Source organism: Spermophilus citellus (assembly GCF_964194105.1).
Source record: "Spermophilus citellus genome assembly, chromosome: X".
Classification (NCBI taxonomy): Eukaryota; Metazoa; Chordata; class Mammalia; order Rodentia; family Sciuridae; genus Spermophilus; species Spermophilus citellus.
The window spans coordinates 78,150,319-78,222,407 of NC_138190.1; the positions used below are offsets into that span (position 1 = coordinate 78,150,319).

The 72,089-nt window shown below is 36.3% G+C and overlaps 1 protein-coding gene across 2 annotated transcripts; it reads left to right on the forward strand.

Annotated features, from left to right (window-relative positions):
• The first annotated feature begins 7,499 nt into the window (after window positions 1–7,499).
• LPAR4 (lysophosphatidic acid receptor 4) lies at window positions 7,500–21,856 on the forward strand. 2 transcript variants are annotated; one of them, XM_081277814.1, is made up of 4 exons: window positions 7,500–7,857; window positions 10,799–10,847; window positions 11,744–11,840; window positions 17,834–21,856. In XM_081277814.1, the coding sequence occupies exon 4, from the start codon at window positions 17,911–17,913 to the stop codon at window positions 19,021–19,023; it is 1,113 nt and encodes a 370-aa protein (XP_081133940.1). In that variant the 5' UTR covers window positions 7,500–7,857; window positions 10,799–10,847; window positions 11,744–11,840; window positions 17,834–17,910; the 3' UTR covers window positions 19,024–21,856. The 2 variants fall into 2 exon arrangements, with proteins under 2 accessions (XP_081133940.1, XP_081133939.1); XM_081277813.1 differs by lacking the exon at window positions 7,500–7,857 and adding an exon at window positions 8,192–8,701.
• The last annotated feature ends 50,233 nt before the right edge of the window (window positions 21,857–72,089 follow it).

Here is a 72,089-nt window from a genome sequence, read left to right on the forward strand (position 1 = left end):
GATGTTGTGTCCGCCGAAAACTAAAAAATAAATATTAAAAAAATTAAAAAAAAATATTCAAACAAAATGTTCAGGAGTAATAATGACCACAAAGATCCTCAATCTTCCCCTGAACATCTAAATTAAATAGGTAAATAAAAGATGAACTGACAAAAGAATTATGTTTATTCAATTTATTCTAGTAAGTCGGAGAAGAATCTAGATTATCTTTTATATATTATAAATTAAAATATCATATAATATACTACAGATTGTATATTTATCAATAAATGTGTAGAGTGTTTTTGTGTTTATATTCATGAGAGGTATTTTCTATAGATTGAACCCAGACATTTTTATTTTTTATTTTGTCAGGATCTTGCTAAGTTGCTCAGGCTGGCCTCATACTTTCAGTCCTCCTGCTTCAGCCTCCTGAGTAGCTGGGATTATAGGCCAGCCAACCACATGTGGCTTTTTTCTTGTAATAATGTTTATTTAATTTTGGTGACAGAATAATGCTAGACTAAAAAAATTAACTGGACAGTGTTTTCTCCTATTATATTTTCTGAAAGACGTTATTTCTTCTTTAAGTTTGATAGAATTCTTCAGTGAAATTATATGATTCTAGAGTTTTATTCTTAGAAGCTTTTAAGCTATGAATTCCTTTTCTTTAATAGTTATGGGACTGTTTATGTTATTTCTTTTTGAATGTGCCTTAGTACTTTATATCTGAAAAGAAATTCGTACATTTGATCTAAATTCTCAATCCTATACGAATAAATTTGTAAAATCTGGGACTCCAAAAAAAATGCTTTCTAGTTTTCAATGTGCAAATTCTACATTTCTCTTTTAAATTTATTACAAAGCTTTTTATTTATTTTGATAGTATTATAAATGGGATTGTTGTTGTTTGTGGGGTTTTTGCTTTGTTTTGTTGGTGCCAACGATTCAACCCAGGGGCACTTAACCACTGAGCCACATCCCCAGCCCTTTTTTATTCTTTTAAATTTTGAGACAGGATCTCACTAAATTGCTTAAGACCTTGCTAAATTGCTGAGGCTGTCCTTGAACATGTGATCCTCCTGCCTCAGCCTCCCTGGTAGCTGGGGATTAGAGATGGGTGTCATGGCCCAGAGCAGTGGGATTGTTTTCAAATTTTACTTTCAGATTATTCATTAATGGTATATAGAAAATTAGCCTGATTTTCATATATTGATCTTGTATCTTATAAACTTGCTGATATTGTTTATTCTAAGTTATTTTCTAAAATTCTTGATTTTTTTTGTGTGTAAGACTATGTCATCTGTGAATAGTTTTACTTCTTTCTTTCCAATTTGGATGCATTTTATTTCTTCCCCTTGGCTAATTGTTCTGGCTATATTTTCTAGTACAATGTTTAAAAAAATGTTGGGAACAGGCATTTCTTTCTTGTTCTTTATGTTAGTGGGAAAGCTTTCTGTATTTCACCATTGAAATGACATTGGCTTTTATTTTAAAGATCCCTTTATCATATTGAGTAGTTTTCCTTCCGTTCCTAGTTTGTTCAATGATTTTATCTTGAAAGGATGTTGGATTTTGTCATATTTTTTGCTGTGTATTGAATTTATCATTTGGTTTGTCCTTTATTTTACTAATATGATTAATTACTTTGATTTTCATATGTTAAACAAACATTGTATTCCTGGGATAAATCTCACTTGGTCATGGCATATAATCATTTTTATGTTTATGGATTTGGTTTGCTAGTATTTTTTAAATGATTTTTGTGTCAATATTCATAAGTGATATTGATATATAGCTTTTTCCCCCTGTAGTATCTTTATCTTTTTTTGTGTGTGTGGGGGGTGGGAAGCAGGAATTGAACTCAGGAGCACTCAACCACTGAGCCACATCTCCAGCCCTCTTTTGTATTTTTATTTAGAGACAGGGGCTTACTGAATTACTTAGCCCCTTGCTTTTGCTGAGGCAGCTTTGAACTAGTGATCCTCCTGCCTCAGCCTCCTGAACTGCTGGGATTATAGGCATGTGCCACCGCACTGGGCTCTTCATGTTGATATCCGGTTGATACTGGCCTCATAGAAGTGAATTGGGAAATGTTTCTTCCCATTTTAATTTTATTTATTTGTTTATTTATTTATTTATTTAGGTACTAGGGATTGAACCCATGGGTGCTTTACCATTGAGCTACATTTCCAGCCCTTTTTATTTTGTATTTTTATTTGCTTGTTTGTTCGTTTGTTTGTTTATACCAGGGATTGAACTCTGGGGCACTTGACCTCTCAGCCACATCCCCAGCCCTATTTTGTATTTTACTTAGAGACAGGGTCTCACTGAGATGCTTAGTGTGATCCTCCTGATTTAGCCTCCCTAGTCACTGGGATTATAGCTGTGCACCACCGTGCCCAGCTCTCTTTTGTATTTTGAGTCAATGTCTTTTTCAGTTGCTTAGCACCTCACTAAGTTGCTGAATCTGGCCTGGAATTTGGGAGCCTCCTGCCTCAGCCTCCTGAGTCACTAGGATTAGATGTAGATGTTCACCACCATACCAGGCTACCATCCTTTTATTTTCTAAAGACCTATTTGTAAATAATGGGTATTTTTCTTCCCTAAATGATTGAAATTCCTGGAATTTTTCTTTCTCTTTTTAAAATTTATTTTTTAGTTGTAGTTGGACATAATACCCTCATTTCATTTATTTTTATGTGGTGCTGAGGATCGAACCCAGGGTCTCGCATGTGCAAAGCGAGCGCTCTACCACTGAGCCACAACCCCAGCCCTGTTCCTGGAGATTTCTTAGTTGGAAGATTTTGAATAATAATTTAGTCTCTTTGCTGGTTATATGTCTATTCATATCTTCCAGTTATCTTGAATCTGTTTTGGCAGATATGTGTTTCTAGGAATTTGTTCTTATCATCTAGGTTAGTTCATTTCCTCTAGGTAATATTGGCATGCAATTATTTATAATATTTTCTTATTATTTTTATTTCCATAAGATCAATAATAATGTTTATTCTTTGACTCTTGATTTCAGTGACTGGAGTTTTCTATCTTCATGGTTAATGTACCTGAAGGTTTCTCAATTTGTTGATTTAGTTAAAAGAAACAATGTTTGGTTTCACAGATTATTTTCTCTATTGTTTTTCTATTGTTTATTTCTTTAATTTCTGTCATAATAATTATTATTTCCTTCTATGTGGTTGATTTGGATTTAGATTGCTTTTCTTAGTTTTTTTTTTGTTTGTTTGTTTTGGTTTCGTATGATAAAAAATGTAGAGGACATTGTTTTGAGATCTTAATTCTTTCCTAATGTTTTTTTTTTCAATACAAATTTCCCTTAAAGCCCTCTTTTTTGCTACATTACTTAAATCTTTATATATTGTGTTTTCATGTTTATTAATTTTAAAGTTTTTTCCATTGTGATTTATTCTTTGACTCACTGGTATTTTATTTAATTATTGAAAATTTTCAATCCCTAGCCCTTTTCTATTTTTTATTTTGAGATGGAGTCTCAAAGGCTTAGGGCCTTGCTAAGTTGATGAGGCTGGCTTTGAACTTGAAATCCTCCTGCCTCAGCCTCTTGAGTCACTGGAATTATAGGTGTGTGACACCATGCCTGGTTCCAACTCCTGGTTTTGGTTATTATTTTATGGTAATTTTTTATGTCTTTTTACTTTCAGTCTATTTGAAAAGTTGTCTTTGAATTGAAATTGTGTGTCTACAGATAGCATACAGTTGGATATTGTTTCATTGTTTTTGTTTTCTGTGTGTATATATGTGTGGAGGGGAGTCTGGAACCCAGTGCCTTGCTTGCTTGCAAGACAAGCACTCTGCCACTGAGATATACCCTAGCCTCAGATCTTATTTTTAAAATCAGTCTTACAATTTGTACCTTTTGGTTCAATTGTACTATCAGTTATAGTTAATGTTATTATTATTATTATTATTATTATTATTATTATTATTATTTGCATGCCATTCTGCTTTTTAGTTTGTATATATTTCATGAGTACTTTTGTCCTGTGCTCCTCTCATTGTCTCGAGTGACCATTTTGTAGGAAAAGTTTTCATTCTTTAAGGATTTTTAACTATACTTTTAACAGATTTTCTTTTAGTTGTTGCTCATGGGTTTCCAATAAATATCTTAACTTATCAAAATCGACTTTAGATGTATAATAACATAATTCCCAAACACTTGTATTTTGATTTGGTTGTGCTATTTATTAATATTGTTGTCTTAGGTAAATCACTTTCCCCCCAGGTGTTTGAGAGTCAGCTTATAACTTTTGGTCATATATTAATTCAGAGATTTTCATACCTTTGAATAGGTTAAAAGACACACATTCTATTTGTGAGATTTATCAATTTCTAGTGAGCAGATTGTTTTACAAAAGGTAGAATCCTTATATTTGCTCATAAACAAGATGATTTGCATGGAGTTCTGAATACTCTATCAACAGAAGATGTGATTATGATTATTAGTTCAGAAATTATCAGACTCAATATAGTAATTGCTAGCTATGTGAGTTTGAGTAGGTTACTTAAGCTCTCTATGCCTGATTTTTACAGATATAAAATAGGAATAATAGTAACTACATCATGGAGTTATGGAGATTTAGTAAATAAATATAGGTTAAACATTTAGAATATTGCTTCCTATATACTAATGCTCAGAAAATTTTCTCTATTGTTATCAACATTATTATTATAACCTGAAATGTTTTAAATTTACACCAAGTACTCAAGGTTTCAGAACTCTTTCCAAAGCTTTTTGGTTAAAAAGTTCATTTTCTCTAACTACCAACTCTGTCTCTAAGCAATGGGAACTTGTTATTATCTGAGCCTATTCAGTTGTTGAAAGGAAAGTCCAGTTGTTTGAGAAATAGCTAAGAAGTGAAGGTACTCCCGTGTGAAGGATGAACAAAATCTTCCAGAGATTGTGCTTGAAAACACTTTTTTTCTGTTCTTTCAGAGATGTAGTATCCTAAATAAAGTGGTTGGGAACCTGACCCTGTGATCCCTTCCTCCTCTTGAAGCAAAAGAGGACTGTATAAAAAAGGGAAGCCTATAGGTTCTTTGTTTTCTGAAAGGCTTCAATGCATCTGCTAATTAATGCAAAGATAGTACTTAATTGGCTCCCCTTCCCTAGAACTGCCCAATTTATACAGGCACAGTGTTCCTTTAGAGATCGTGAGAGTTACAAAACTGTTAGTTGGACTCTAATCCATAGGCATAGTTAAAATCCTTTGGTTAAGTTTGTACTGTTTCTAGGGAAACTAGTGTAGTGTTGAGCTGCTGGCAGTTAGGGTGAATTTACCCAGTCCTTTGATATTGTTGGCAGAAAGAAAAAATTGATTTGGGTTTGGAGTGTGAAGGTCCCAAGCATCTGGCTGTTCTTTTTTTTTTTTTTTTGTTCTTATTCAAGTGTGTGAATTCCCAGTTGGAAGTTAGTCATATTTCAGTTACTTTCTTTTCAAACAGATAAAAATGAAATGCATACTCCCCCAGATAGTTCTGAATGCATTTTTTCAGCTGAATATTCATCCCACCCCCAGTGGTACAGACATCAGCAACTCAATGAAGGCTTTTTAGAAAGGATGTTTTGGATTAAGTTGTGTAGCTATAAACTGGCTGTTTGGAGGACAACCTGGAAAAGCTTTCATTTTGCCCTGTGTACCTTACAAATATTAGAGCAAGCAAAACTAGAATGCTGGAAAAAAGGAGTGAAGTGAGGAGAAAAGGGAATGGTAGTACGTTAGCTTTAATACTTTCTTGTCAATGGGACTATTTTTTTCTTTGTGTATGCTCTATTTGGCCTATAAAACACCTTGATGTGGATTTTTTTTTTTGCATGTCTATGAAATGTGTTTTCAGCTGGAAAGTAACAACCCCTCTAAAAACAAAAAACAAAAACAAACAAAAAAAAAACCACAAAACACTGTGTTAATTTAGGCAAGAAAAAAATGCCAGGCAGAAGAATTTTTGTGAACACCACTAATATCAATTTAGAGTTAGAGTTAGGAGATGTGAATTCTGTCCTCTTGGAGCTTCCAGTTAGTAGAGATAAACAATGATGATCAGTGTCACACACACACACACAAAATTATAAAAGAGCATGTGAAATTATACCTGTGATAAATGCAATGAAGAAAATGTCTATGATGCCATAAGAAATTTCCATGGTATGATCTAAATTCGGGTTAAAAATAAGTTTCCTGAAGGCATGAATACTGGAATAGGATCTAAAGGAATAAAAATTCAACTAATGATAAGGGATATTATGGAGGAAAATCATATTTCAGGCAGCAGAAACAACATCTGAGAATGTTCTGTATGAGGGATTATTTCATTCTAGGAGAAGAAAGATGGTCAATAATATTGAAGATCAGATAGAAAGAGGAAGAGTGATGCTGGAAAGACCTGTGACACAATGACATGGTTAAAGATATGCTAAGAAGTCATTTGGGTGATTAATCAGAAAGATACTTGAGTCCCTTCAAGAGAAATGAAGGTAGACGAATCAGAAGACTGAAGGATACGAATCCCAAGAGGAAAATGATAGTGAGCTGACTATAGTTAACTCTACAAGTATAGTACAATGAATAGATACAACAGACCTCTCCTCTAAAGGCTTTCCTCCTTACCTTTCTTTTCTCTTCACAAACAAATCCCGTTTCTACCTCCTTTCATTTCCTTTATTCTGCATTTGATCACTTGGATCAAGCCACTTAGAACATTAACCCCTTCCATTTTGGGGTTATCCATCAAGGTTCAGCTCAAACTTCACCTTATCTGAGAAGCTCTCCAGGCTCTATCTATGCAACTTCATCTCCATCCTCTGATTCATTATAGAACTCATTCTTCATAATACTGCTTTATTATTTTTCAAAATTTGCCTTTTTGTATTTCATTGTGCTATGCATCTTTGTATCTTCACCTATATGGTGAAGTTCTGCAGGACAATGATTGTATCTTTCTTTCATGGTCTGACAAATGAATCAAGGGGTGGTTTAGGCCCAGAATAGGTGAAAAGATCACTCATGAAGACATAGCCAGTATCAATAAGTGACAGAAATAGATATACCTGAGATAAGCAGAGAGGGAAGCAGAAAGAACAGAGACTGAGAGTATGGGGTGGAGGAGGGGAGGCAACAGAGAAAGTGTTTTTCAGAGTCAGTCACAAGTAATAAGGCTAGTGTCAGCTTCACACTGACCTGTTAGTGAGAACAGCCACAATAGAGCTGAAGAAAGAGGGAGAATAAACAAATGTGAAACATGTTTTATTTGGGAATCAGCTTAATTATGCAGACTGAAGTTATGAAGCAGACAGAGGTTACCCCAATTCTCCAGGGACATGACTCTGCCCAGAAAATGAAAGCACCTTATCCTTGGCCAAAGGTTTCATTCCAGAGAAGGGGGAGGGATTGCTGTTGTCGTAGTCTTGGCAGTGGGTGGAGGTAGAGGAGGAAAAGATGGGAGGGGGGCATGTAAGTGGAAGGGAAAGGCTAGAAAAGAAGTTCACAGATAGATGATTGAGTTTAGGTCAGGGAGAGGGTGGGGAAAAAGAAGAAAAAAAAGTAGTGTGGGTGACCAAGGCAGTCAACCTATAGGCAAATAACTTGCCAAGGGGAGAGGAGGTATACAGTTGTCGATAACTCCTCATTATAAACAGATTGCATCTGTACTATTTAGTTTGTTTTTTTTTTTTTTTGAAAACCTCTGAAAATTTCATGGTAATTAGTCTTCCTGCCAAGCAGTTATTTAAGAGAAGTGTAGACCCTCCTTTTGCCACAGACGGCTCCCTGGCCCATAGAAGGTGGGTGTTGGAGCTCTGGGACCCCAACACATCTCTATCTGAGGATACTTCGCTGGCTTGAGCAAGTGAGTATAGTACTGAATTTTATGGATTTTTTTGTGGTGGTGGGAGATTTAATTTTGCATAATATAGTAAGAATATATTTATGGTCCCTTTCACTTTTGCCTTTTCCCTGCCCCCTATTTATTATTATCAATATTGTAATTATTTCAAACAAATAAGAGCAAACATGGGTTTCTCATAATTGAAACACTCCTCCCAGTTTGAAGTTTTGTCTCCTCCTCCTCATTAGAATTGTAAGGGGGTAGCGGTCCTGCAGCAAAGACAGGCACACAGGCTTTCTCTGCGGATTAATTGGTCAGGAAAGACACTTTTTATATTGTCAAGTGGCACTTAAGCCACTAATTCTTGACTGTGAAACTGCTTTTCCTGGGCAATGCTCTTTAAGGAAAAACTTCTTCAGTCCAGTGATTGGTGACTAAGGGAACGGTGGAGCACAGGGGATTGGGCGGGATCTCGGCTCCTAATAATGCCTCCTTACCCAATGAAAAGCATTTCCTATTGAGACCCCCAAGAGTTCCCCCGGCCCTGGGCTCCAGCCCGGACTTTGGGCCTTTTCTTGTGTCCTGTTTGTTAAAGGCATGCCGGCTACAGCATTAAAGAGGGCCGGTTCTTAACAAAGGGAAAGAGATAAATGTAAATAAGCTCACATTTTCAGAATGAGCGGTTTACTGTAAGCTGCGGCAGCCCAGAGTCTGCTACTTTGGGCTGGGCTAACCTTTCCCTGTTAAAAAAAAATAATGGATAAAAATATGCACTTCCAAAGTGCGAATTGCCCGTTTACATGTTTATTAGCTAATTGTCTACAGGCATGAGCACACTCTCTCATCTAGCACACTCTTTTTTGGGGTAAGTCTCTTTGAGAAAGATTTGATTTGGGCGTTTGGGGGTGGGGGATGGCGTAACAAACTTCAGTGGAAACACTGATGCTTTGAGTGTTTTGGGAAAGAAGTTAGACTTCAACTCTGAAGTGCTGAACAAGGATCGTCGTGTTGAATGGTAAAAAAACAAAAACAAAAACAAGAATTTCTATTGTTTTGGCAATAATATTGTTTCCGTGGAAGAGACAGGATTTTCAGGCTGTTGTTTCATGTAAACACAGTTGTCCTAAAGAGCTGATTTTTAATCACAGGGTAGAACAATTTTGGCTAGCTTTGTATTTCTTTGGTTTACAATTGATTGTGAGCTAATGTGGCTTCTATTATGATGAGGTTTTTTCTAGTAAAACTATACACGACATGCCTTTGATGCTTAATTGATTTATGGAGAATGTGACATTTGCTATATTGAATAATTCATGAATTTGCCCATAAAGGAAGAATCATGTTTGAATGAGAAACTAATTCTGGCATAAATAGAATTCACTGTTAATGTGAAAGTTTTTGCTTTTGCCATAAAATGCAACATTGTGACATCTTTAAAATTCTCTTCCTGTATATCCTGAATGTTTTTAAGGTTTTTAGTAAAAAGATCTTATTGAATTGATAAGTATTGTATTTTGTTCAGTTTGTTTCAGAAAATATAATAATGTAATTTATCATGATTTCTGTATGAAAAATGACCAGACAAATCCAAAGTTTAGAACATTACAGAGCTTGGTGGGGTTATTCATTTTGCTACTTTACCAAATTAAACCACCATATTTTTTCTTGACTAATATGGAGACAACAATAATAACCTACTATCCAAACAAATTTATCTAGTGGCTTTGCAACTTGTTCATTTTTCAGAACAAAATTCCAAACAATATACCCACCAAAATTGATTATAAATCCCTTTGCATTGTCGCAGAAGAAAAGTTGCACTCTTTCTATAAAGGATGAGTTCAGTTGATAAACCTGATGTCCTCTACATTCTAAAGCACCTCCTGCCAATCAGAGATGTGAATGAAAGCCCTATTGGAACAATCAGGCCAGCCTTTCAGAATGTGTACTCTCTGAAAGTTAAAGACAGGAATGGGGAGATGCCTCAAAGCAACACCCAGGCCCAGCTTAGCTAAAGCTTGATCTATTCAATCCCCTTTGAGGGAAAATGCAGTGAGATTTGTTGCCCTTGCTGTGATTTGGTTAGAATCTAATTGTGCAGTTGCTTTTGTCTGCCTGTCGTCATATATGGTCTGCTGTTGACCTTTTTCAAGGGGAGGAAAAAAAAAATAATGTATTTGGGAATATTGGTACTGAAATTGGAAGTTGAGAAACCAGCCTCACTTTTAGTAGGTTTATTGGTTATCAGAACCATGAACAGAATAAGTAATCTGCTGATTTTGTATAGTTATGTTTTGAAGTATGCTGTTAATCTCATATTTTGATGGGTAAGGTGACCAGGTAGAAAGGATCAAGAATTGAGATCTAGAAGATTAGAGTTGATATGGTTGCTGAATAGGCAGGACAGAGGGTGAGGAAAATAAGGGGATTTGGAAGACACGAGGGTGTAAATGGCATCTTGCTCTGTGATTCTTATGTTTTGTGCTAATTAATAATATTTACTTCTGATATTCAAATAAATCTAGCAGTCGTTTCATTGCATTTAATAAAATTTAATGATTGTCATTACAGACCTTCAAGAATTAAAACTCTTTTTTTTTTGCAGTGACAAGTGGAAGCAGGTGAAAATAACTAGCAGGGGATAACCAGAGAAGCCTCTACCATGGCAACAATTGAAGGCTTCTGTCAGTCAGGGCCAAAGGTGGAAGACAAAGAGAAACTGAGGCCCAGAAAGGGACTGCGATGTGTTCTCCCATAGTTACCTAGTTATGGGACAAAATGTGGCTATATAGAATTAATATCAGAAATGAAAACTTCTGAGTGTTTGAACTTCCCATTTGCTTGGATTTCCAAATTTTAAAAATTTCTTTATATCAGTTATGAAAACCATAAAATAAAGAAATGTTAATGTTTCTGTCTTTACTTCAGAAACCCCAGTAAAACAATATTCATTTCATTTCAGGAATACTGCTTTCTGGAGGAGTGTGAAAACTATTCTCCTTAATATTAAGGTGATTTCAATGTATTTTAAATTGTCTAAATATTTTATTTATTTTGGTTTTTTTAGAGAGACATTATATCAGGAAAATTAGAGTATCATTAGCAGTCTGCATTGTTTTAGGCTACCTTTTATTTTTGGAAGAGAATGAGATGTGGCAATATCATGAGTCTGTCACTGGCAGATGATTTTACTTTATAAGCATTGCTATGAGGTCTAAATGCTACCTTTAAGAATCCCATTATATATTCTGATTCTATATGTGTATTTTGTAGATTTGTAATTTGAAGGTGTTACAGAATGCTATGATGTATAGGCCTAGCATACACTAGTAAAGGCAGAGTGATTATCAATGATTGTGCTAATAGCCAGTAATTGAAGCCTCTCTCATATCAGTATAGTTCAGGTCAGGAAGTAAAGAAATCGGGTGTGAATGTAGGTTAGAGTCAAGGCAGTGGAGTCTCCACCTGTTGTTCCAGTGTTCTTTCTTTGCCCCCATTAAGGCGCCTGCCCAACCAAAACAGTTGTGCCAGAGAAAAAGGGAGAGAGACGAGAAAAATAAAAAAACTGATATAACTTCAGACCAAAAAAAGTTCTTTTGTTGGTCATCTTTAATGTATGGAAGTGGGGAGGGATATTTTTATGCCTTTTGGTCCTAGTTATCTTTAGATGATTATAAGTTATACATATTCATGGGTTTTGTGCTTCACTCTTAAAATATGGGACAGCAATGACAGTTTTGGAAAATAAAACATTATCTAAAATTGTTAAATACCATTTTAAAATATGTTGACTCTCATTTACTATGATTTATGTAATGTAATAATTTTGTCTACCTTGTGATCTTTGTATATATTTTACTGATAAGCTCTCTTATGGTACACTATTGTAACAAATTCTATTTCACAGCACCTGTTGGAGGAAATTCCTAACTACAGTGCCTCCAGAAAGTTTATTGAGTACTCATATCTGAGATAAAATTGCTGCCAGAATTTAAACTAATGTGGTGAGTACCATTTTCCTAGTATTAATTTTCTACACAAATACTTATTTTATTCTCGAACTCTTTTTTAAAAAAAAATCTTTAGTTGTTGATGAACCTTTATTTTATTCATTTATTTACATGTGGTGCTGAGAATCAAACCCAGGGCCTCACATATGTGAGGCAAGCACTCTACCTCTCCAACTCTTTTTGTAACCAATACTTCCAGGTTATTACAGATCATATGATATAATTTAGAATGGTTAGAGAAGGAGTTATATTTGTTTATAGTAAAATCCAGGCAATTCTGCTGTAGATGAATATTCATTCTTTAGCTCAACCCTTCTTTGTCATTGATACATAACTTTATAGATGGGAGACCTTTTTAATTCATATTATCAGGATGAATATTCAAGTGTATCAGATGAATTGGTGTTCGAATTGATTACTGATTTGTCTGCTCAGATATATGGAATGAAACTGAGTCCTAACTGGCATGTGTGAATCTTTCAGAATTTGGAAATGAGCTGTTTTAGGAACACCCAAAATCTTTCCCAAAAGGTCTGGGGCTTCTGATGAGATGAGATATTGAGTCTCAAGACTCTAAACAATTTCATAACACTAAGTTGAGCAATTTCTCTGCAGTTTTCTTACTCTATAACTAAGTACAAGGGAAAATTCTACATTAGTAGGTCTGATGTAATCTTTGGCCCCATCATATTGAGCACTGGACCACATTATTCCCCAAAGATTGGACTGTGTCATCAGGTGAAGGGTTAGTAGAAGACTGGAGTACTTTTGGGGAGAAAAGAAAAAAGTATTAAGTTGGTCACTAAAGATAGGATCTGATCAGATTGGAGCTTCTGTCAATTTCTTGCTCTCCTTAAATAAAATGGGGAAAAATCAGCCTTTAATTTTGGTGAAAACAAAGTTCAATACAGACAAATTACTTTAAAACTGGTATTTCTTGCTTCAAAAATAAGAGGCCAGTGCAGAAGAATTTCCTTGCTCCATTCTGGAGTGAAACATTTACCTATTGTTTCCTCCATATGGAATTTCGTAAGCCTAGATTGTGTTTGAAAACTATTATGAAACATCAACCAATGCATTGGAACGTCAATTGGAACCACATGTATGATTGTGACCTGTGCCTGTGACTTGGCATAGAAAATTTACTTTAGAAATCTTATCTGTTATCAGCCATTCATATGAGGAACAACAATCTGGATATATTCCCTGTTGCTCCAGGAGAATGATTTTGAGCTGTATTTTAACAACATTTTTGTATTTTTAAATTTGTCTTACTGATAAGTATGTATAGGCAAGGACACAGTAGGTTTCAGCTTTCTCTGAGTTAGAACTTTGTTTCCAATGTATCATCTGAAAGGTTAGCACTTTGTGAAGTGACTTAAGTATTCACTGGTGCCGCAGTCTGGCTGGGCACAAAATCACCAGCCACTCACAGCCTTGTAGATTCAAACAGCAATTATTTATTCTACACACGTTCTGGGGAAATCCACGTTCTGGGCAGAATTCACGTACTCCACCAGGCTCTGAATCCCAAATACTTTCTGAATCCCGTAAGAACTCAACAGGAACTCAAGGAGCAGGCGGGCACTTGAGGCAGCAGGATACCCCCTATTCCCAGCAGGGTACACCTTAAACCTGGAACCGCCCTAAACCCAAGGAGCGGGATACTCCCTAATCCCAGCAGGATACACCCTAAACCTGGATCCGCCCTGGTCCTTGAGCAAGGTCACCTTACTCAAGCATACATGCAATGTCACTACAAATGACCTGGGTCCAAAGGCAAGCCCATTTCCACAATGGAGAGTCCTTCCTCTAAGCAACATGGAGTAGGCTGACAAAGAAATTGCCATGTGTCATTCCTACTTGGCAATGGCTCTCGGCACACTGGTCCTTATATGGACAAAAGCCTAACCATTTCCTTCAGGAGCCTCAAAGACACCAAACATGATATAATTCATTATCATTAGAAACCAGAAAAATGATACTACAATGAACTGTGAGAATTGGCTCCATATGTGTAGATCAAAGTTAAAAATTCATTGAGGGTCAGTGACTTTTTGATCAACCTCCAGGTGACCTACATCCTGTCCATTGTCAATGAAAATACACCTACCTAATGCTTATCCCCTAGGTTATTAATTGTTGGAATAATTGGCTGCAAATATCTGCACAATACAATAGTCTGATGCTGCTTGTAGTGGAAGATGTAATTAACTGTGTCGGCCTAAATTTTTTCCTTTCTTCATCTCATCAGAAGCTCAAGTGTGGGCCCTTTACCTCCATTCACTACTCAATACATTATCCCTTCAGGAAGATCTAGTATTTAGAAACACTGTTTCTTTTAGCCTAAAGAAAAGCCATTCAGGGAGAAAAGACCTTGTTTTTTGGACATCATTGATTCTCCTTTGGAATCAGCTCAAGAGCCAAATATTTCTCTGATTATTATTTAAAATTATAGCTCCAGGAGAGATATTCCATTGGAGGTCTCTTCCTGAATTGCTTTGTTATGAGTTCATTGTGTTAAGGTTGGAACTCAAGGGGGGACTTTCTGAGGTATAAGACATCAAGAAAAAGATGTGTTGCTAATATGAAGTTCAGAGTACCAAGAAAGACTCAGATATAAATTTCCAGTTGTGTCAGAGATGGGAGAAGGAAACAGCTTCTATAATGTTTCTCTGTGGTTAGGTAAGATTGAATATTGGCAAGCTCATAAAGCTACTCACAAGCACTGTTGAATATTCCTAGCCTCAGCTGTGAGGCTCAGAGGTAATGTTTATACAGGGAAGAGAAACAGTATAGCCAAGTTACAGAGTGAACCAGTGTCTGAGTCAGAAATAGAACTCCTTGCTTCCAATGCTGTGTTAAGTCCTAGCACCACACCCTCCCTGCTAGACAGCAAAGGTGGTGTGTGTTCAGGCAAAGGAAAGCTATGAATAGGGCCATAGAGGCAGTTTTCCCATGCCCTCTCTTTAGGAGTGAGACTGTACAGCTTTCTTGTCTGTGGTCCTTTCCTCTCCCACAGGATTTGATTACTCAGAGCAGCAGAGCAGAAGTGCCAGGCATTAACATACTGCCTGCTGTGGGTATGGTGCATATGTTCGTGGTGATATAAAACTGAAATAAGGTAATGGATGTGTTAATTAGCTTGATTTAATAGTCTGCATTGTATACATATATCAAAACATCACATTATACTCCACACATGTAATATAATTATGATTTGTCAATTAAGATAAAGAATAAAATGATTGAAATTATGAAAAGAAATGGATGAAAAACAAGAGACAAATGCACCTATTTGGAACATTACATCTTAAAAAGTACAAAATAATATATAGCCAGTGACATAGCAACATGTCCCATGGTTTACCAGTGGACAGACTGGAAGAACTCTGGGCAGAGGTGAAAAGGCTTCTACTATGAAAGAATTTTACAAATAAAATAAACTTACTAGCAGTACTTAGTATAGAAGGTAGGTGCAAGCAGATCCCAGTGAAAAAAGCCAGGCTTTTATGTTAAGGGTTTTGTAGCCCCATGATTTCTTTAGATTGTGTGGCTATGTAAAATGGATATTTCCTTGACTGTTTTGATTTCTTTCAGCAATAAAATTATTCATTTTGAATGTGGATGATGATCTTAGTTTACAAAAAAAAAAGACTTCTGGGTTAATGGACAGTGAGTGAGGTGTTAAAAATAGTAAAGAAAATGGATTAAGCAGTTGAGAAGTTTGGTATTTCCTTTTTTCTTAAACCACTCCATGATGAAACACATAAGCTGCAAAAACCTTGGGTCTATGGCTTCCAAAGTGTGATATGATCATCATTGATTGAGATCTTCCAGGCTCTTGTTTCTGCTGATCAGCTTCAGTGACCTTAAACACAGTGATTGCAAACCATGCTTCTATCAGAGTTATCTGGAGGTAATAAGATAAAGCAAGTTAGCCAGAATGGGACTGTAGGAACTCTGAGCTGGTTATCCCTCCCAGGACTGAATGCAAATGAGATATAATTAGACAGCAGCACTTACCTCTCACCAGCTTCTCTCTTCTTTACTTCCTCTTCCCCTCTTTTTTATCAATTCTCTAGTTTTTCTTTCTTTGCTATTTTCCTTTCCATCTCCTCTCCTATTCTCCCACTTGATTTTATATCTTCCTTATCTGGCTCTTTTTTTTCTTTGTAGACCTTACATGGTCAAGGTTTCTATGGTACTCTGCTTTTGCATATTAGGGTCGCTTCTAACAACAGTTGAGCTGGGCATATACAATAAAATAGCCAAGGAGGACTGTGATTTTAGTTCAGGGTTAGGCTTAGGGGAGGTAGTCCATAAACATTTGTTGAATGATAAATCAAGGATAGCAAACTTCCAATTTTAACTTGAAAACTATTAAAAATGACAACCCTTTGCTTTATACCCCATATTTTCCAAGATCATCTCTCCCTCCATGCACTGCAGTAAATAAATATTTTTCCCCTCAAACCAAATATTTCTTTTCTTAAGCCAAACACTGGTTTAGGTGATTTCAGACCTCTGCATCTTTCACAGGTTACTGCTTTTACTCCCTTCTCTATTTTATACTGAGGTCCTTTGATCTGTTTCCTGAGAATTCTGAGGGAAAAAATGACATAAGGGGAAATCATTTCAGAAAACTGCCTTTTACATTTTAGAATAAAATCATGTGAAATCTCATTACTGGATATGTTAGAGAATAAAGGCCACTTTTATTCCATGTCCTTCTCATTCAAAAGAATTCATTCAGCAGCTATTTATCCATAGTGTATTTTAGAGCACTTTCAAAGGACAGTCTCTCTCCAGTGGCAGCTGTTGACCTAGGAGAACGTTGGTAAGATTTCTAAATGCACCTTCAAAAAATGTCTGCCTAGATAATAAAAAAAATAGATTAAATCACTGGCTGTCACATGTACAAACAGGCAGGCAGAAGACATGTAAGGGGACAGATCAGACGTGAGTCTTGAGGGGTGGCTGTTCATATAAAATGCATCTCTCATCACTTCTACTTGGCAAGCAAAGGCTTTATTGACCAGGGAGATTTAATAGGTGGAGTTGTGGAAGTATCTGATGGAATGAGCCGTGATAAACGGAAAAGGAAGACAACATAGGCTTAGGGTCTAGCATGAGAGAAACTTGGAAAGAGGACCATGACCTGCAGGATAGAAGTGTTGAGTTTGTTATTTGAATTGTCTCCTTATAAAGGCAATGTGGTATAGTGAAAAAAAAAATTGGCTAGCAGCTCTAATTAACTTAGGGATTCCTTAACTCCTAATTTAGAAGAAAAAGGTGAACCAGTTATCTAGTTCAGGAGTTTAGTCATGACATTTTAGAGTGTGTTCTGGAGGTCCTATAAACATCTGCAATAGAACTAATACTCAGATAAGGTGTTTCAGTAACACTGGAGAGTAGACATTTGGAGTAGCTTAAAAGTCCCTGGGTTAGGAATAAAATAAACTGAATCTGGTTCTGGCCATACCACTTATACCCTCTTCCATTTCTCATATTCTATAATTTTAAAATTATTTAAGCCTCAATTTCTACTTTATAAAATGGTGAGAATTTCACTCATGCCTGCCTTATGGTATTCTTTTGGAAATCAAATAAAGCATGGCTTTTGACAGGATTTTGAAAATTGAAAAGTGCCATGCAAATATCAAAGCATTTGCATTGCTTTAGTTGTTAGATGTCATCCCGTCCCGTCCCCCCCCCCGTCCCCCCCCCCCCCCCGTTTGAACTCTCCAGTGGCCTACACCTAATTCATATTCATCGCAGTGCCAAAGTATTGCACCTACTTGTTGAGTTTGATCTCTCCCACTTCTGCAACATACTCTTGTATTACTTTTAATGTATGGTAGGTTCTCAAAAGTACTTGCCAAACTCAATTGAATGTGCATGTTATCTTTCAACCTGGGTAGACCAAATATATTTTACTTTCTGGAAGGCAGATTTGCTGATTCATTCCATCTTGTCTCCCACAGGAGGAAAGTATTTCCTACCAGTCCCTAGTCTCAGAGTGGTGAACCCCTGCAGCTAGCAGGCCTTCTGAAAAAAATCCATGGGTGACAGAAGATTCATTGACTTCCAATTCCAAGATTTAAATTCAAGCCTCAGACCCAGGTTGGGCAATGCTACTACCAATAATACTTGCATTGTTGATGATTCCTTCAAATATAATCTGAATGGTGCTGTCTACAGTGTTGTATTCATCCTGGGTCTGATAACCAACAGTGCCTCTCTGTTTGTCTTCTGCTTTCGCATGAAAATGAGAAGTGAGACCGCTATTTTCATCACTAATCTGGCCCTCTCTGATTTGCTTTTTGTCTGTACCCTACCCTTCAAAATATTTTACAACTTCAACCGGCACTGGCCTTTTGGTGACACTCTCTGCAAGATCTCTGGGACTGCATTTCTCACCAATATCTATGGGAGCATGCTCTTTCTTACCTGTATTAGTGTGGATCGTTTTCTGGCTATTGTCTATCCCTTCCGATCTCGTACCATTAGGACCAGGAGGAATTCTGCCATTGTGTGTGCTGGTGTCTGGATTCTGGTCCTCAGTGGTGGTATTTCAGCATCTTTGTTCTCCACCACGAATGTCAACAATGCAACCACCACCTGCTTTGAGGGCTTCTCCAAAAGGGTCTGGAAGACTTATCTGTCCAAGATCACAATATTTATTGAAGTTGTGGGGTTTATCATTCCTCTGATACTGAATGTCACTTGTTCTTCTGTGGTGCTGAGAACCCTCCGCAAGCCTGCTACTTTGTCTCAAATTGGGACCAATAAGAAAAAAGTGCTGAAGATGATCACAGTGCATATGGCAGTCTTTGTGGTATGCTTTGTACCCTATAATTCTGTTCTCTTCCTGTATGCCCTGGTGCGCTCCCAAGCTATTACCAATTGCTTGTTGGAAAGGTTTGCAAAGATAATGTACCCAATTACCTTGTGCCTTGCAACTCTGAACTGTTGCTTTGACCCTTTCATCTATTATTTCACTCTTGAGTCCTTTCAGAAGTCCTTCTACATCAATACCCATATCAGGATGGAGTCCCTGTTTAAGACTGAAACACCTCTAACCACAAAGCCTTCCCTTCCAGCTATTCAAGAGGAAGTTAGTGATCAAACAACCAATAATGGCGGTGAATTAATGCTAGAATCTACTTTCTAGGTACAAGAATTGTCTTCTGGTCCAGATACAGTTTCTCCTATGATTTTTTTTATGCTAAGATTTTGAAGCTAATGATACTGAGTATAGATCAGTGTACCAAATACAGTCAGATGCATTTGTTTGAACATTTAATGTAATATGCTGTTTTGTTCAGTAATTATAGGTCAAGTCTAATTACAACAACTGAAACAGATCACCAGACTCTTCTGCTGGGTTGGAATTTCATGGTATCATGTTATGTAAGTGGCCAGTGGCCTTCACTTTAGTGATACACAGATTACTTTAAACTTCTAAAAAGCTATTTCCATTCCATTGATTTTGGTAATTGGGTTGGGCCTATAAATATAGAACAAATTCAGGGATTATTTAAAAAAAGGTTATATTACTACTGATATATGCTAATCTTTTTCTTCTTTTTTTGAATTGTCATTCAATTTATTTTAACACAAGAACTTATTTTATCCTAATGTTATTAATAAGAAATGTGTCCAATTTTAAAGAATTGGTAAAAATTGTTATGCTAATTTTGTTAAATTATGCTAAATTTGTATTTGATAATTTTGAAAACAGAAAAGAAAAAGTATTTTCATGTATATGGTTGGGGAGAATTAGAAAATTAACAAATTTACACATTTATAATCACAAACAGTGTCAATTTTTAAAACTTTCTTTTTATATTACATAAAGATTTTTGTATGAAAATTCTAAGCCAGAAAGCTGCTACCTATGTGCCTGGCAGGTACAAAATGGAAAATCACATAGAAAAAAAAAAAAAAAAACAACGAAACATCAATAAAGAAAACCTAAGCAACACTAACATTTTTTTCTTAATACTTATAATTACCTTTCTTTTGAGGGACTGAGTTGTATAAAATATTTATTCTCCATATGAATTTGTTTTAATTTTTTTATTTGTTTTAATTAGTTATACATAATCCATATGAAATTTTGGGGCACAGTGCAACCAAAAAGCTGTTGCAGTTGTGCCCAGGTCGGGAGCGAATTGAAAAAAAATGAGAAAATAATAACAATAATAACAAAAAAATGTATATTTGCAGTTATTTGGGGGTGGGAGGTGGTAGGGACCTGTAACTTTAAAATACTTATTGCTTTCCTATTAAATTTTGGAGCACAGTGTAGCCAGGGAGCTACTGAGTTTGTGCCCAGGTTGGGAGCAAATTGAAAAAAAATGTATATAAACTAAAAAAAAAAAAAAAAAAAAAAAAAAAAAAAAAAAAAGAAAAAAAGCCCAAAATAAAAAAAGACAAAAAACCCCCACAAAAATAGTTCCTAACATTTGTGTTACTATTTTATATATTTTTGAATCACTGTAAATTTAAAAATAGGTTATTTGTATGGATTTTTTATCAAAATTCAACTAGAAATCTGTTAAATTTTTGCCTTGATCAGGAATAAACAGGAAAAAAAACTGACATAAAACTAAAAAAAATATTAGAACAAACAAAACAAACACAGAAAAAAATTTAGAACCTGCACTGTTTTTGAGCATCTGTAAAATTTTAAAAGTGCTGAAACTTTCTTGTGATACTTTGGTTCAAAATGCACCTAGAAAGCCCCTAAACAGGCACCCAGTTTAGGAGCAATTAAAACAATGTTTAAAAATCTATCAAAAGAAATAACCATTTTTATAATTCAAATATCAAAAACTAAAATTGTCCTTAAAATCTTGCTATTTTTGGATGAAGAGTGATTGTAATAAGTTTTAATACTTTTAAGTAAAAAAAATAGCTCGAAAGGTGCTACATTTGTGCTTAAGTCAGATGCAACGGAAATTAAAAACTCTCACACACATATATAAAAAATAACAAAACTTTTCAACATTTCTAAAACCTTGAAAAATAAGAAAAATATTTTAAAAATGTACATTAATCAGTTTAAAAATATGTAGATGATATAGTGACTTAAAAATGCTAAGAATTTCAAAGTAGAACTTCCAGTAACAATGCATCTTGTAATTTGCTGAACTTGTGCCAAGGAATGGTTAAAAAAATAATAAAAACCATAAAGCAATGAAAAGTAAACAATAATGAAAAAGTAAAAATTTTAAAACAATAAGTGAATTTTTGAAACCTGTTAACCTTTTTTTTTTTTTTCTAATGATATGTAGATCTAAAAATACTAAGATTTTAAAGTAACTTTAAAAATTACTGAATCTGTGCTTGGGTTAAGAACTAATTGAAAAAATGCTTAAACAATAGAACAATAGTAAAAATGAATTCTCAAAACTGGTGTTAATTTTTCCTCATGATCTAAAGTTCTAAAAATAATCATGCATTATATTGTCTTGTGAAGAATGGTTGTAGTTGGAATACACAAGGCATTCAGTTATAGATGAAATTAGGTTAAGTTAGACTAAATTCAGTTAGGTTATGTTGTAAGAACAAATTAGTAATTAAAGTATGAATAATCTTTTTTTCTTTGATATTATTTCTTTTCTATTTTTTTAAGTATATACTATATGTGAATTTTTGTTTCTGCCCTTAGCTCTTAAAATTATAAAATTTTAGGATTGTAACACCAGACCATTTAATGGGATATGTTAACCAAGTTGACATAAAATATATTATTAAATCAGTTACCTTTTGTATAATTTCTATGTTTAGTTATGTTTAATATTTCATATTTCTCTTCCTTTTAGTTAACTTCCATTTTTATAGTTAATATAACTTGCTAATAAAACTTTTCATATGAACAATTTAACCATCAAAATGTAATGTAAAACTAAATAAAATTGACTTTATTGTACACATAAAGGCAAAGGTAATCTTTCAGCTTTAATTGCAACTTGATTTTAAGTGCTTATTAAATGTAATAAAATATATTCGGATTATCTAGCAGTTACACTTTGGTCAATTATTTCTTCCCTCAACTGTCTGTATTTGTGGACATTTTCCCTTAATTTTTCCTCCATCCTTCAAGAAAGGATTTACTAAAGTGTGTTTACTCTCAAATCATTCTAATACTTTATTTTTGAGTCTGTCTGAAAACTGAAACATTAGAAAATGATCATTCCCTTGGTGACTTTTCAGGGACCATGATAAACACACACACACACACACACACAGAGTACTAACTTATTTCATAATTGTTCCAACTTGGCTTTGATTTATACCCATGGATTCAAGCAACCAACCTCAGATCAAAAATATTTGAAAAAAAAAGGTTTATCTGTTCTGAAGATGTACAGACAGTATAACAAACTAATTATGTAGAATTTACACTGTATTAAGTATTATAAGTCATCTAAAGATGATTTAAAGTATATGGGAGGATGCACATAAGGCTATATGCAAATACTAAGCCATTTTACATAAGAGGCTTGAGCATCCATGGATTTTGGTATCCATAGGGTGTTCTAGAACTAAGCCCCAGAGTATACTAAGAAATTACTGTATTGGGGGTTTCTAGTCATTTTTTAATTTGATTTCTAGGATTTGATGAAACATCCTAGGACAATATCTAAGTGGCCTGGGGCAAGTTGGGGCAAAAAGGCCATGTGATTGTAATATGAGGGTAAACTAGGGAGCTAACAGGTCAGTAACTAGAGCAGGTGATGGTTCCAGGTGGTTGCACAGGGAATCATGCTCATTCCTTTAATTCTAGGGAAAGCAGTGTTGGCATCTTGTGTTTGTTCCCTAGTTGTCAACAGCAATTGCTCCCTTTTCTGACGTTATGACCAACATGGTCAGCCCCAGGATGTATTTAAAATTAGAGGAACTTTTCTATTAGTGACCTTCTAGGCCACTTCCTCAGAAACAATGGGGAGAGAAGTCCTTTGTTTCACATCCCTATTTGTTCTCTTCGACCTCTGTCTCTACCCCAAATCCCTGCATTCTTTCTTTAGCATGGTTTCCCAGGTTACATTTTGTCCTCCTGTTTTTCTTGTGGCTCTTTCCCTCTTCAACATCTCTCTTCAACCCCTATGGAGTCTGGACCAAAAACAATACAGAAACCTCTGTCAAGATAGTGACAGATTGAAAAGATTCACACTAAGGTGTGAAGAATTGATCCCTCCCATTCACATTTCAGAAAGAGAGTCTGATTAATTCAAGTGATTGTCTAAACCAGGGACAGGGTGGGGAGAGATTATTGTCCCAGTATTTGCTAAATTATTTCTTGAGCCTTGGGCTCTCTTGCCTCATGATATGTGGTGCCTCTGCACTGCAACTTCCTCATCTCTCTCTATTTCTGTTAAATAAGGAAATACTTTATTAATACATACAAACACAAACTATAAAGCACTAAAAAATTTAAATTGGCAACTCAACATCCAAGGTCAACAGAATGCTTGAAAGAAATTGCAACAGATTAGATTTCCATGGTGAAAAAAGCATCTTTATAAGTGAAGGGTGACCCAGCTGTAGTAGCTTTTAAAATTCTCTCTCCACATTGAGAATCATAAGAGGCACTGCAAACAAGGGAAGGTGTGTAATCTGGTGCACTTTGGGCAGGTCAAAACGTTCCAAATCTAGAGGATTGGAAGAAAAAGAATTGTACATTTCTGAATATATCTTATTAGAGGCAGGAGCAGAGCTGTTTGCCTTTACAGTCTTTGTGGTCATGTTTTTGGCAGAAAAGTTTGGTATCACTTTTGTGTATTATGGAGTGCAAACCATGCACTGCCTTTCTCCTGAGAGCCCTATTTTCCAAAATTCTCCTCAATGACTAGGAACCCATGTTTTTATTTCAAATAAACTGGAATTCTTTCCCTTAAATGTCTCCTGATCATAGTGAAACTTTGTGAAATTGTTCATGAAATATGAAGCAGTTTGTTTCAAGATGGAAGCCAAATTACAGTCCACTGAGTTAAAATGTCCCTTGTATTCCAATTTTGGGGGAGGGGGTGGTTACTGGGGATTTAACTCAGGGGCACTGGACCACTGAGCCACATCCTGTGTTCTGATTTTTGAAGAGCCATGTACTGCTCACTGCTTTGCTTCTTTACCTCTCTGAGGTCCTGGGAATGAAACTCTTCTTTCCCAAGTATCCAGGGAGGTACTGAGTTCAGGAACCTATAGGAGTTGGTCCAGGATGAGGTCCAAAATGTGTCTGTGAGGGAAGTCTGGCAGGCTCTCAGACTGGAGTGCCTTGTATGGCCCTAGCAACCAGTTCCCTTCCTATTCATCATGGAGCAGCTCCAACCTTTTAGATGAAAAGGCAGTCACAAACAGGACTCACACCTCAAATGGCAAGTTCAGAGTAGGCTGTCTGCTCCTCCGGTTGTTGTCTTCTTTGTACTTGCTGGGGTAACAAAGCTGAAACCATGAGTCACCTTTCTCAGTGGGGATCCTGGACTAGACCCACTTCAAGGCAGCTTGAAGTTCCTAAGAATTGGTTTGTCTGGGGGAATTCCTGGGATTCCGAGTTCATTCATTTACTAATTCAACTATTTAAATATCAACTCTGTGACAGATAGATGACAAAAACAGAAAAAAAATCCTTGGTGTTTTAAAACTTGTGTATCATAGTAGGTGAAACCAACCACAAATAAACAAATTAGAAAGTAATGTGCCTAGTGAAATTTTAGAAAATGTTCAACATCCCTAGTTATCAGGGAAGTGCAAATCAAAACTACATTGAGATGTCATCTCACTCCAGTTAGAAACACAATCAGTAAGAATATAAAGAATAATAAATGCTTGCAAGGATGTGGGGAAAAGGTACACTCATACATTGTTAGTGGGACTACAAGTTAGTACAACCACTGTGGAAAGAGATATGGAGATTCCTCAAAAGACTAGGATCAGAACCACCCAGCTATCACACTCTTTGATATAAACTATAATCAGTATACTATAGTAATACAACCAATGTTTAGAGCAGCACAATTCACAATAGCCAAGTTATGGAACAAATCCAGGTGCCCATCAACAGATGAACAGATAAAGAAAATGTGGTATATATACACAATGGAGTTTTATTGAGTCATAAAGAATAATGAAATGATGACATTTGCTGGTAAATGGATGAAAAACTTTCTTTCTGGAGAACATCATGCCATGCAAAATAAGCAAGACTCAAAAGGTGAGGGTCAATTTTTTTTTCTCATATGTAGAATCTAGAGCAAAATAAGAGTGGGGGAATGGAGGAGGGGTGGATCCCAAATAAATAGAGAAGAGGTCCAGGCTGTATAGGAAGGGGATTGAGGTGGTGGGAAGAGTGATGGGAAAAGGGAGGTACTGCTGAATGATATTGACCAAATTATGCTATGTACATATATGAATATACCACACCAATTTAAAAATCAATTAATAAATAGAAGGAAGACAACAGAGTAGAGGAAGAGCAATAGGTAATAGTATTAGGGATTGAAATGAAGTAAATTATATTCCATAAGCTTATACAATTATGTCAAAATGAACTCCAGTATTATGTATAACTATAATGTACTAATAAAAAATTAAAAATAAAAATAAAAGGGACTGTGATGTAGCTCCCTCATTTCAATTCCTAGTTTAAAAGAAAATGAAAAAGATGTTTTTGTTGTTCTTAAGAGCTTTATCAAGGGGTAATTGGTCTACAATAAGCTGCATATATTTAAACTGTATAATTTTGTACATTTACATATAAAAAGTAATACCATAGGTGACACAAAGTATTACTGAGGAAAGTAAGGGGAACAGGTACATAAAACCAAATCCCATGCTCCTCAGCAGGATTGCATTAAACTTTAAAGGTCTTAAGCCTTGAAAAGAGGAGGATGGCCCTCTTTTAATAAATAATGAACATGAAAACTAATGCTAAAATTATAAATGCATACAAAGTAGTAGATAAATTAATTAATCAATTTATTTATTTATTGGTACTGGGGATTGAACCCAGGGGCACTTTACCACTGAGCCACATCCCAGCCCTTTTCATTTTTTGTTTTGACACAGGGTCTCACCAAGTTGCGTAGGGACTCCCTAAAGTTGCTAAGGCTGGCTTTGAACTTGCAATCTTCCTGCTTCAGGCTCCCAAGTCCCTGGGATTACAGGAGTGTTGTGCTGCATGCAGAAAGTAGGAGAAATTTCTGATTTTAAATATCTCATTTCTAATGTTTGTTTTAAAATGAGCTATGAAGACTTTAATTGCTATTGTCCCAAATCTGTTCTTAGTCTATATGTAAGGGTCCGGCGAAACGTCGGAGAAGGAGAGACCACACGAGACTAGCTCCATGCAATGGCAAGGGGGATTTATTAGGGATCCGTTCCAGCGCGCTGGGGCTCCGTGCTCACTCAAGAAGGGAGAGCAGCCCAGAGCCCAGAGCAGAGGTCAAGCAGAGCTTAAGTACACTTTTGGAGAGGGTGGGGGGCTTTGCATACATCAGAACAAATCATCATGAGGTGCGGGAAAATTGAACAACAACTCTGATACATGATTAGTCCATTCATTGGCGGGAACAGGCTGGGCAGGGGTGATTGGTCACTTCTAAACTGGGTACACATTCAAACTGATTGGTTCGGGCCCTGTGACAAACTGCACAGGGCCCTAGGCTGAATGGCCAGTAGGGTGTTGTCTTAACTATCTCAGGAATCTGGGTGTAACAGAGGAACTTAATAATACCTAATCTTTTACATTTTAATTCAAGCTTTCCAGTTTAGAAACTTTACCCTTTCATATATATACTATTGAGTGTTTATGTTCTGGTTTAAACCACAGGGACCCTGAAAGTGTAATGAAAACTCAAATCTAGGAAACTTCTCATTAATAATGCTGATCAGATTTGGCCCCAGCCTCAACTTTGTTCAGCTTCCTCTTTCCCATAGCAGGTTGGTCTCTTGTCCCAGGCAAGATACACACTGTCCCCGCTCTCTCTTTTTCTTTGCTCTCCCTTCCTCTCCCTGTTACCTTCTCTTTTTAGTAAAACAGGCTCCCAGAGAAGGATCTGAATGATAACTATAATGTAATAAAGACGTTCAAGCTGAAAGCCCAAATCTGGCTTTCAAACTCAGTTTTGCTACTCACTGTGTAAACTTGGGCAAGTCCCTTCTTCTCTTTGTATCTGAGTTTCCCTATTAGTAAAATAAGCTTTCTCTGATATGCCCAATAGTGCTAAGGCTGGAACTCCAAACTGATCCATTATGATTCAGAACTAACAGTAACTATTAATAATGGTGATAGGAGCCAGGCTCAATGGCACACACTTGTAATCCCAGACTACTCAAGAGGCTGAGGCAGGATGATTCCACATTTGAGGGTATCTTTGGCAACTTGGCAACTTACAGTGACCCTGTCTCAAAGTTAAAAAAAAAAAAAAAAACAAAACTAAAAGGGCTGGGAATGTAACTCAATGATAAAAGCATCCCTGGGTTAAATCCCTAATACTGCAAAAGAAAACAATAATGGTGATATGAATCAGGATGCCTACTAAGTGCCAGATATTGTACTAAACACTTCATTATTTCCCCACAATACTCTGAGGAAGGTATTATGATTACCCACTTTCTACAGATATGAAAACTGAGGCTGAACAAAATGAAGGAATTTTAAATAGTCATAGGACTAGTAAGGGGCAGAATCTGATTTGTCCCAATTCTGTGTGTCACAAAAGCCTGTGTTCTTAACTTGTACTGCTATATCCATTCAGAACTTAAGGGACACTTTATTATTATTATTTTTTCTTTTTGCAATACTGGGGATTGAACCAAGAGGCACTCTACCACTGAGTTACATCTCCAACATTGACAATTTTTTATTTTGAGATGGGGTCTTGCTAAGTTGTTCCTTTGTCAAGTTCATTCTTGTCTTAAGGCCTTTGCTTTTATTGTTTCCTCTGCTCACAATACTTTTCTAGTAGGTCTTCATGTGGCTGGCTCCATCTCATCATTCATGCTCAAATGTCACCTCTTCAGAGAGGCCTTTCTTGATCATCCAATCTATAGGAGACACCCAGTAATTCTTTACACAATATACTATTGTCCATGTTGTCATAGTACTCTACAATACTTTTTCCTTTATTTTTTCTTCGACTACATCGCCCACCCCCTAATAAAATGTAAACTCCATGAAGGGAACCATGTTTTCTTTTTCAAAACAGTATTTAGTATACTATAAATACTCAAGTGATAATTATTTACTGGATCAGAGTGTCAGATTTTGGATGGGACATTAGGTTTATATGACTTTAAACATCTAGGTCTGTACTCTAATGTCTGAATTTATCCCTTGAGCCTTCTCTTTTCCCCAAAGTGCAACATTTTCCAATTGCTTTATAAAAGCCAATGTTCATCAGAACTTGAATGCTGAAGAGTTAAATATCTTCTTTTTATTTATTTTTTTTTAAAAGAGAGTGAGAGAGGAGAGAGAGAGAGAGAATTTTCAATATTTATTTTTTAGTTCTCGGCGGACACAACATCTTTGTTGGTATGTGGTGCTGAGGATAGAACCCGGGCCGCACGCATGCCAGGCGAGCGCGCTACTGCTTGAGCCACATCCCCAGCCCAAATATCTTCTTTTTATAACACATCTGGCAACATACCTTTCCTAGAGAAATGATTTCCATCACCCTATCTTTTTAAAATATTTTATTTTTATTTTTTTTAAGTTATGGTTGGACATAATACTTTTATTTATTTATTTATTTATTTATTTATTTATTTATTTATTTATTTATTTATTCATTTATTTATTTATATGTGGTGCTGAGGATCAAACCCAGGGCCTTGCGTGTGCTAGGCAAGCGCTCTAGTGCTGAGCCACAAACCCAGCCCTCATTACCCTATCTTAAAAAAAATTTTTTTTTTAGTTGTTGATGGATGTAAATATTTATTTATTTATTTATATGTGGTGCTGATAACTGAACCCTGTGCCTCACACATGTTAGGCAAGTGCTCTACCACTGAGCCACAACCCCAGCCCTACCCTACCTTTTTACTTTTAATTTTTGCAGAATGTAGAAGTTCTCAAGTATCCAAAATGTTCAAGAAGAGCTCAAAGAAAAAAGACAAAACTGGAGCATATTTAAAATGCTTAAGCTATATTCAGGTCCCAAGTAAATAATTCTACCTTTCCTTTTGCAGTTTTCCCTCATTTAATTTGTCCTCTCTGGCACTTGCTGGCACTTCTGAGTTATACATTAGACTGGAACCTTCAGTCCATACGGCATGTCACATAGCACATAAAGTTAACTACAAAGAAATATCTTGTTACTGGTGATTTTGAAAAATCTCCCCTGGAGATTTCAGCACACATTCCCCTGGTTGATTTTCAGTCTATTTCTTTACTAGAAACCACTGTCTAGCCATTGAGAGAACATGTTTTTACTAAAAAAAGAAAAAAAAGTAAAAGTGAACAAGAAGGGAGGGAAAACTGCTATGTGATTGGATGCCATCCAGGAGGTGCATACATAGCTTTAACTGTAATGGAATATAATGGCAGCCTTTTTCTAGGAGGATCTGGGGCCAATGCTCACAGTTTTCTGTTTGCAGTTTTACTGGGAGAAGTCTGTGCTGGCTTCTCAAATAAAATGTACTGCTATCATCATCTGCCAAGATGCTAACTGAAAAGATCCATTATTTTTGATATTTAATACCTTATAAATTATATGGAGATTGTGTTGACTGACATGGACATCTGGGATGATGGTCAGGGATTTTTTTCCCTAGGTCAGGTAGACTGAGTGAGTGCCTGTTTGTTCATCAATGACCAATTATGCATTCATAGAAAAAAGGTCTCTTCTCAGCTGTTGGTCAGTTAACCTCAGAGGAACTGGGATGGCTGAATTTGAAGGAGGGAATGCAAATGAGCAGTGGCTAGTTGGAATTTATATGGAAAATGTATAGCTGCTTGTTTCCTAACAAAGATGTATTGTGAGTTGGCCAGAGTTTGAGGGACAGACAAATCCCATCTTAAGCAGATGTGTTTTGGGACTCTTTTTTCCCCTTCCATATTGGCTGTCTGTAGAATGGTGAAGGCACTTGGCTCTTGAACACTGACCAGGAATGATCTATTTTTTCTGACCAAAGTCTCCCAGTTCGCTCCCAGAGTCATCTTTAGAAGGTCAAGATGAAAATTGTGAAACCAATATTGGTATCTGGTTGGTCATCAAGACTTTTCATTTTACTGATAATTCTCCAGTTTGTTCCCTGCTAAAATACTTGAAGTTATGTTTCTGTCCACAGCTTTGGTTTGTTCTGGGTCATTTCTGGCTTCATGTTTAAACCTTAATATAGGGAGTGCCTGACACACCTCCCCCTAAAGCAGGGCATGCTTGAGGATTAGCTGTTCTTGCAAGCTGAGATGGATTTCAATGAGCTGTTCACTCTGTCTTGCCTGGCCCCCTGTGACAAATGGCATGCTTTTGCTAGGCAGCAAGCTGGGGCTGAGGCTGTAGTGGAACAAAAAGGGTAAATGAAAAAACTCTTTTACTAAGTTGGAAAACAGGACACAACAATTAAAGCTAATCAAAAAGGCCATCTTTATTGAATTAACAGAGAGTGAGTTAAAAAGCAGTGAAATTAATACTATTTATAAAGTCACAAAGTTCAAAAGCATCAAAACCATTTTTATGAATGCAATTGTTTTTCATTGAGTTTTAGAAACTCAAACTAGCATTTAACAAGCAACTTCAATGTTTTCTAAGCCCCAAATCAAGCACTATGCTCAAGCAGTTTTGGCTGCCAATTTTGTTTTTACACATGGAGCTTACTGTGAGTGAGCATGCATGCAAGCACATGCTCATTAACTTACATATCATAATTATAGTTGTATGTGTGTCTGTATTTTGGCATGTATATTACATGTTATATCATTAGGTACTGATATTTGAAAAGGATTATTGTGAATAGGAGTGCAACTTCAGCCACCAGATGATCACAAACAGTAGGTGTTATAAATTTTACTTTCATGAAAAACAAAAACAAAACCAAAATGGCATGAGGATTGGTTTGTTATAATGTAGAATTTTTTTTGTTTTTACTTACTAGAGGAAATGAAATATTTATGAAATATTGTATAGGACATGTCTAAATGGAAATCAGTAATAGAATTGAATACCTTCTGCTGTGTTTTAAGTATGTTAATCAAGTTTTCATGCATTGGAGGCTTTGTACTTAGTGTGACAGTATGGAAGTAGTGGAATCTATAAAAGGTGGAGCCCAGTGGGAGGTCATTGAGGGTATGCCCTCAGAAAGGAATAAGATAGATCTCCTGAGACCCTGAGTTAGTTCTCATGAAAGGGTGGTTGTGCACGCTTGTCCTCTCCCGCTTGTATCTCGTCATACAATCACTTCTACTCAGACACACTTCTACAATGATGCCATCTGCCATGAAATAACACAGCGAGAGTGTCCCACATCAGAGCTAATGCTATGCTGTTTGGACTTTCAGCTGCCCAAATAAACCTCTTTTCTTTATAGTTACTCAGCCCCAGGTATTTAGTTACAGTAACAGAAAACATATTAAGGCACTACTCAATCCAACTCTTTAGCTCTATTTAGCAAAAATGGTTGATATTTATCATTTATTAATTACTTATAATTATCATTTAAATTCATGTTCAAGCATCCCTTCTTCTGCTGGGCATGATGGTGTGTGCCTGTGATCCCAGCAGCTTGGGAGTCTGAGATAGGAGGATCACAAGTTCAAAGCCAGCCTCAGCAACTTAGTGAGACTCTGTCATTAAATACAATATAAAAAGGGCTGTTTCTCAATGGTTAAGCATGCTTGGGTTCAATCTCTGCTACCAAAAATATGTCCCTGGCTATCATAGTACTCTTTATATAACTCTATTTTTCATGTCATATTATATTAAAATTTATTTCTTTGTCTGCCTTTCCTATGAAACATGTTTACTTGTGTGGCATCTGTTGAGAGCCACAGCCAAAGGGGCCCCAGCAAACTTCCAGCTGCCAGCAAACTTCCAGCTGCCAGCTGATGATTGGCTCACAGCGGCCCCAGCAACATGTAGCTGATTGGCTCCTCTGCGGTGATGTTCATTGGGCTGTTTCCCTGCCCTTCAGACTGCCAGCTGATGATTGGCTCACAGCGGCCCCAGCAACATCTAGCTGATTGGCTCCTCCACGGAGCTGCTCATTGGGGGACTTCTTTGGCTCCACCCATGCAACCCAGCCAATCGGCCTCAAGAGCAGGAGGATTGTGGGAGGTGGTGAGGTTTGTGTGGGGGTGAGAGGCTTGTGGGAAGCCGGTGGTGGCAGTTGGGCTCTGAGGGTTTTTTCCTGAGGAGCTGTTTTGTTTGGTGTTTGTAGTTCTAAAAATAAAGTTCGTTTCTTTTGACAAGTGGCTCCTGAATTGTGCCCAGCCAGACTGCGGCATTTGGTGGCTCCCACAGGGAGCGACTGAGGTTAAGTAAACTGCTCGCCCCTGAGGGCACGGCGAGAGGATGGGTAGCCATTCTAAGTTTCCTCTTTTGTTTTGCTTCATTTTTGTTTTAACTTGCCTGTCCCTGGAGATGAGTGAGACGGAAGAAAAACCGCTCACATCTGAGGAAAAACTATTTGCGTCTGAGGAACAGATAGGGAGAAAGGATGGATGCACATGTCAGGAGGATAGAAAGGCTGATATAATGAATTATTGTTCCATTTTTATTGCATTCTGTCTCGGTTTTGTTTGGCGTCATCTTGTTGGGTTGTATTATAGTAGAAATACGGGATCAGAAATTAGTAAAAAACAAACCGAAAGACTGTTAAGTAAATTATTAGAGGAAGGAGGCTTCCCACTAAAATCAAGAGCAGTCAGGGCATACGTTGATATAATACAAAAATGTAGCCCATGGCTTTTTAAGGAGGAGTTGTTAGATATATCACAATGGAACCATCATGGTGAAGATTTAAAAAGAATAGAAAAGAACAACCCAGGGACTCTGCCAGTTGGCACATTGCCATTGTGGACGTTCATATCTGGTTTGCTTAGTCCAAAGCCTTCAGTTCAGACAAAGGTAGAGGAAGGAGAAGACATATTGATTCAAGTAAAAGAGAAGGTCTCTCAAGTTAGTCAGAAAGAGGAAAAGATTCAAGTAAAAGAGAAGGTCTTTCAAGCTAGTGAGACAGAGGAAGGAAGTTTAGAGCAGAAAAAGCCATCAGGGGAAAAGTTACAACAGGAGACTGCTAATAACACCTTTCTATCAGAGAGCATAAGTGTCCAACCAACAGCACCACCTCTACAGGAGACTGCTACTAACAGCATTCTATCACCAGAGGGCATAAGTGTCCAATCAACATCACCACCTCCATATGCTAGGAGGCTCCCAACCCCCGCAGTTGATACTTGGGATCCTGAGACAGGATCTCGAGTATGCCCTGTATTTGAGGTAGGAGGGCAGCAAATTTACCAGGGTTTAAATTTCAAAACAGTGAAGGAGCTAAAAGAGGCTGTAACAACCTATGGTCCTCAAGCACCCTTCACTGTAAGCTTGGTCGAATCCATTACCAACTTAAACATGATGCCAGCAGATTGGGCTAATATTTGTAAAGCTGTGCTAAATGGAGGACAATACCTGTTATGGAAGGTTGCCAATGAGGAATTTTGCAAGGAGACGGCTAGGCGAAATGCAGCAGCTGGTTATTCTCAGAGAAATCTAGATATGTTGTTAGGAAAGGGACCTTATGAGGATCAGCGGCAACAAATTGCATATGATCCTGGTGTATATTTACAAATTGCTGTAGATGCAGTTAAGGCATGGAAGACTTTACAAGGACATGGAGGTTTACAAGGTCAGTTATCTAAGATAATACAAGGAGCTAATGAACCTTACGCTGAATTTGTAGATAGGCTTATTCAAACAGCTACCAGAGTTTTTGGGAATACAGAACAAGCAATGCCATTAATAAAACAACTGGCTTATGACCAAGTGAATCGTTGGTGCAGAGATATCATTAGACCATGGAAACAGGAAGATTTAAACACATATATTAAATTATGTAGAGACATTAATGAACAAGAGCAAGTCATGGCAGCTGCAGTAAAACAGGCTTTAGATGCCAGAGACAATAATGAACAAGGGAAAATTGTGGCAGCTGCAGTAAAACAGGCTTTATATGCCAGGCCAAGAACATGCTACATTTGTCAACAAACAGGACATTTTAAAAGAAATTGCCCCATAGGAGGAGGGTTTAACAAAACTAGGTATCAAAGGAGTAGAATACTGGGTATTTGCCCACGATGACGTAGAGGGAGACATTGGGCTAATGAATGCTATTCTCAAACCACCAGAGAGGGTACTCCATTACATTGGGCTAATGAATGCCGTTCTCAAACCACCATAGAGGGTACTCCATTATCAAAAAACGAACAAGGACCAAGTGTTTATCCACGATATCGTGGAGAAAGGCATCAGGCTCCGTTGCCAAAAAATAGACAGGGGGCCCCAATTCTCCGGGGCCCCAAACCACAAATATACGGAACACTGGAGGAACCCAGCAACCCCATCAGGGTAGTGCCCAGGACACATTGTCCATCAGATCCCTCATCAGACAAACCAGAGGGAGCGCAGGGTTGGACATCTGCGCCTCCGCCAGATCAGTACTAACTCCAGAGATGGGAGTTCAAATCATTCCCACAGGGGTAAAAAGACCTCTTCCCAAAGGAACAGTAGGCTTATTATTGGGACGCAGCTCTTCTACTCTAAAAGGACTTTTGATAAGTCCTGGGGTAATTGATCCCGATTATGAAGGTGAAATAAAAATTATAGCCAGTTCTCCAAAGGGTATATCAGTAATTTCACCAGGATATAGAATAGCACAGTTACTAATAATACCAAGCCTACATGATAAATTTTCCAGTCATGCTGTAGAAAGAGGTTCCAAGGGATTAGGCTCCACAGGTGTAGATGGGGCTATGCTTTCTTTAAATTTAGATTATCGCCCCATGCTAAAACTAAATATTCAAGGACATGAATTTAATGGGCTACTGGATACAGGTGCAGACCTTAGCATCATCTCTCGTCAAGAATGGCCAAAACATTGGCCATTACAACAAGCCACTCAAACGCTTCGAGGCCTAGGAGTGGCGACTAATCCCGATAGAACTGCAATGGTATTAGATTGGAAGGATCCTGAAGGATGTGAAGGAACTATACAGCCATATGTATTGGATCATCTTCCCGTAAATTTATGGGGACGAGATGTCTTAGATCAATTAGGTTTGACATTAACAAATAATATCAATCAAAATGCACCCACTATTATGGCTAGACAAGGTTTTAGGAAAGGAAAAAGATTAGAAAAACAAGAACAAGGTATAGCAGCACCAATACAAATAGATCAAGGAACAGACAGACATGGGTTGGATTTTCACAAAGGGCCACTGAGACAATAAAAATTACATGGAAATCAGAAAGACCAGTATGGGTTCCTCAGTGGCCCTTGACTAAAGAAAAGATACAAGTAGCCCATGATCTGGTCAAACAACAATTAGCGGAAGGACATATACAACCTTCTGTATCTCCCCATAATGCTCCCCTTTTTGTCATCAAAAAGAAATCTGGTAAATGGAGATTATAGCAAGATTTAAGAGCCATTAATAATGAAATGGTCATTATGGGACCTGCTCAATCGGGGATTCCTCAATTGTCTGCTTTGCCAAAAACTTGGTATGTTTTAGTTATAGATATTAAAGATTGTTTTTTTTTTCAATTCCAATTCATCCTGAGGATAGTCCACGTTTTGCATTTACTATCCCTGCACTAAATCATGAAGGTCCTGATCAGAGATATGAATGGAAAGTACTCCCTCAAGGGATGGCTAACAGCCCAACTATGTGTCAAATTTATGTTAACAAAGTAATCCAGCCACTTAGAAATCAAAATCCTGAATTACAAATATTTCACTATATGGATGATGTATTATTAGCACACAAAGCTAAAAACACATTGCTAGAATGTTATGCCACACTTACAAATTTATTAAAAAATTATAATCTAGAGATAGCAATAGATAAAGTACAATTAAGTTTTCCAATTAATTATTTAGGAGTTCTATTATCCTCAACCATGGTCCATCCACCAAAAATTCAAATACGAGTAGATCCACTCAAATCACTTAATGACTTTCAAAAGTTATTAGGAGACATAAATTGGATAAGGCCTTATCTAGGTATTCCAACAGGAGAATTGGGACCTTTATTTGATATCCTAAAAGGTCCATCAGATCCAAATTCACCCCGAATGTTAACGCCTGAAGCAAGAAAGGCATTAAAATTCATTGAAACATATATGGAAAATATGCATTTGGATAGAATTGATATAAGTTTGCCTTTATTATTTATTGTACTACCAACAAAAAATATTCCTACAGGAGTATTTTGGCAAGAAGGTCCATTATTATGGATACATTTATATTATTCTCCTAACACTATTCTTACTAGGTATCCCGAGGCTGTAGGACAATTAATACTCAAAGGAATAAAAACAGCAAAGGGAGTATTTGGAATTTCTCCCAATAAAATTATTACTCCATATACTATGAATTAAATTGATGAATTAGCTAATGAGTTAAATGCTTGGGCAATAATCATGTGTAAATCTAATGTTTCATTTGATAACCACTTACCATCTAATCCTTTATTGTCTTTTTGGTCATCGCATCCTGTAATTTTTCCAAAAATGACAAGAAAAACACCTATCATGAATGCTCCAAATATATTCACTGATGGGTCAAATAATGGTACAGCAGCAATAGTTACACCTGATCAAACTTTTACATTTTTAGTACCCAAACAATCAGCTCAAAAGGTAGAGCTTAATGCAGTATTACAAGCTTTTGTGATGTTTAAAGATTCTGTATTTAATTTATTTTCTGATAGTCAGTATATAGTTAATGCTATTAATTCCCTTGAAGATGCTGGTAGGATTTCCCCTTCTTCTACTGTTTTCTCTTTGTTTTCCACTATACAAAGTTTAATCTGGGACAGAAAAGATCCATTCTTTATAGGACATATCAGGGCACATACAGGATTGCCTGGAGCCCTTAGTTTGGGCAATGATTTAGCAGATAAAACTACACATGACATACATATTTTCTCTACACTAGAAGAAGCTATAAATTTTCATAAAAGGTTCCATGTCAATGCTAATACTTTTTAAAAGTGTTTTAAAATAACTAAGGAACAAGCTAGACAAATAATAAAACAATGTCAAAATTGTGTGCCCTTTTTACCACAAGTTAATCTTGGAGTCAATCCTAGAGGATTGATACCTAACCATATTTGGCAGATGGACGTCACACACTTGCCAGAATTTGGAAAATTAAAATATTTGCATGTTACAGTTGATACTTCTTCTGGATTTTTGATGGGCTCCCTTCATGCCGGAGAAAAAACTAAAGATGTTATAGCTCATTGCTTACAAAATTTTGCCACTGTGGGCATTCCAAAACAGTTAAAAACAGATAATGCCCCTGGTTATACTTCTACCTCTTTTAAACAATTTTGCTCATCATTTGGCATTACTCATATAACAGGAATCCCATACAATCCACAGGGACAAGGCATAGTTGAAAGAGCTCATCAAACTATTAAAATGTACTTATTAAAGCAAAAAGACGGAATTGGGAAGGGGTATATATTCCCCAAAGATAAACTTATAATAACCCTTTTTACTCTAAACTTTTAAAATTTGGATTCATCAGGACTTAGTGCTGCAGAAAGGCATATGTGTCCAAAAAATGTACATAAGCCCAAGGTACTTTGGAAAGATATTCTAACAGGACAATGGAAAGGTCCTGACCCAGTAATTGTCTGGAGTCGGGGGTCTGTTTGTGTGTTTCCACAGGAAGAACAGCAGCCGATTTGGATTCCAGAGAGATTAACTAAAGTCCTGACCCAGTGATTGTCTGGAGTCGGGGACCTGTTTGTGTGTTTCCACAGGAAGAACAGCAGCCAATTTGGATTCCAGAGAGATTAACTAAAGCGATTTCTACAGACCAAAAAGAAGATGACTTGGCTCAAATCCATAACAGCTGATATCCAAAACTCCAATTTGGCTATCCTTACATCTGCGACAGAACCAGGATGCTTTTTTCAATATCTATTTTATTATTGCCCTTTTCCATATCATGAAGTTCTATTTTGTTTTTTGAGCTCATAGAGACCTAGGTTAATGTTTTGCTGATCAGTTCTATTTTTTTTTTTTGACTATAGAGTTTTTAAACATTGCAATGGAGATTATGTGTGCACACTTGTGTTTTGTGTTATATGTTTGAATGTACGTATGTCCATATATCATATATGATGAGCGCTCATTAAAAAATGGATCCAAATATTTTTTTTATTCACGTGATTTAAATGGTTTAATTTAAATTGGGTAAATAACTGTTAAGAATTGTTTTAATATGTAAACAAAAAAGAAGGTTAACAGATCTGTTTGTTTACTTTCACCTTTCCTTTTCATTATATTTAATAATTCTCTTCAAGATAATGTAAATTGTTAAGAAAATTGTTTTCTTTTCTCTTCAAGATAATGTAAATTGTTAAGAAAATTGTTTTCCTTTAGTGCCTTCTGGAATGTTACATAATTTTTTCTTTAGCCATTATTGCTAGAATTCCTATCTTCATCCCAGTGCCGGTGAAGACAAAGATAAAACTAATCTACAGTTTCTGCAATAGCCATCACTGAACTGCTTGCAGAACTTGCCTAAACTATGTGTCACTTGTATGCATTGTGAACTCACTTGTATGCATTATAAACTATCTGTTGGTGCAGCGACTTGTGGTAATGTTGGGGTATTTTTGCTGATGATGTCATCGGTGGTACAATTTTTCCAACAAGAGCCGTCAGTTGGCTTGGTGTATCTTCCTCCCTTCTGCTTGTCATGACAAAGACCTCTCCACAGGTGTGGCTGTATACTGGACCGGTAGTCAATGACGGGTAAGATCCAATTACAATGGTACCAACCTAAGACAGGAGGCTGACGCCCTGAGGTCAGCTCATCCGAAGACGGGTAAGGACCATATGTAGTATTGGACAACCTAAGGCAGGCACGGTCCCTAAGTCACATGCTTGTTGTTTAAACAGAGAGGGGGAGATGTTGAGAGCCACAGCCAAAGGGGCTCCAGCAAACTTCCAGCTGCCAGCAAACTTCCAGCTGCGGGCTGATGATTGGCTCACAGCGGCCCCAGCAACATCTAGCTGATTGGCTCCTCTGCGGTGATGTTCATTGGGCTGTTTCCCTGCCCTTCAGACTACCAGCTGATGATTGGCTCACAGCGGCCCCAGCAACATGTAGCTGATTGGCTCCTCTGCGGTGATGTTCATTGGGCTGTTTCCCTGCCCTTCAGACTGCCAGCTGATGATTGGCTCACAGCGGCCCCAGCAACATCTAGCTGATTGGCTCCTCCACGGAGCTGCTCATTGGGGGACTTCTTTGGCTCCACCCATGCAACCCAGCCAATCGGCCTCAAGAGCAGGAGGATTGTGGGAGGTGGTGAGGTTTGTGTGGGGGTGAGAGGCTTGTGGGAAGCCGGTGGTGGCAGTTGGGCTCTGAGGGTTTTTTCCTGAGGAGCTGTTTTGTTTGGTGTTTGTAGTTCTAAAAATAAAGTTTGTTTCTTTTGACAAGTGGCTCCTGAATTGTGCCCAGCCAGACTGCAGCAGGCATCATTCACCATTAAATAGATCTGAAGAATGCTTGATTATGGAGTATGCGCATGATCTCATAAATGTGAACAATCTACTGTAGTAGAGGGAGAGCTGGCAGTTCTGTTCCCTGAAAGATAGGTAGTGCTCTAGTGATACTATATACATGGACTGTGGAACACATAAATAAGTGGAGTAAACTCACATGATGTAAGGTTAAGATTTGTAATATTTTTATACAGAAAGAACAAAATACATTATTTTTAGTATGTACAGACTATTTAGTGCCTTTTATAATGGCCCAATCTATTTTCACTAATCAGATAGCTACAATCGTTGGGAATGAGAAGAGCAGGAATGAGAAGAGGTCAATATTTACTGAATGCCTATTATGTACCCAGCACTGTGTTTAGACTACTAAACATTAATTCAGCTAACACTACACTACAATCAACTCTGTTGGACAGTTGCAATCACATTTTTAAAGATGAAACCAAGATGTGGGGGACATGGAGTCGGGGTTCTAATCCAGCCTGAATGACTCCAAAAACAGAGAGGTGGACTTCAAAGTTCATAAAATATCTATCCTTTGGACTTTGGTGACTGCTAATGAAATTGAATTAACACAAGTCCATACATTACAGGGAAAGGAACTTCCATATATTAAACACTGGGATAGGTGCTGTCATATACATTATCAAACAACCCTACAAGGTAGTATTTTTTTCCTAATCATATAACTGGAGAAACTGAGATTCTTCAGATTTAAAATGTTAAATAATTTGCTTAAGTCATATAGTCAGCAAATGATACCTCGAACATGTGACACAGACTCATTTTTGTGTTCTCTTTCAAAACCCAGGCCTCCTTGGGTATATTCTGAATCCACACTTGCTTTTTTGCTCTTGCTCTGAAGGGAGCCATGGATGCCTCTTTTGTGATGGACTACCTTTTTCGTCCCAAGACTCAAGCAGTTCTCTGTAATGCCCAGGAACAAGCCCATCATTAAGGCTGTCAGTGACACATAGTTTAACCACATAGCTACTGTCATTCAGATTGTGAGACCCATGTAATATGAATTTGCTTCCCCTCTGACCTTGGAGCTGGCAGGGAAGGATCTCTCTTAAGGGACAGAGCATTCCTGGGCTCCTGCAGCTTGAGATGACTGCCACCTCAGCAAAGTGTCAATGAGTATGTATTTCTGATGGGAGTTGGAGGTTGCTTTTAAATTCAATGGTGGCTGAGGTCATGGGGAGGGAGAAATGGAAAGAAGATTGAGGACAGTGTTTCTGAAAACCCACTAGTTATACATTTCCCTGGAGGCAGCTTTATGAACCATGCATGCATGCAGGCTTCATAAATGTGCAAGACCTGTAGAAAGCAGAAGTTCCCTTCACTCTAAAGTCTGTTCCTGAATTCCCTCCCTGCTGTGTAAGTAGTTCATGTTTGCCTCATGTTTGTCTGCTATTTGCCTCAAGGAGAAACAAGCAAAGAAAAAATAGCTACAAGTTTGTGCTTCATGAGAAGTGTCTGTATAGTTCTAATTGTGGAAACATGCTTCTCCCATTTGAGTAGTCAAAGGAAAAGGCCTAGTTACATACAACAGGCACAGGAACAGATGAAGATAACTTTTTCAAAGAAAAAAAGCTATAAACACTCTCAATCCTGCTCTCCCTTGCTTTGTTTTGACTCTACATATAATTGACTCTACAACATATAATGTTGTTTGCTTGTGTTTCCAAATACAAGCAAACAACAACAACAATAAAACCTCTGCAAAATTTGTCTTTAGCCTAGGGAATTTCCATCAATAATTGCCAATAGTACATGCATTTTTTTTGCAAGACAACTACTCACAGGCACAGTTTTCCTATACATCAGATCCCTCTAGAAGGAATGGTTCATTTCTGTGGTGAGTAATACATTCCACCAGAAACAATCTTAAAATCCAGACAATGGCTAGTGAGAAGAGAGCTTTATTGATTTGGTGAAAGGAAGCATTTAGCACAAAGGATGTTTGTGCTGCGGATTGTCACTTTCCCTCTGGGAGAAACAACAGTCACAGAAGATTAGTTTGCTTGAAAAACTGGTATTTTTTTCTGAGCAATTGCACTAGCTAATTTACCACCAGGTGAGCGGCAATAAAGCACAATGAAAAGAGAACCCATCTAGCAATCAGATAGATCTAAGTTCAAACATCAACTTTTTCACTTAGTAGTTTGCATAGTTTTTGACAAATTACCTAACTCTTCTGGAGTACAGCTTCTTAATAACAAAATGAAAATACGTGATAATATCCACCTATTAAGATTATTGTAATGATCAGAGAAATGTTGGATCTACCCCAAACCTGCTAATTACATAAGTACATATGAGTTGAGAAAATTGGACTCTAGGAGAGATCTTGCCCCTAAATAACTGTATGACATTAAACATGTCCCCTACCCCAGTCTGTGTCCAAGTTTCCTTATGGGTAAAAGGAAACAAATGGACTATGCACTTACAGTGCAATGTTAGAGCTTCTTGCATGTACTGGGTGTGTTTCAGACTTTCAGAGTTTCTTGGAGTGTGGTGTGTAGGCATTTTGTGTAATTTTGATTAGCCCATAGTATCATCCCCAGAGGTGCAACTGAATCCAGGGAAAAAGAAAGGAGAAATCACTGTTGTTTGGGAAGATCTTTCTTCTCCTTTTCTTTTTTTTCTTCTTTCAGAGGGTCTTCAAAGGGACTTGAAGGACTTGGGGAAGGTACCAAATAGGATTGGGATTTGGAAGGGAAACTTTAGGCAAATAATCCAAAGACACTTTCTAAGGAGAATGACACCTTACTAGCAAGCACCTATGGGTTTGCTTCTGTATCAATATCAATGTGAATATGACTTTTGGATACCAAAGATAAACAGGAGATTCTTGATTATTTTTGCCTCTTGCTCTTCAGGTATTTCAAGGGCTTTCATCAGAGTATCCACCCTCTAGATACATAATCTTTTTAAACCCAAACTTGAATTGTGGATATGCTTCTAGAATAAGACAAATCTGGATTTGAAACCCACTGTGTACACAGAACTAGCTGTGTAAGGTTGAATGTAAAACTTCTTTGGACTCCATTTTCTTCATCTATAAAATGGAGTTACTCTCCAGGGTTGTTCTAAGGATCAAATGAGAATTTAAATGTAAAATACCTAGCACAGTTCCTGGTTACATAATAGATAATAAATGATAACTTTTAATTGTGCTGATTTGGGGAAATAATATTTAAGAAAAATACTTGAAAACCATTCTCTGGATAAAATTGAGTCATTAGACGTATACCTTCATTTAATATTTACTGCAAGATTTGGCTGTTGTATACCATGCATGAGGAACATGGAGGGCCATGGAAAACTAGGTGTATAATAGTGTCATCCATTGAGATGGGGATCACATGAGGAAGAAATGATTCTAAGTTCTGTTTTTGATATGCTGAATTTTATTTGCATTCTCTCCAAATGAGAATGTCCACTAAGTAGATACATATAGTCATTCGAAATTTTGAAAAGAGATCTGGACTGTGGAAATGAGAATCAATTCTAGAAATTATAGATGAATCATTGGGAATGGATGAGATCATCTAAAGTTTTGGGGAGTAAAAAAGGGTTTCTGGATAGGGGCAGAACCCTGAGGAACACAAAAAAATCAAGAGACAGGTAGAGAAAGAGGAACTTCAGAGAAAGTAATGAAGAGTGACCAGAGAGGTAAGAGCGGACCTAGTCAGGAAGAAGAGAGATGAGTATTCAGGAAAGAAAAGTCAATAATATCAAATGCGGACAAAAAGGCAAATGAGTACAGGAAAGAGGAGTGTTCTTTAAAGTAACAATAAGAAGATTCTGATATTATTATTATGGCCTTAACTTTTACTGAAAGACAACCTGAGAAAGGATCAGAGGACAAATCTAACAACAGATGTTGTAAAACTATAACAAAAGACTAGTCTTTAATGTTTTTCCTGCCACTCATATAAATATACTTAATACATTATTATTAGAGATTAGTGGCAGGAACATTTTTCTCTTTCATGTATCTACTCCACAGACAACTGAAATCCACTAATGAGTGCTTGGGATATAAAGAGAGTTGAGTTATAATATTTATTCTCAAGAAATTCATTAAATTTTTATTCATTCATACAATAAATACTTATGAAATCCCTACCATATGCCAGGCCCTGGGCTAATTATAAGATGGGTAGAGTCCCTGCCTACCCTGCCTGTATAAAGTTTATGGTTTATTTTCTAAAAAAAAAAAAAAAAAAAAAAAAAAAAAAAAAAAAAACTTTTATGCTTTCATTTGTTGGATAAAGGTCAATGTATAATTATCTAACTTCCCTTTTTGTCTTCACTTGCAGGAATCTCCAAATTATATTCACTTGGGTATCTCAAATAGTTCTATCCCATTCTGCCTGATTCTGCGGTTTGAATTTTGGCCTGATTTTGATACTTATAATTGCACATATTACTACCATAACACCCTGAAAATCCTTGTTGGAAACAACTAAGGTTATTATTAGAAAAAAAAAGCATACACACAAATAATAAAATTCCTAAAAATGGCAAGGATTTTTAGTGACCTCAGCACATACAAATGACAAATGTTTGGGATGACTATACCCTGATCTGATTATTATTCATTATTTATGTGTTTTGAAATATCACACTGAACCCCATAATATGCACAATTATTATGTCAAGTAAAACATTTAAAATGGAGGGGGGAGGCATGAGAAAAATGGAGGAACTGTGATGGGCAAAGGGGTGGGAGGGTAGAGAGGGTGCATAGGGTCAGGAAAGCTGGTAGAATGAGATGGACATCATTACCCTAGGTACATGTATGACTGCATATATGATGTGCACTACATTGTGTACAAACACTGAAATGAAAAGTTGTGCTGCAATTGTGTACAATGAATCAAAATGCATTCTTCTGTCATATATACATAATTAAAATAAATAAATAAATTTAAAAATTAAAAAAATAAAAATTAAGAAATGAAAAGAGTCTTTCCCAACTCTTAAATTTTGTTTAGTTGGTGTTCCTCTAATAATTAGCCTTTTACTTCTTTTATAATTGTCCCTCTCCAACATTCCAAATACCCCACTAGAAAAACTAAGCTTGCCTTCCAAACTTCTCACTGAAACAGAACAAGATCATTCAAACTTACCCCTTAGCTACACGCCACTCATAACCATGAGCTAATGTCACAGGAGAACCTATATGGGGAATATAAATGAATGAATGATTCAAATTGCATAACAGCTTTTTGAGAATGAATGATGGATTGCTCATGAAATTTCTCTCTTTTCTCCCTACCTTCAGAGTGCTTAGTTTTACTTACAAATTTATTGTTTAGTCCTTTGGTGCAATATTTATTGGCTAGGGAGGGAGGTGGGGGTGGAGAGACTAAATTTTCAATCTAATTCATTCCAGTGCTTGAGGCTTGAGAATATGATTCCTAGTATTGTGCTCAGGACAATGAAATCCCACATTAGGCAAAAGATCTTGGTTGCTGGAGCAGTGGTTGCAGCTCAGTGTTACAACTCTTGCCTAGCACTTTGAGGCACTGGGTTTGATCCTCAGTATCAAATAAAAATAAATAAAATAAAAATATTGTGTGTGTATATATATATATATATATATATATATATATATATATATATTTTTTTTTTTTTTTTTAAGATTTTTGGTTGCGTCATGGAGTTTGCTAAAAGTAGGATTTTATCTGCAAGTGTGTATGATGAGAACTGATTTGTACCTGTGGAACAAATAAATCAGCATCATTTTTTTCTGTTTTCTTTTAAAAAAGGAGGCACATAATAGACTCAGGAAAATCACCAATAAAGCCTAAATATTAGGTGAGTTAGGGAAGTAAACCAAATGGGAAGAAAACAAGAACACTTCAACCCAAACTATATCACAGATGATCAGTCTCCCTGAGCAAATCCATGGGAATAGGGCCTTTCTTTTCACGATGCTAAGTCCTGTTTACCCTGATCTTGGTTGCTGTATCATTTGGCAAGCCAAAGCTAAAGGATCTCTCAACCCAGCTTTGAAGTTGTTCTCTTCTACTAGGACCCTTTTGAAAGGGTATATGGAAATTACAAATAGGATTAGGACTTGAGACTCTTGCTGCTTCTTTTCTTTTTCTTTCCAGAAAAATTAGTTTTATTTTTTCCTTTAATTTTCCCATTTATGTTTTATGGAGAACAAGCCTTGCGTCTCAGAAAGAGATATTACTTGGCCATGCAGAAGACAATTTGAGGATGGAAGGAACCTCTGCTCTTGTTTGGATAGGCAGCCCTGTTTGCTAATTTCTATATGTGGTCCCCCTTAGTTTCTTTCTTCTCCCCAACCCCAAGTTGCCTTGACAATATTTCCCAAATATATTAGCAACCACTTGTATGATTTTGGGGACCAAATAATTCTAGAATGAGAACAGGTTTCTTTTTTCTAGGGATTCCAGCCTAGAGAAGCTGTACTTAATAATTAGACTGGTTGTCCACAGTTTGGATTTGGCCTGGTAAAGAAATAAATAGGGGAAATGGGAGGTCTAATGTCAAAATATGTCAAGACCTCCATCTTTTACATTGTGGCCCTTATCAAGTTTTTGCCCTCCTGGTAATGCCCAGCAATACTAATATGATTGGAACAATCCTGTGGTATACCAAGCTCACCTTTCAGAACTACCTTTCTTATGGCTAAAAGCCTTGGGGAATACTTTTCCCAGATAAACTCTTGTATTTCCTTCTCATCCTATTACACTTTGTAATCTGTCTATCATTTATCTATCATCCATATGTTTTACATGTTTCAGTTGCTGTTTGATAGCAGTGACCCAAAAGGTGAGTATGAATTATGGGTAAATTTAGAAGGACAGATTAGTTTTATTACTTCTGTGCCATTGCCTTAGATGGTACCAGAATTAGAGAAATCACATGTGACATGGTTTTTGCTCTGAAAGGAAAAGTAATTTGTAGGTTTACAGGGCAGATAACAGGGCAAAGGATTTAATGAGGAGGTAATAAGTAGTCAATATTTAGTAGGGTTAGTGTTAGGGTCAGAGATTTAATATGTAGATCATAAAATATGAAAATTCATAGAATGTGTGTGTGAACATGTGATACACAAAAATACTTCAAAATTTCATCCTAAACAATGAGGTAAAATTACCAATGCCACAAACAAGAGATAATTATAGAGAGAAGATGGCTCATCTGGAATGAGAAATCCTCAGGAACTCACAATGTTGGAGGTGGCAGAGAGGAGTATAAAAGTAGGGTAGAGGGTAAACATTGCACAAACATGGAGGTGTGCTGAACTAAAAATTTCTCGACAACCTGCCTCTAAGCTTTTGGTACTTGAAATTTATGTTGCTGTTGGGAATGCTGGCTCCCTTTGGAGTAAGGCAATCACAGCTGGATCTCCATCTATGTGAACTAGAACACAAGTTTCATTGTTTCATTCTTAAAGGCATATTTCAAGAAAGAAGCTAATATTGGGAGTCTGGAGGTATAATCAGAGATCAGGAGGTGAGAATATGGGTAGCATGACTTATACTGCCCACTGATGGCCTACCCAGCAGGGGCTGTCAATAGGCTGCTTCTTCTCTTCTCCTCCTCTCTTCCTTTATTTCCACTTTAAAGAATGCACAAGAGACTTAAAATGTGCTGTACATTGAAGTTGCTCCCTCAGTATCTCAAAAATGTCTCTGTTAAGTTTATATCAAGTCTATTCTCATTGGTTCTTTAAACAAAATTATATGCATTTTTTCCCATGATCTCTGTTTCCTTAATTCTCCACAAGATTCATCCAAGTTGTTGAGATACTAATCAAATTTAATAAATATGGTTGTTAATGTTGAACCCCTACCATGTGATGAGTAGCTCCTTACACCCATGGTTTTATCACCTAATCAGCATAAAATTCCTGTGATAATAGTAGTATAAGTATTAATATCTCCATTTTGCAGATAATGCTATCTCAGTTAAATAACTGGCCTTAGGCTGCACAGCCAGTAGTCAGGTGTCAAGATTCAAACATAAGTATATATGACTATAATGTCAATTAAAAAAACATTTCCAGAAAAAGAATGTCATTCAATACTATTTATTTACAAAATTTAGTAATCCTAAATAATCAGTGTCATCTTGAGATACTTTAGATCAAATATTTAAGTTCATCTATTTTAATGCTAACTTTCCCAGAGAAGAATAGTGCTAGAGATTTTACTATTACTTTTTAATTATCTCCAAGTACAGTCAGTGCCAGGGACATCAATATATCTCACATTCATCTCCACCTTTTAAAAATCTGGAGTTTAACCTCTTGGTTCTATTCATTCACTTGCTAAAAAAAAAATCAGATGACTTTCTGTCCTTGATATTGAGACTCACAAATAATGAAATGAATCACATGCTGTCTGAGAATATTGGCTTCTTCATAGTATCAATGTCCTTTGGAAGGCATATACTTACTGAAATGATTATGTTTTCCTTTAAATATGCAATTCAGCCAGTGGCTCAGGAAGCTGAGGCTGGAAGATCACAAGTTCAAAGATATCATTGGCAACTTAGCAAGGCCCTAAGCAACTTAGTAAGACCCTGTCTCAAAAATAAAAGAAATAAATAAATAACATGGGCTAAACATGGGTTAAACACCCCTAGGTTCCATACCTGGTACCCCACCAAAAAAAATGCAACTTAGAAACAATTTCCTGAATCACACAATACATTATCATCCTAATACAAAGACGGGGAGTTTTAGAAGAGAAATTTCCTAAATGGCTGTACATTATGGGAAATGAATAATTAAGACTAGTAAATAGGCTTTACGCCTGTTTGAAGGAATCTGAAGCTATTCGGTACCTAACCCACAGGTCCCAAAGGGTTTTGATTTTTCAATGCCATGATCATTTTTGGACTTTAGGAAGATTATTCCAAACTCTGTTGAGAATGAATTAGCAAGGGAGAAAGGAGGCAAGTAGAATATTGAGAGGGCTGGTATTAGTCTAGATGACAAATGCTGAAGTGTTGACTTAAAATTAAGAGGAATAAAGGACCAAATTAGATCTATTTATAACCAATTAGATTATAACTAATGAGAAAAAGGGAGGTGGAAAGTTGATCAGGATGATACCAAGATTTCTGATTTGGGTGATTTGATACATGATCGTGCTAATACAAAGATAGGGAATTTTAGAAGAGAAAGTGTGGAATAGAGGTGGGATAATATTACATTTTTAGATATTTTGAGATGGATGCAGTTGTTGCCTATGCAAGTTGAGGTGTCTCATACACAGAAACATGAATCTGGAGCACAGAAGTGAAACTTTGAATAGGATATAGAACAATGGGAATATATTCAAGGAAAAGTGACTAAAGGATGCAACTAATGAAAGGTCATAGAAAGAAGAACCTGAGAAGGAAATTAAATACTTGCTAGACAGTTGGGCAGAAAAAGTTTCACAAAGAGGAGGATAGGTTTTGTTTAGTAGTAAATGACCAGATAAAGTAAATAGGCTCTGGATTAAGATGATCCTTTCACCTTAGAAATTCAGAACCCATCAGTGGTCTTTGTGGGAGTAGTGTTTGAAATAAAAGCCAAATTATAGTACATTGAAGAGTGAATTGTTATGAGGATGTGGAGAGAACCTATTTTTTTTCTATAAAATTGTCTGTGAAGGCAAGTAAAGATTGAGTAGATTAGAGGAGAAAGTAGGGACTGGGGAGTTATTGTTGATATCTTTTTTTTTTTTCAGATGGAGATATTCTGAAGGGATAAGAGACAGTGGAAGGGAAAGAGAAAGTTTGTGAAGGAATCAAGAGAGGATGGGATATGCACTGAACAGGACAAGGTATATATATCTCCTCAGTGGGTTGTCAGAGGGAAAGGAAATAAATTTAAGGACAGTGACAGATGCAAATCAATTTGTAGACTTTAAGACAGGAAAGTCATTCATGGAAGTTCCTGCCTGATGACCTCAATTTTTCTCTGGTAAGTAGGACCCAATATCATCTGCTAAAACAGAGAGAGGTTGTGATGAGGCTTGTGAAGAAAGATTTGGTATTTCTCCTGAGAATTATAGAAGGAGGTTCTAACTAGAAGAATTTCTGAGCTGCAATGAAACTATTAGATAGTATTTGTGTTGGCCACTCTGCATAGTAGTGTAGTCCCCACCCCCCTCTTTGTACCACTCAGGTTCTTGAGTTCAGTGGCAGAGAAGGAAGTGCTTAGGTTTGCTTCAGGACAAGTGTTTAATAGGGAAGTTATGTTTCAAGGAATAAAGGGAACTAGATTCCTTGAAAAAGCAAAATTGAAGGGACACCCATGGTGTCCAGTCTAGATATAAAAGGGGGTAAATCCAAAGTCAAATTGTGCACTAAAATAAAGGCAGAATTTGAATGACTGTAGGTCAGAGAATAAGCATAGTCACAGAAATGAGAGAATTGGAGGCATATTGTCTTGGTGTCTATAAATGAGATGTCCTAATTTATGTTTTATAATTAAAGAAGTTTTGCCTTATGGCAATGTTCAGATGTGACCAGAGGAGTATGTGGCTGAAGCAGTTTGTAAGAATATTCATTATATTTTTAGGGGCACTTAATGCAGATTGAACTTTGGGGCACTCAACCACTGAGCCACATCCCAACCCCTATTTTGTATTTCATTTAGAAACAGGGTCTCACTGAGTTGCTTAGGGCCTCACCGTTGCTGAGGCTGCCTTTGAACTCCTGTTTTAGCCTCCCTAAGTGCTGGGATTACAGGCCTGTGCCACTGCATCTGACTTACCCATTGTATTTTAAAAGGTCAAGAAACCATCAAGCAAGGAGGTTGATTACTCACAGGGACACTGAAGTCTCTCTAGATAATGTCAGGATTTGAAGTGGTAAAGTATCTTGGAGCTAGAGTGCTCTTGAAAGGAGTGGGATGATAGTTGATGTAGAAAGTAGAAGAAAGGCTGATAAAGCTAGATGACATACATTTCAAAGGATTTTGGAACCTGAGCAAAAGAGTTTGGGTCTGGGGGAGACAGTGGGAGCAAGGAGAATGCCAGTACCATCCCTGAGGATTTGGGGAGCTTGGAAAAACCAGAGCCACTTTGCTGAGGCTGCAAGAGAATGAGTTAACTCAGGATTTACTAATTATTGCGATAATAGAAATATATGAGCCAGGTGTGGTGGTGCACAGCTGTATTCCCAGTGGCCCAGGAGGCTGAGACAGGTGGATCAAGGGTTCAAAGCCAGTCTCAGCCAAAGTGAGGTGCTAAGCAACTCAGTGAGAGCCTGTCTCTAAATAAAACACATAAAAAAGGGCAGGGGATGTGGCTCAGGGGCACATCTGAGTTCAATCACCCTGAGTTCAATCCCGGTGCCAAAAATAAAAATAAAAAAGAAATACATGATAGACCTTTTAATTGTTTACTATATTTGTTGATTAGAATTTTTTTCTTTGTTCTTATTTTTACATGTGGGTGAAAGGAGAATTTTACTTTGTTCTTGTAAACAGATAAACCCAAGTACTTTGAGGTAGCATGGGATTTTAGAAACGTAATTTGACAAGGATTCAGAGATCAAACCTCTAGTCTTGATTCTAACATTGTGTGACCTTAGAAAATTCTCTTCAATTCTCTATGGAATTTGGACTAGCACACCTTTAATGTCTCCTCCAACTCTGTCACTATGAAGTTGTTGCAATGAGTTTTACTTTGTACCCTTTTTCATTTTATTTATACTATCCTGATTGCTTTGTTCCACATACTCATGATACTGGGTAGGCAAAAACAGATGCTATCCTTGAGATGAGGTGGTCTATCTTTAGGTAACCCCAGTAAAATATAAATAAATATCAAGCATGGGATAAGTAACATTTAGCCATTATCATTCATAGGGTACAGATACATAACTTGAAGGTTTGGAGAAATCAAGAAGCAATAGTAAGTGTTGGCAAGGATGTGGGAGAAAAAGGTACACTCATACATTGATGGTGGGACTGTGAATTGGTGTTGCCACTATGAAAAGCAGTATGAAGATTCATCAGAAAACTTGGAATGGAACCACAATTTGACTCAGTTATCCCACTCCTTGGTTTATACCCAAAGAACTTAGAATCAGCATACTACAGTGACACAGCCACATCGATGTTTACAGCAGCTCAATTCACAATAGCTTAAACTATGGAACCAACCCAGATAGCATTCAACATATGAATGGATAAAGAAAATGTGGTACATATACACAATGTAATATTATTCAGCCTTAAAGAAGAATAAAATTATGGCATTTGCAGGCAAATGGATGGAGCTGGAGAATATCATGCTAAGCACAATAAGCCAACCCCCCCCCCCCAAACCAAAGGCTGAATGTCTTCTCTGATGAGCAGATGCTGATCCATAATGGAAGTGGGGTGGGGAAGAATGAAGGAACTTTGGATTGTGCAGAGGGGTGTGAAGGCAGGGAAAGGGGTGTGGGAGTGGCAAGTATGGTGAAATGAGATGGACATAATTACTCTATATACATGTATGATTACACTACCAGTGTGACTCTATACCATGTACAGCCAGAGGAAGGAGAAGTTGTGTTCCATTTGTGTACAATGTGTCAAAATGCATTCCACTGTCATGTATAATTAATTAGAACAAATTTTAAAAAATTTAAAAAGAAGTTCTCTGGAGCTTGAACACAAATATGAGCATGAATATGAAGTGTATCAGACTTGATGACCAGGGAAGGACAGGCTTACTGGACCTGTTTCGGTGGTGAATTATGAGGGTAAGAGTAGGAAAGCACAGAGGCTAAATATCCATGGTTTATCTGTGATGGCCAGTGGGTAGCTACATAGGAAGCTTCCCTGAAGATAATGAACTGAATATCTACTGTGTGCAAGGTATGTTGATGTTTATCATGACAACTTAATCCTCATTCAAGTCCTGTCAAATACTTGTTATTAGGTTTGTTTTACAGGAGGATAAAATGAAAGATCAGTAGAGATTAGTAAAATGCCTAAGGTCAACAGGTAGAGCTGGGATTAAAATCCAGGTCTGACTGACACCAAACCCCATCTTCTTAATCATTCTAAATTGCAGCTCTGAATTAATAGGTACAAATAGATTAAGGCAGAAGGAAGGGGTTATATGGTGAATCAATGTAGACTAAGAGTATTAACTCTCAAGTCAGACTTTGGACTAGCATTCCTTATCTACCATTTACTTATTATAGAAATAGGCAAGTTATTCAAACTCTTTTATCCTCAAAATCTTAATCTGGAAAATGAAGATGCTAATATCTATTTTGCATGCCTACTGTGAGAACTGAATGGGTTAACCTGTGTAAATCATCAGGCACAATAAATTTTATTTAATAAAAAAATAATAATACATATTAATTAATAAAAGAATCAGATCCCAAGAAACATTTCCATTTAGGTAAGGGGCGCAAGGAGAAATTTTTCTTTACTTCAAAATTGTGTTTTGGGTCAGTGTTTTATTGAAATTATGGGCATAAATTACCAACTAGAGCTTCTTCTTGAAGAAGTTTTTTTTTTTTTTTTTTTTTTTTTTTTTTTTTTTTTTTTAAAGCTGGATCTTCTTGGGGCTTGGTTTGTGGTTCAGTGGTAGATCACTTGCCTAGCACGTGTGATCCACTGGGTTCAATTCTCAAATTCTCAGCGCCACATATAATTAAGGAAATAAAATAAAGATTCATCAACAACTAATAAAATATATATATATATATATATATATATATATATATAAAATCTAGACATTCTTAAACATTAACAATGTGGTTTTTAACCTCTGTTTATGAAAATGGACAGAACCAAGTGTTATCTATATGCCTTTAGTCTGATTCCTTTTGTTAAGTGAAGAGTTCAATCAAGCAATTGCCCTAATAGCTGAAGAAAATGAGTTCAACTGCTAATTTACATACACAGTACTAGGTCAATTAAAAAAAAAAACAAACAGAAAAGCAGCATAAAATGCCCTAAATCTATTAGTTTAATTTTTTTTTTTTTTTACTTGTCATTGTGATAGGTTCCCATTATGGAGGTTTGTCTTCCAAAATATGTTTTCATTTGCTTTCAGTTAATAACCAATTTACTTTAGGAAGGACTAATTGCAATATGTTCAGGAAAAGGAGGAAAAAAAAGACACTTTAATTCTACTGAACTTGGGATTCTATGAGTCTGATATCTTCTGAGGTCTTCAAAGAGCTCCCAGGGTTTCCAGAGAGTAAGAGAATTCCTCTTTTCATATGAAAACAAACTTCTTCCTCCAAACTGAGCGTCTGGAACCTCCCAGATTTTGCCAGCATTGGCTTGTGATCTGAGCTGTATACTCAGTGAGACATGGTGAGACTCTAAAAGGAAACCTTCAAAGTCTTGAGTGTGTTTACCTTTCATTTTGGTGCCTTTGATGTTTGGTCTACATTCATTTGACCAAGGATTTACTAACCTCATTAGTACTTTTTCTTAGAGCTGATTTCTCATAGAAACCAGAATCTATGTAAGCTATATTTTTCCTTTTGAGTGGACAAGAATTTCCACAGGTGTGGAGCTGAAATGTTTATTTCCCTTTCACACATTTCCAGACAGTTATTAATTAAAAGCTGATGTTGCTAACTAGGGACATTTCAAATCAGCCCCAAAGTGTTAAGGATGGATTTCATGGGACAGGAATCAAACTCTAATTCTTATAGTCAAGTACATAGATAAGCCTGTTTCATTTTACTCTCTAATTTCTGCTGCTTCTCCTCAGAATCTACCTTAAATCTGAATAAAGTGAGGGATGTGAAATAGTCCTCAACTCTGTATTTCTCTGCTTCCATCTAATGCAAAGAGATCAAGAAAATCATTTCATCTATTATTCTTATACCTTTCACTGGATTTCTTAAGTGGAAGTCACTAGGTTGCCATCAGAGCTGTCAGAGTGGATTAAATCCATTCTCTCCTCACAGGCTCAACATTGTCTTAACATCAAGAAGAAAGAAAATCTTGTTCCCATTCCTTATGATCAAAATGGGAAAATGAGACAAACATATTCCCTATTTAAATTGGGCAGTAAATAATCAATTAATCTATTAGGTCTTGACCACAATAAATAGAGTTGGACTGAAAAGAAAGGAGAGCTCAATAGAAAGTTATTAGAGAAGATTATATGACAGAAGAGATTAAATTTGAGTATGGATAGGGGTTGGAGTAGACAAAGAGGAAGTGATGAAGACAGGGAGAGGCCATTAGCATGAACAACAACAACAACAACAAAACAGAAGATAAAGTCAAAAGTCTGCCTTGAAGAGCATGAAGAGGGCTGTGGCTATGGCTCAGCGGTGGTCCACTTGCCTGGCATATGTGAGGCACTGGGTCCGATTCTCAGCACCGCATACAAATAAATAAAGGTCTATCAACAACTAAAAACATTTTTTAAAAAGAGTATAAAGAGATAACCCTGGTGGAAGCAAAATTACTGAGGCGGTATTCTTATTTAAATTATAATTATACATTCTTTATTGGATGAGATGAATGAAACTGTCTGCAACACTTGTTAAAATACAGACTTTTAGACCCTGCTCTTGTGTTTTCTGATTTAGTAATAGGTAGAGTGGGACCAGAAAATTTGTATTTGTAACAAATTGCTAAATGACTCTGATGCAATTGATCTGGGATCACATGTTGTAAACTACTATTTAATTCAGAGAAATTTGAAACAAAATTCTATATTGTCATTGGTCTTTAATCATGATGAAAACCTGAAAAATTAAAGAATGTTGCCTACAGGACAGTCAGTGCTGGCCATACCCAAACTTCTTTTTATAGCTGCCACTTCCCAAGTTAGGACTTTAAAGGTCAGAAGAAAATATGTGAACTTATGAGTGGTGGGGTGATAGATACATAGTATTATTTAAAAGGTCAGTAATGCCTCAGTCCTAATTTTTCTAAAAAAAATGTTTGGATAAATTAGTGAAAAACAGATTCTTCTTATCCTCTCCCTGATAACTGTGACAAACAAAACCTTACTATGCTGGACCCATGACTACTATAGTGAAATTTCCTCAGCAGAGTCCAGTCTAGCACTCCATAATTTAGAATGCTATGATTCTACTTGGGACATCACAGCTCTAGTGGAATCAACAACACCCATTAAAACTTCATCATAAATATGCAGTCACCTAGCTCAGGGGAAGGATTTCTACAGGGTAAGTTCTGGAAAATAATTGGTCCAGAACCAGTGTTTCCTCTGAGCTGATCCATTGAAAGGGCTCATTAAACAGTGTCCATTCTGTATGAATGCCAACATATTCCCTCTTTTGCATGTAAAAATAGGTCTTAATGGTGAGTCTAGCCCTGAACTGAACCAAGGTAAACGTTTATTCTGGAAACTTCTTGAAGACGCCTGTTTTTCCCTGTTTTTCTAAATCTGAATCAGGGGGAGAACAAAGGTGAGGATTCAGAAACTTTGACTCTCAGGTTTGTACTCAGTATATTAATGTGTTTCCCACCAATTTCTCTCTGTTTTTGGAATAAATAATCCTGTGCACTTCTTAAGTGAAAAGGATAACTCAAAACTTCAGCCTTTTGGGAATTCATGTCTCATGAATGGGTCTGTGCATAGGGTATGACAAGTGGACAGCAACCTTAGGCTAAATAGTCAGGCATACACTATACTAAATGGCAGGATCCAGGAATAAACAACAGACAATTTCCTGGAACTACACATGAAAGCAGCTATGGCTTCCTCAGTCATCTGGTGTTAGGAACCTCTGAAAGAGAATGTGAATCGTCTTACTCAGACAATGATAACCTCATGTTCCACCCTGTACTTTCTGAATCCCACACATAATTGTATTTAGTGCATTCAGCATTACACTAAACAGGCTTTCCTTTTTTCTCCATCTGGTTCCATGGTACATTTCTATCTCCTCATTTCTCTTTTGGGTGGGTATCCATGGAGATATAGTCCTTTCTAGTAGGGAACATTATTGTCAGGAAGTCAGAAGACCTGTGTGGTAGTATTAGTTTTCCCACTAAGTATGCGACCACAGGCAAGGGATAGAATTGCTGAATTACATGGCTTATTGTCTTTCTAATGTGAAATAGAAACCATTGATAGGTTTTTAAGTTGATTACACACATTTTAAAGTAGTATTCAACTAATATTATAGAAGATTATAACTAGAATGCTGTTTGTGAATTCAGAGATACTGTTGCTTAGGATAGGCTAAAGTAGGTGTTAAAGTAAAAAAAAAATGCATTGACTTAAAAAAAACAATAAGTGAACAACCATGTGCATGGTATGACAACATGGTAAAAATTTTAAGGTGGCCTGGAATGACTAAATTTTGGGAAGTATTTCTATGCCTACAAATGATTAACTATTTGTCTCTTCATTCAACATGTATTTACTGAACAGATGCTTTGTGTCAGGCACTGAATTAGACACAGGTGCTGGAGTTCAGAGGTTCAAATAAAAACATAATTCATCCTGGCCCTCATGATCCTAATTTAGTATGTCAGGTATACATAAACAGGTGTTTATAATATAACATTGTAACTTCTACAAAAGTGCAATGAATAAATTGTGTTAGAGAATCTTAAAAGAAAAACACTAACACTTCATGTGGGGATTTTGCTCTTTGAATTCAATCTGGTCACATGTGTAGGTTTTAAATAGGCAAAGAAGGCAGAAGTAATAGTGTAAGTAATACTAAAGGTATTTCAGAGTTAATTTTTTTGACTGAAATTTGGGATTCTTGGGACATAAAATTTTGTATGGAACACAGGAGATGAGGTAAGGATTAAAAAGTAGGCAGGGCCCTTGTAGGGAAGGGATGAGGGTGTCATGTCAAATAAAGGCAGGTCATGCAGATAGAGCAGAGAATTAAAGAGTTTAATTAGAGGTATACCATGATCAGATTTACATACTTAAAAAGTCATTCTGTACAGACTGAATTACAGGAAGACAAAATTCAATAGAGATTAAATTACAGGAAGACAAAACTAGAGTCATGCAAACTTGTTGAAAGGCTGTTATATTAAGTTTAGGTGAAAAATAGTGATGGCAGGGGATAGATTTTCATTTCTTACTGAAATGGCATTGAAGGAATTGGATACACCCATGTGTGTAAACCTACCAAAAATTGAAGATAAAGGACATCTATGAAAAAAATAGTTAACATAACACTTAATAAGACAAGGATGTACAGTCTCCACTACTTCTAATCAACAATGTACTAGAGGTTCTAGTCAGTGCATTAAGACATGATAAAAAATAAAAGAACCCCACATTTAGAGGGAAGAAAAAAACTGTATAAATTACTGTGGCTTGCTTATCTATGTGGAAAGTACCATGGGATATACAAAGAAGCCAACTAGAATTATGAGTTTAGAAAGATTGCAGAATACAAGATCAATATACAAAAAGTAGTTATATTTATATACTAGCAAATTATCAGAAGTGGAAATAGCCAGACACCTGCCTGTAATCCCAGCAACTCAGAAGGTGAGATGGGAGATTTGCTAGTTCAAAGCCTGCCTATGCAACTTAGTGAGGCCCTTAAGCAATTTAGCAAGACCTTGTCACAAAAAATAAAATAAAATAAAAAATAAAAGAACTGGGGATGTGACTCAGAGGCTAAGTACCCCTGGGTTCAATCCCCAGTTAAAAAAACAATTGGGGGGCTGGGGATGTGGCTCAGGTGGTAGTGCGCTCGCCTGGCATGCACGGGGCGCTGGGTTCGATCCTCAGCACCACATAAAAATAAAATAAAGATGTTGTGTCCACATCCAAAACTAAAAAAAAAAAAAAAAAAAAAATTCTCTCTCTCTCTCAAAAACAAAAAAAATTGGTTGGGCTGGGGATGTGGCTCAAGGGGTAGCGTGCTCGCCTGGCATGCGCAGGGCACTGGGTTCGATCCTCAGCACCACATAAAAATAAAATAAAGATGTTGTGTCCACCGAAAACTAAAAAATAAATATTAAAAAATTCTCTCTCTCTCTCTCTAAAAAAAAAACAATTGGCACACTGAAAATTTCAAACATTTATGAGAGAAATTAAATAAGATCTAAATAATTGGAGAGCTATACCTTATTGATAGAAAACTCAATATTATGAATACATAAATTCTCTCAATATTGACTTAAAGATTCATGAGAATTAAAACAAAAATTCCAGCAAGCATTTAAAATTTAGTTTAATTGATACATAAAACAAATTTGTGGGGCTGGGGATGTGGTTCAGTGGTAGAACACTTGCCTAGCACGTGTGAGGCACTGGGTTCGATTCTCAGCACTGTATAAAAATAAATAAAAATAAAGATTTATTCATAACTAAAATTTTAAAAAATTGTGCATATTTATGAGGTACGATGTAATATTTTGTATATGTGTACATTGTGTAATATTTAAACCAGTTTAAACATATTTTTCTCAAATATTTATGGTTTTGCTACAAAGAAAAATTATTTTTTCTAGATATTTGAATTGTATAATATAGTATTGTTATCTGTAGTCATCATATTGTGTAATAAGACAGCAAAACTTCTTGTTCCTATCTAATGGTAACTTAGTATTCATTAATCAACTTGTCCCCATTCCTTGTTACCCACTCTCTCTCCAGCCTTTTGTGACCATCATTCTATTCTCAATTCTATGGTGTCAATTTTTAAAGATTTCACATGTAAGATCATACAGTACTTGTCTGTTTTGTGCCTGGCATATTTTACTTAACATAATGACCTTTTGTTCCTTCTTTTCATGTTACAAATGAAAGGCTTTTATTCTTTTTTGTGGTTGAATAATATTCTGTTGTGTAGAACACAGGAATGCTCTGCAACAGAGCTACATCCTCAATTTTGCAATCCTCGTGCCTCAGCCTTCTAAGTCACTGTGATTATAGTTGTGTACCACCATACCTGGCTGATTTCATTTTTTAAAAGGCAGAATAGTATTCAATTGAGTGTATGTACCACATTTACTTTATCCATTTATCAGTTGACAGACACTCATCACAGTCCTTTCTGTGATTTTTTTTTTTTTTTTAGAATCTTTGTGGAAAATCAGTTAGTATAGATGTATGGGCATACTTCTAGACTCTGTTCTGTTCCATTGGTCTGCATCTGTTTTTATCTCAACATCATGCTGTTTTGATTACTACAGCTTTGTAAAATGTTTTGAAGTTCTGTTTCATGGCTGTTGTGATTAGTCAGCAAAAAACATAGTAGTGCAAATGTCTTTCTGACATATTGATTTTATTTCTTTTGGACAAATATCCAGCACTGGCATTGTTAAATCTTATGATAACTCTAGTTGTTTGAGGAGCCTCCATACTGTTTTGTGTAATGGCTGTATTTTAATTTACATTCCTATCAGCAGTAGGAAAGAGTTCCACTTGCCCCATATCCTCACCAGCACTCATTACCTTTTGCTTTTTAACAATAGTCAGTTTTATTAGGGTGAGGTGATATGTTATTATGGTTTTGATTTGCATTTGCCTCATGGTTAGTGATGTTGTGTACTTTTTTCATATGCCTTTGACCACTTATATATGTCCTTTTTAAAAGAAATGTCTATTTAGATCTATTGCTCATTTTAGAATAAGGTTATTAGCTTTTGCTCTTGAACTTTTTGATTATGAGATTATAGTTTAAAATGTCTTCTCCCATTCTTCAGGTTGTCTTTTTACTTTGTTGAATATGAACTTTGTTGTGCAAATGCTTTTTTTTTTTTAAGTTTGATGAGATCCCATTTGTTTGTTTGCTTTTGTTTCCTGTGCTTTTGGGGTCTTGTTCAAAATAATCCTTGCCCATTCCAATGTCCTGAAGCACTTTCCCTGTTTTCTTCTAGTGGTTTCATAGTTTCAGATCTTCAGTTTAAATCTTTAATCCATTTTTAGTTCATTTTTGTAACAAGTGAAACATAGGGGTCCATTTCATTCTTCTGTGCATGGGTTTACCATTTTCCCAGTACCATTGATTGAAAAGACAGTCCTTTCTGTGATGGTTTTTTAAGAACCTTTGTAGAAAATCAGTTAGTATAGATGTATGGGTATACTTCTAGACTCTGTTCTGTTCCATTGGTCTGCATCTGTTTTTATCTCAACATCATGCTGTTTTGATTACTACAGCTTTGTAAAATGTTTTGAAGTCAGTATAGTGTCTCCTGTTTTGTTTTTCATGCTCAAGATGGTTTTGCCTATTTGGATTTTTTATGGTTTCATATGAATTTTAGAATTGATTTTTCTAGTTCTGTGAAAAAAGCCATTTCTACTTTATTAGGGATGGTGTTGAGTTTGTAAAACACTTGTGTAGTGTGGACATTTTAACATATTGATTCTTCTGGTTCATGAATAATGGATGTCATTCCACTTATTTTTTTGTCCTTTTCCATTTCTTTCATGAATGTGTTATGATTTTCATTCATTTCATAGCATCATTATTTTTAATAATTCCAAACTGCAAGAAACCCAAGAGCTCATCAACTTTTATTATATAACCAAATGGTGATATGTCTATACAGAGAAATACTACTCAGCAATAAAACAGAACTACTGATATCTTAAAAACATGGACAGTTCTTAAAGTAATTGTTCTATGAGAGAAATTAGAAAAATATATAATTATATAAATTGCATGATTGCATTAATATAAACACTTAAAAATGCAAAATGTATTAGTTTGCTATTGCTGTCATAAACACAGTGTCATAAAGTAGGTAAATTAAACAAAAGAAATTTATTGTCTCACAATTCTGGAGGTGAGAATTTTGAGATCAAGATGTTGAAAGTATTATTACCTAATGTGGGCTGTGAAGAAATATATGCTACCAGGCATGGTAGCACATACCTGTATTCCCAGTCACTTGGGAGTCCGAGACATGAGGATCACAGGTTCGAGACCAGTCTCAGTAACTTAACAAGGCCCTAAGCAACTTATTGAGACCTTGTCTCAAAATTTTAAAAAATAGTAAAAAGGGCTGGGGATGTGTGGTAAAGCACTCCTGAGTTCAATCTCCAGTACAAAAAAAGAAAGAAAGAAAAGAAAGAAAGATCAATCTTTTCCATGCTTCTCCCCTATTTTGGGGTGGTTTTTTGAAAATCTTTGAAATATCTTGGGGTGTAGAAACATCACCCTGATCTCTCAATTTTCACATGGCATTCTCCTTGTGTATGTCTGTTTCCAAATTTCTCTTTTAATGAGGATACCAGTCATAATTGATTATATCCCATCCTAATATCTAGTACCTCTGTGAAGAGTATATCTTCAATATACCACGTTCTGTGGTGTATGAGGTTAGGAATTCAATATGTGAATTTGAAAAGGGGAGACAATTCAACCCATGATATTATATAGTGATGGTTGTAAATTAGTGGTGGGAATATGGGCCTATGGGGAAGAGTAGAAGGAATGTGATATGAGGAAACCTCGGGGGTTGATGGGTACTTTCATTATTTTAATTATGGTAATGATTTCACAGCTTTATTATATGCATAATGTATCTTGCTATACACTCTAAACATGCAGTTTTTTGCATATCAAATACTGTTTAATAAAGTTATTTTTAAAAGTCTATATTAAACTAAAACCAAAAAAAAAAAACCTATTGAATGATTGGAAAGAAAAAAACAACAACTATGCACTCTTTTTCAGCTTGAGTTTGTGGATGCTACTTGATATTAAAAAAAATGCCTGAAAGATGATCAGCTTGGAATGAGAATGGGAGATGATGAATTTGACTTTGGGCATATGGACTTAGATATGTTTGTGGGATAAAAAATTGTAGATGTCCAGTAGAGGGTAATTCAAGGAATCTGGAGTTCAGGAGGGAGTCCTTGGCTGGATATAAGAGTTAGTTATATGTTTGTGGTAGTTGTAGTCATAGCACAAATGAGATCACTGAGAGGAAGAGCATAGTATAAAAATGAGAGCCAAAGACAAAACTCTCACAAACAGTAATGTTTAAGGGATGTGCAAAGGAAGAACAAACAAAGGAGAAAGGGAGAGACTTTCCAGAGAGAAAGATGGAGAACTAAGAGTAATGACTGATGTCAAAAATCAAAGTAACAATTCCTAGGAAGAAGGTGTGATCATTTGTGTTAAATGTCATAGGGATATCTTGTGGGAGCTTCAGAAATGTACATAAATGGCACAAATAGTAAAACTAGTCAGAAAAATGCAGGCCACCATGATTCCTGCATTCACATATTTTGTAAATGTATTAAGAATAGACAAAATAGTCATGAAATATTCTATAAATTTATATCAGACTGCACTAAGTATGGTAAGAGATTCTGATAAAGGCAAGGCATTTGAAAACTATTATACTTACTACAAATATTTTGAATACACACACAGGCTTAAACATTATTAGATCTAAGAGAGACTATAATAGATCATCCTGCTCTGTTGGTGGTAGTAGTTGAACTGCTTAGATTCCTTTGCCATTTTTGTACCTTTATTGTATTTGTTTATTTTATTTTACTTTATTTTATGTGGTGCCAGGGATCAAACCCAGTGCCTCACGCATGCTAGGCAAGCATTCTGCCACTGAGCCACAACCCCGGCCCTCCTCTGTCATTTTTAATGGTATAACTTTCTGAACTTTGCCCATATAGTAGCCCTTCTCTTTCTCCACTGGAACAGGACATGGCTCTATGAAGATGGCAAGGTTGAAAGAATGTCATGATGCCTGAGGCTTCAGAGATTGAAGGCTCCTTCCCATTGAACACATACTATTAATCTTTCTTAGTGCCAGCTGGCAATGCTCATATCTACACAATGATAGGAACAGAGCACAAAGGTGCCCAGTGTTCATTGGAAGAGGAGGAATCCTTCTAGGAATGGGAGGTGCCAAAAGCAGAAGCCACCTAGATCAATAATGTCAGCTATGAGGAAGGATACCGGGCAATCAGTTTTCTTAAGTGGAAAAAAAAATATAAGTAGCATGAAGTACCTGGTGTTTCCAGGGTAGGAAAGAAGTTCCTATTCATCTGTTTAAGAGTTTGTATTCTTTTTTTTTTTCCAGAATGTTGCTGACTGGAGGGTGCACTTAGGAAGCTTTCAAAATGCTTTTGCTTTGGCAAATAATCAAATCCTCTTGGCAAAGATCCATACCCGAGGAGTCTGGGTGATGGTGCAATTAAAATCATGTTTTCACTTGCCAAAAATGTCACTGAACAGTGCATACTTGTTGAACAACCCAGAGAAAGGAGATCCTGGATGACTTTCTTCATAGTTGCCTCAATACAGACTGTGTGCAGGAAATATGATTGCGTTAGTTGGATGAAAATGTCACAATCCAAGTGTTCTACACATTTCCAGACAAAATCCTAAGCAAAAGTGGAAGTAGGGAAAAAGCAAGAAGTCAAACTGGAGTATCAATAGTGTCTACTATGCATCCTAATTACTCATATTTGGGAGTTGTAGATTATGGGCCCTATCAATGAGGAATCCCAGTGATAATTTTTAAAAGAAGCAGAAGTAGGCTTAACTCTAGAAGATATGTGTTTTAAAAGATGAAAGCATGGAGTATAGTTTTCAGAGGCATCAAGTCCACAGAGTCACGGATAGGGATTTATAATGAAGAGCATAGCTAGCTGTAATCCTAGGACACGTTCTGAAAATAGTGGCAGAGAAATGGGGTAGGTCATGTATCTACTTTCTGGAAAACTGGGATATTTACTCTAAATGGGAGTATCTTAGCTTTGCGATTTGAGAAGCTTTTAGGATGTGGATTATTTTGATCACAATAAAGGAATAACCTCATCTTCACCCAATAATTTTACCAGGCTTTTATGATGACTTGGACAAATTAGGGGGGAGAGAGGGAGGGGAAAGGGAGGGAGGGAGGGAGGGAGAGAGAGAGAGAAAGAGAGAGAGAGAGAGAGAGAGAGAGTCCTTTAAATGAGTACCATGCTAAACTCTCTTGGGGATTATTTCACTTAGTCCTCATAATGCTTCTAAATAGGTTCTATTATTTTATTCACAAATTATATATGAAAATGAATTTTCCCCTCAAGTTTGGAAAGTTAGGAGAATAAGATAACGTATTTGAACTTAAGCAGTTGGGCTACGGATCCTGTGCTACTAGTTCTTATCTATATAGGTTCCCAGTGCTAAACTTGGTCTCTAGCAAGACCACACTTGCTGATGTTGGTTTGCATTGGGAATAAAGATGAAAGACTGTGAATAAAGGCTGTTAATTTTATGGACAGAGTAGTTTTTTTTTTTTTGTTTTTGTTTTTTGGTACCAGGGATTGAACTCAGGGGCAATTAACCACTGCGCCACATCCCTAGCCCTATTTTGTATTTGATTTAGAGACAGGGTCTCACTGAGTTGTTTAGTACCTCGCTTTTGTTGAGGCTGGCTTTGAACTCAGGATCCTCTTGTCTCAGCCTGCTGAGACACTGGGATTACAGGTGTGTGCCACAGTGCCCGGCTAAAATAGATCTTATTAGGTATTGAACTGCTACTCTAGCAGTTCAATATAAATATATAAATACCAGGGACTGAAAAGTTATTGTTTGTCCCTGGCAAGTCCATCTCAGTGGGCTTCTCAAAACTGGACAAAGAAGCCAGCTATGCCCTATTGTGAATCTGAGCATAACTATGGAGTGTGTGTAGATGGCACATTGCCCCTGAAAAAGCAGAAGGATTTTCCCACTTTCACTTCCTTGTTGGGCTCCTCAGAAGACTTCTACAGTTTAAAATCTGTATAAAGTTGCCTACCTATGCTGGTTACCTGAGAGATGACATGTTTGGAAAGGATGCCTCAAAGGTGTCTTAATACTCTCTGGACACCTTCAAATAGTTTGAGGAGCTTCACAAATCCCAAGGCAGATGCCAGATGGTGGAGTGAGTGCGCCTGCCAACCCATTGAATTACAGCATTTTCCTCTGCTTAGATTGCACCTGGGACACAAAGTCCTGTTCTTCAGGTGGAGGGTGGGGTCTTCTTTGTATAGGATGAAGTAGCTTTGTCATCTCCTTAGTGTTTTCTTGAAACAGGTGTGTTCCAGAAGAACAATTTCTTATCTGGCCTTATAACTGGGTGTGGCCCTGACAAGCTGTCAACTCTGAGATGGAAGTATAAAAAGTCTCAAACAGGCAGGATTAGGTAGAGTGCTTCAGAGTCTGGATAGCATACCAAAATCAAGTGTGTAGAGCAAAAAGCAGAGTTGGGAGTAACGTCTATTTAACTCCCAGACAATCTCAATGAGAGGTGGGAAATTTGACCTTACAGTTCCTTTGTTTAAATATTCTTAATGTAGTACAAATACTGAGGATCTGGAACCAGAATGTGGAACAACTGATTTGTTAGCCATTTATCAAATATGTAGCAGAGCTCATGCATGAAAGGCAAAATATGTGGGTTTATTTGGTTATCATTCATTCAAATGTATTCATTCATATCAGTTGTTGAAAACAACTACTATTCACCATGAATGTATTGTTAAATTTAAACTCAGGCAGTGAATAAAATGTTTGTTCCTATAACCCAAACAGGTGGTATTATTACCTGAAGTAGCAACTGGGACTCTTGAAACAATTCAGGCTGTTCCAAATTTACCAGGAAAGGGAAAGAAAATATATAAGGCACAGATAAGTGTCCTATTTTTTAAATTTGTGGAAGTCCATCTTAGAAACTGAGATTTATGCTACTGCATCTGAAATGAAGATGGATGACATTCCATAAAATTTGAACTTCTGAAGAATATGGAAAACCCAGTTATGCTCATGTATGTTCTTTATTACTATTTGTAATCTAAATTGCTAGTTTTGTATGATTAGAGTTCCAAGAGACAGTATTTATTACTTTTCTGTCAAATTTTATACATCAGAGTGTAACTTTCTAATATGGTCCTAAGGTTTTTATGTCAATGAGTTAAAACTGGTAATAGTATCAAAATTAATGTTGCTAAAAGGTAGCCATATTTAGTATTTGCCCTGATTTTAACTTACTATTGTTAAATTGAATTTGTGTTTAATACATAACACACAATAGTTTACATATTTATGAGGTAACATGTAATGGTTTGATACATTAATACATTGTGTAATATTTAAACCAGGATATGCATATCTATGTCCTCATACATTTATTCATAATTCCTTTCTGGTCAAAACTTTCAAAATTCTTTCTTCTTTTTGAAATGTGCAGTACATTTTTGTTATCTAGAGCCATCCTATTGTGTACTAGCACACCAGAACTTCTTTCTCCAAATTTTACCTTAGTACCTTTTGAACCACATTTAACCATCTCACTTTACCCACTACTTTCTTGGCCTCCAGTAACCACCATTATACTTTTAACTTCTATGATATTGACTTTTTTTTAGATTCCATGTATGAGTGAGATCATATGGTATTTGTCCTTCTGTGCCAGGCTTATTTCACTTAGCATAATGATCTCCAGTTCTGTCCATGCTGCCACAAATGAAAGGTTTTCATTCTTTAGTGACTGAATAGTATTCTGTTGTCTCTATGTACCACATCTTTTCCACTCATCAGTTGATGAGTGCAGCCTGTTTCCACTTCCTGGCTATTGTGAATAATGTAGTAATGAACATGGTAGAGCAGATATTTCTCTGTCATGCTGGTTTCATGTTCTTTGGACAAATATCCAGTAGTGGAATTGTTGAATCTTATGGTAGCTCCATTTTTAAATTTTTGAGGCATCTCTATACCATTTTCCATAATGGCTGTATTAGTTTACGTTCCCATCAGCAGTGTGAAAGAGTTCCCTTTTCTCTACATCCTCACCAGCACTAGTTATCTTTTGCTTTTTGACAATAGCCATTTTTACTAGGGTGAGGTAATATCTTATAATGGTTTTGATTTGTAAGTTCCTGATGGTCAGTCATGTTGAGCATTTTTTCACATACCTATTGACTACTTGTTTGTCTTCTTTTGAGAAATGTCTGTTCAAATCTAGTGCCAAACATTAAATTGGGTTATTTAATTTTGCTCTTGAATTATTGGAGCTCTATACATATTCTGGATACTAACCCCTTTTCAAATATACAGATACAAGTATTTTTCTCCCTTTTTTAAATTGTCTCTTCAACCTGTTGATTGTTTCCTTTGCTGTGCAGAAGCTCTTTAGTTTAATTAAATCCTGTTTGTCTGTTTGTTTTTGAATGTATTAATTTTTGCTTCCTGTGCTTTTGAGGTCTTCTTCAACAAATCTTTGCCCATTCCAATGTCTTCAAGCAGGGTATGTCTCTTCATAATTGCAGGTTTTCATTTAAGTCTTTAATCCATTTTTGAGTTGATTTTTGCTGCTAGCGAGAGATAGGTGTCTAGTTTCCTTTTTCTACATGTGAATTAACTGACTTGTGTGTATGTGCATAGGTGTATGTGTATTGCTGAGGATCAAACCCAAGGCTTTGCATATGGTAGGCAAACACTTAACCACTGAGCTACATACCTACATCCCTGCCTGGTTTCTACTGAGTCTTTTTTTTTTTTTTTTTTTTTAGTACCAGGGATTGAACTCAGGGGCACGTGGCCACTGAGCCACATCCCCAGCCCTATTTTGTATTTTATTTAGAGGCAAGTCTCACTGAGTTACTTAGCTCCTCACTTTTGTTGAGGCTGGCTTTGAACTTATGATCCTCCTGCCTCAGCCTCCCCAGCTGCTGGGATTACAGGTGTGCACCACCACGCTTGGCTTCTACTGACTCTTAATGAAAAATTTCTTCCAAGTATGCTTGGTGGGAAAAGTGAATTTATATTAAAGAATATTTCTCATTTTCCACAAACACAGAACATCTTTGCATATACTAGGTGCAATTGTGCTTATCTTTTAAGATTATCCTGGAGTATAATCTTGCTCTTTAGAGATCATCAGTAAATATTTTATTTACTTAAATCAATAGTTTTTCAAGAGAAAAATTATTAACTAATCTTTAAAAATGTTCAATTAGTTTTATAAGCAGAAAGATCATTAGAGGTATTTGTTTAAAATGAATAAACTTTTAGAATCTAGGGTACATTTCGACATTTTCCTGGGGGAAAAACAGCTTAGCAAACTTGCTTCAAGTAAGGAAGGTAGGTATTTTAAATATATTAACCTTTAACACTTTCTTTTATTCAGAAGTTTGCTGCCTTTTAACTTTCTTGGCCTTGAGTTTAGAAAGGATAGGCTAGAAACACGAGGACTGTTTCATCTTCCATACTCTGAATCTAAAAGTGAGTAAAAGAAAATAGAAGAGTTTAATAGGTAGTCGTGGGCATAAAAATACAATAATGCAATACAGAAATGAAGGGATCATTATGATTATTTTGTTAGAGGCCCACTATGGTCACAAATAGCATCAAATGATTATAAACCAACAATTTTATTTGCATTCAGAAGTCCAGGTTTCTTCTAATACTGTCTAATTCAATATTGTATGCTAAATGAAGTTTTATTACAAACAAAACAGTAGCTTTAATGTCTGCTTAGTGTTTTCTAAAATGGAAATAATTAGTCAATTAGAAAATAATAAAACAAATGAATAATATCTTTTTTAAGATTCAGATAATACAGAGAGGAAAAGAGAAAATAAATATCACTTACTATCCAATTTTAATCCTAGTATTATTAACATCTTAGATTTTCTTAGAAATTGTGTGCTATATAACAATATACAGATATAATATTTTTATAAAGTAGGTCACACTATAGCTAATACTAATAATTTTATTTTTGATCTAACAATATATTATAGGTAACTGTATTTGTCATAAACAATTTTACATTATTCAAAAAGGCTCCTTGATGTCTTTTTAAAATTTTGTTCTTTTTAGATATACATGACAGTAGAGTATATTTTAACATATGTACATGGAGTATTATTCTAATTAGTATTCCATTGAAAAGGGGGATGAATGAAGGGAAGGGAGAGGGAATAGGGATAGGAAAGACTGTAGAATTAATTGTACATAACTTTTCTCGATGACCTTATGTAGTCACAGTTTCCAGGTTTATAATATGGCTTACATGAGCCTCTCTATGGTGCTCCTGCATCATTTGGCCTTTCAGAAAGACTTGTAGTTTGTAAGTCTCTGAGCCTCTGCATCTGAAAATGCTTCTATTCGAAATGCTCTTTCCTAATTCTTTCTCATTTGGCATGATTGAATTTTGTATTCCCTTTCCTCCAACTGCATTATATATAAGACTTAATAAATGCTTTTAAACAAGTAATTGAATGCATAATATTTGATCATAAGAATATAAAGGGTAAGATTTGTAACATTTGAGTACATTGGTGATCAAAGCAAGCAGGAATTTATAGGCAAGGGAAGCTAGGGGCCACCAAGAAGATATGTGACTGGGTCAGAAAATGAGGTGGCTATGGTTTCTTTGTAGCTACTCTTGAAGGTTTTTAACTCATCTGTTCAGCTTACTCTGAAGTACTGTTTAAAGAATCCAATAGGGAATATCTATCCAAAGAAAAGTTTTCACATAATGATTCTGTCTTCTAGTTAATTAGAATGTAATTCTCAGTTTGAAATTTTTCACAAACAGCTTGAGTTGTCTTTCAGATGACACCTACTTTTAAAAGTTACATCCTGTTCTCAAAATTGGACTTGACTGGTAATTGGTTTTCACACGCCTATGTTTTCACACTCACAGATATTTGAATACTTGCTTTTAGACTCAATTTTGTTGCTTTTTGGTGCAGGGAATCGAACCCATGGCCTTGAGCATGCTAGGAGAGTGCTCTACCACTAAGCCACTCACCCAGCACTCATTTAATACTTTCTTATATTTTTAAGCATCAAAACTTCATGAGACAAAAATATTTAATGCCTACAAATTGTATGGTAAGAATGTACACTTAAAATGATAGCTATAATTTTTGGAAGATTAATATGGGCATCAATTATATGGCTTTATTTTTCATTTTAGCAATTCTGAAAACAATTACTACTAATCTCAAATTCTGAGACAGGTTAAGACACAGAAAGATTAAGCAAACTTTCTCAATTCATAAACAAATAAATATCAGGGCAAAACTTCAACCCATGACTTCTGAGTCTAAGCCTCAGGACCTTTTCAATATATCAGACTCTTTCTGCTACTCATAAAATATGGGATAGAATTTATAAAAAAGAAAAAGGTTTACTTATCCACATATATCTCCCTCACTAGCTTTGTGTGGTTCCTGTAATATTCCCAAGCATCATTTTAATTGATGGACATTTGTAGGAAACTATACACTAGGTTAATTTCAGCTATTAAACTGAGGAGTTTATTGATTCATCAGCAGAGAACAGGGTCTTGAATGGATGAAACACAGGATGGGGATATTTTTAGAAAAAGGGGAGAAAGGGAAAGAACAAGAAAGAAAAATGCAGTTCTTTGTAGGTACCAGAATAAGAAAATTTAGATGGATAAAAGTTCATGTGGAAGTACCCATTTAAAGAGAATGAGATAGATCTACAGATATTATATACCACAGCTTACTGATGAAAAAAATAAAGGGATTAGGAAAACATTTATAATACTACTTCATTTTAACAAGAACAAAAAAGTGGGGAAGGAAGAAATACAGAAAGTGTCCTTGGGAATTCATTCATTCAACAAATATCAATTGAGCACCTACTTTATGTCAAACACCATTCTAAGTTATTCAGTGAGAAAACAGGCATAATTATTGCCAAGCCCTGTGGAGATATTATTTTAGTAGATAAAAATAAATAATAATTGAAGACAAATAATTTGATATTTAGAAGGGATAATATTGTGGGAAAATTATACAAGTGTGTGGGGATCAATTACACTAGGAATAGGAGTGGCTATTGTGAATACTTAGGTCAATATATGCCTCATTTGAGAAAGTGATACTAGAGAAGACTTGAAGGGAAGAGAGAGTTGATCATGTGAGTTTCTAAACAAAATGCATTCCAGGAGAGGGAATAGCCAATGCATAGGTCCCAGGGCTAGCTCATGTGGATTGTTCAAGAAACAGTATTTTATTTAGTGGGAGTAAAACACAAAGAATATAGAAATGAGTAGGAGGCAGTAGGTGAGAGAAATTTAGCAGACCTCATGATTTAGGGCCTTGTAGGTTGTGGTAAGATCTTTGGAATGATTGGCAATGAAGCTTCAGGAAGGCAAGGGCACATATGAATACCCAAAGAACTACTCCCAGTGGTTGATACAAAAAAGACTTTCACTTTTATCACATCAATGTGTATCAGTTTTATGAACAAATAGCAGTTATCTACTCTCAGGGAGATTCTATTTTCCTGGTCACAAGCAGATGAGTAAAAGGAGAAAATAAAATGGAATTTGGTACTTGTACCTGATGGTTGGGTTTTTATTCGATCTGGTTTTTATTTTTTAATATGTTTTTAGTTGTAGATGGACAAAATACCTTTATCTATCTATCTATCTATCTATCTATCTATCTATCTATCTATCTATCTATCTATCTATCTTGTGGTGTTGAGGATTGAATCCAGTGCCTCACATGTGCGAGACAAATGCTGTAACACTGAGCCACAACCCCAGTCCCTGATAATGGTT

Bases quoted from the DNA above. Each gene is read 5' to 3' on its own strand.
- LPAR4 (XM_081277814.1), top strand. From the start codon at position 17,911: ATGGGTGACAGAAGATTCATTGACTTCCAATTCCAAGATTTAAATTCA.